At 44.3% G+C, this 72,089-nt stretch overlaps 3 protein-coding genes and 1 non-coding gene across 5 annotated transcripts; 3 read left to right on the top strand and 1 right to left on the bottom strand.

The window, feature by feature from the left end:
* Positions 1 to 28,618: 28,618 nt before the first annotated feature.
* On the bottom strand, positions 28,619 to 28,691 carry TRNAR-CCG (transfer RNA arginine (anticodon CCG)). Its single transcript has one exon. It is a non-coding gene; the product is annotated as a tRNA-Arg (tRNA).
* Positions 28,692 to 29,549: 858 nt separating this feature from the next.
* LOC109745175 (L-type lectin-domain containing receptor kinase IX.1) lies at positions 29,550 to 40,104 on the top strand. 2 transcript variants are annotated; one of them, XM_073509391.1, is made up of 6 exons: positions 29,550 to 33,822; positions 33,914 to 34,036; positions 34,198 to 34,443; positions 34,583 to 34,718; positions 35,951 to 35,988; positions 39,538 to 40,104. In XM_073509391.1, exon 1 carries the CDS (start codon positions 31,678 to 31,680, stop codon positions 33,814 to 33,816), a length of 2,139 nt encoding a protein of 712 aa, XP_073365492.1. In that variant the 5' UTR covers positions 29,550 to 31,677; the 3' UTR covers positions 33,817 to 33,822; positions 33,914 to 34,036; positions 34,198 to 34,443; positions 34,583 to 34,718; positions 35,951 to 35,988; positions 39,538 to 40,104. The 2 variants fall into 2 exon arrangements, with proteins under 2 accessions (XP_073365492.1, XP_073365491.1); XM_073509390.1 differs by having other exon boundaries at positions 29,550 to 34,036.
* LOC141041864 (L-type lectin-domain containing receptor kinase IX.1-like) lies at positions 36,331 to 39,138 on the top strand. The gene has a single exon (XM_073509389.1). The coding sequence runs from the start codon at positions 36,857 to 36,859 to the stop codon at positions 39,026 to 39,028; it is 2,172 nt and encodes a 723-aa protein (XP_073365490.1). The 5' UTR covers positions 36,331 to 36,856; the 3' UTR covers positions 39,029 to 39,138.
* Positions 40,105 to 45,910: 5,806 nt separating the features above from the next.
* Positions 45,911 to 47,314, top strand: LOC109745178 (peroxidase 66). The gene has a single exon (XM_020304316.4). It carries the CDS (start codon positions 46,025 to 46,027, stop codon positions 47,057 to 47,059), a length of 1,035 nt encoding a protein of 344 aa, XP_020159905.1. The 5' UTR covers positions 45,911 to 46,024; the 3' UTR covers positions 47,060 to 47,314.
* Positions 47,315 to 72,089: the final 24,775 nt, after the last annotated feature.

Below are 72,089 nucleotides of genomic sequence, written 5' to 3'. Positions count from 1 at the left end.
GAACCATTCCCGACGCGCATCGTCACCTCGTCCTTCACCAGTCTCCGTTTATTCCGTAGTTCCTGTTTTGAATTACAAATATGAGCAACCGCACCGGTATCAAATACCCAGGAGCTACTACGAGTACTGGTAAGGTACACATCAATAACATGTATATCACATATACCTTTGGTGTTGCCGGCCTTCTTGTCCGCTAAGTATTTGGGGCAGTTCCGCTCCCAGTGACCACTTCCCTTGCAATAAAAGCACTCTATCTCAGGCTTGGGTCCATTCTTCGACTTCTTCCCAGTAACTGGCTTACCGGGTGCGGCAACTCCCTTGCCGTCCTTCTTGAAGTTCTTCTTACCCTTGCCCTTCTTGAACTTAGTTGTTTTATTCACCATCAACACTTGATGTTCTTTTCTGATCTCCACCTCCGCTGATTTCAGCATTGAATATACCTCAGGAATGGTCTTTTCCATCCCCTGCATATTGAAGTTCATCACAAAGCTCTTGTAGCTTGGTGGAAGCGACTGGAGGATTCTGTCAATGACCGCGTCATCCGGGAGATTAACTCCCAGCTGAGTCAAGCGGTTGTGCAACCCAGACATTCTGAGTATGTGCTCACTAACAGAACTATTCTCCTCCATTTTACAGCTGAAGAACTTGTCGGAGACATCATATCTCTCGACCCGGGCATGAGCTTGGAAAACCATTTTCAGCTCCTCGAACATCTCATATGCTCCATGTTCTCAAAACGCTTTTGGAGACCCGGTTCTAAGCTGTAAAGCATGCCGCACTGAACGAGGGAGTAATCATCAGCACGTGATTGCCAAGCCTTCATAACGTCTTGGTTCTCTGGGACTGGTGCTTCACCTAGCGGTGCTTCTAAGACATAATCTTTCTTGGCTACTATGAGGATGATCCTCAGGTTCCGGACCCAGTCCGTATAGTTGCTGCCATCATCTTTCAGCTTGGTTTTCTCTAGGAATGCATTGAAATTGAGGACAACGTTGGCCATTTGATCTACAAGACATAGTGTAAAGATTTTAGACTAAGTTCATGATAATTAAGTTCATCTAATCAAATTATTTAATGAACTCCCACTCAGATAGACATCCCTCTAGTCATCTAAGTGAAACATGATCCGAGTTAACTAGGCCGTGTCCGATCATCACGTGAGACGGACTAGTCAAGATCGGTGAACATCTCCATGTTGATCGTATCTTCTATATGACTCATGCTCGACCTTTCGGTCCTCCGTGTTCCGAGGCCATGTCTGTACATGCTAGGCTCGTCAAGTCAACCTAAGTGTATTGCATGTGTTCCGAGGCCATGTCTGTACATGCTAGGCTCGTCAACACCCGTTGTATTCGAACGTTAGAATCTATCACACCCGATCATCACGTGGTGCTTCGAAACAACGAACCTTCGCAACGGTGCACAGTTAGGGTGAACACTTTCTTGAAATTATTATAAGGGATCATCTTACTTATTACCGTCGTTCTAAGCAAATAAGATGCAAAAACATGATAAACATCACATGCAATCAAATAGTGACATGATATGGCCAATATCATTATGCTCCTTTGATCTCCATCTTCGGGGCACCATGATCATCTTCGTCACCGGCATGACACCATGATCTCCATCATCATGATCTCCATCATTGTGTCTTCATGAAGTCGTCACGCCAACGATTACTTCTACTTCTATGGCTAACGCGTTTAGCAACAAAGTAAAGTAATTTACATGGCGTTATTCAATGACACGCAGGTCATGCAAAATAATAAAGACAACTCCTATGGCTCCTGCCGGTTGTCATACTCATCGACATGCAAGTCGTGATTCCTATTACAAGAATATGATCAATCTCATACATCACATATATCATTCATCACATCTTCTGGCCATATCACATCACATAGCACATGCTGCAAAAAACAAGTTAGACGTCCTCTAATTGTTGTTGCAAGTTTTTACGTGGTTTGTAGGTTTCTAGCAAGAACGTTTCTTACCTATGTATGACCACAACGTGATTTGCCAATTTCTATTTACCCTTCATAAGGACCCTTTTCATCGAATCCGTTCCGACTAAAGTAGGAGAGACAGACACCCGCTAGCCACCTTATGCATCTAGTGCATGTCAGTCGGTGGAACCTGTCTCACGTAAGCGTACGTGTAAGGTCGGTCCAGGCCGCTTCATCCTACAATACCGCCGAAACAAGATACGACTAGTAGCGGCAAGAAGAATTGGCAAACTCAACGCCCACAACTTCTTTGTGTTCTACTCGTGCATAGTAACTACGCATAGGCCTGGCTCATGATGCCACTGTTGGGAATCGTAGCATAATTTTAAATTTTCCTACGCTCACCAAGATGCATCTATGGAGTATACTAGCAACGAGGGGAAAGGAGTGCATCTACATACCCTTGTAGATCGCGAGCGGAAGCGTTCCAATGAACGTGGATGACGGAGTCGTACTCGTCGTGATCCAAATCACCGATGACCGAGTGCCGAACGGACGGCACCTCCGCGTTCAACACACGTACGGTGCAGCGATGTCTCCTCCTTCTTGATCCAGCAAGGGGAAAGGAGAGGTCGATGGAGATCCAGCAGCACGACGGCGTGGTGGTGGATGTAGCGGGATGCCGGCAGGGCTTCGCCGAGCTTCTACGAGAGAGAGGGGTGTAGCAGGGGAGGAGGGAGGCGCCCAAGGCTGTGATGTTGCTGCCCTCCCTCCCCCCCTTTATATAGGCCCCCTCGAAGGGGGGGGGGCGCCGGCCAAACCCCATCTAGGGTGGGGGGCGGCGGCCAAGGGGGTGGCTTGCCCCCCAAGGCAAGTGGGAAGCCCCCCACCCTAGGGTTCCCAACCCTAGGCGCAAGGGGGGAGGCCCATGGGGGGCGCCCAGCCCACTAGGGGCTGGTTCCCTTCCCACTTCAGCCCACGGGGCCCTCCGGGATAGGTGGCCCCACCCGGTGGACCCCCGGGACCCTTCCGGTGGTCCCGGTACAATACCGGTAACCCCCGAAACTTTCCCGGTGGCCGAAACTTGACTTCCTATATATAATTCTTCACCTCCAGACCATTCCGGAACTCCTCGTGACGTCCGGGATCTCATCCGGGACTCCGAACAACTTTCGGGTTTCCGCATACACATATCTCTACAACCCTAGCGTCACCGAACCTTAAGTGTGTAGACCCTACGGGTTCGGGAGACATGCAGACATGACCGAGACGCCTCTCCAGTCAATAACCAACAGCGGGATCTGGATACCCATGTTGGTTCCCACATGTTCCACGATGATCTCATCGGATGAACCACGATGTCGAGGATTCAATCAATCCCGTATACAGTTCCCTTTGTCAATTGGTATGTTACTTGCCCGAGATTCGATCGTCGGTATCCCAATACCTTGTTCAATCTCGTTACCGGCAAGTCTCTTTACTCATACCGCAATGCATGATCCCGTGACTAACTCCTTAGTCACATTGAGCTCATTATGATGATGCATTACCGAGTGGGCCCAGAGATACCTCTCCGTCACACGGAGTGACAAATCCCAGTCTCGATCCGTGCCAACCCAACAGACACTTTCGGAGATACCCGTAGTGCACCTTTATAGTCACCCAGTTACGTTGTGACGTTTGGCACACCCAAAGCACTCCTACGGTATCCGGGAGTTGCACGATCTCATGGTCTAAGGAAAAGATACTTGACATTGGAAAAGCTCTAGCAAACGAAACTACAAGATCTTTTATGCTATGCTTAGGATTGGGTCCTGTCCATCACATCATTCTCCTAATGATGTGATCCCGTTATCAATGACATCCAATGTCCATAGTCAGGAAACCTTGACTATCTGTTGATCAACGAGCTAGTCAACTAGAGGCTTACTAGGGACACGTTGTGGTCTATGTATTCGCACATGTATTACGATTTCTGGACAATACAATTATAGCACGAACAATAGAAAATTACCATGAACAAAGAAATATAATAATACCATTTATTATTGCCTCTAGGGCAAATTTCCAACAAATTGGTGAGCCAACTCATTCATTATGGTGTCACTACCGATGAGTTCGTCCCATGGAACTATCCTATTATCCATCCTGAAATCGGTAGCTAGCCTCAGAAGAGTCCTGCTCATCCCAGGGTGAAAACTACGATCGAAAGGATAATGGGACATCTCAACTACACTACACTGCAATGCTTATCCACCTCCGTCTGAAGTGGGTTTTATAGGTAGAGAGGAGAAAATGGCGGGAAAGAACGACTGCGGTATGGCGGGAAATGGGTGGCGGGAAACGGGTGGCGGGAAACGGGTGGCGGGAAAAGGTTGGCGGGAAATGGGTGGTGGGAAACGGGCGGCGGGAAACAGGTGGAGGGAAACGGGTGGCGGGAAATAGTTGGCGCGAACATATGGCGGGAAAAGGTTGTGCGGAATACGTCATAGTTTTACAAAAAAACCAGGGATCATTCGGAAAAAAAATGATGGCATGCACCAGTCGGCCCACAGCAGGCCAACTGAGCCTAGTCGGCCCACTGCAGGCCTATCGGCCAACTGCCGGCCGACTGGACCCTGTCGGCCAACTGCAGGCCGACTGGGCTTGATCTGGTGGCCGACAGCCCAATCGGCCAGCAGCAAGCTGATGGGCCACCAGTCGGCCTGCTGTGGGCTGACTGGGCTCAGTTGGCCTGTAGCGGGCCGACGGTGTATTATTTTTGAAAATTCTTTTTTCAGCGTAATATTTCTGTAATTTAATAAAAAAATATATTATTTAAAAAAAATTAGCAACAAATGCTACGTTATTCAAACAATGATGAAAACAAAATAACACATGTATTATAGGATTCATTTTTGGATCGAGTGTGTCTGTTTTCCCTGTTCTACAAACTGCTATCATTGGTCCGAAATAACCTTTCCTATCATAATTAAGATACAAATCTTCCTGGATTATATGCCATCTTTTCATCCTTCCAGCAAGGTACACACCTTCTCGACCAACACAATTATACATATATTTTCTATCCACATTGTACTATATATATGTCACATGTACGTAAAAGTTTCGAGAAAGATACACTACACAAAAGCACCACTCAACAATATTTGGAATGAGAGGCATACGCTTTGTGGGTTAGTTTTTTTTTCAAAGCTGATGTATATATCAAAAGAGTTGCATATAAATTTTAGTAGAAGAGGTGTAATACATGTTTTTTTCATAATGTGGTTACGGCAGAAAAAAGAGGAATAATATTCAAAAACTTCTTTGATGACACAGGTGTTTGCCGGCAAGGTATGGAATCCAAGGATCATATCACGAGCTAGTTTTCTTTTTAATCTTTTCATCTCACAAGTTCTGCAACCGAACCAAGAGGTTCAATCACTTGTTCAAAGGAGAGTGTCTATTGAGATGAATAATGCCCTCCTTGCCCCTTACACTGCTGAAAATGTTTGAAAGGCTCTTTTATATAGGTGATTTAAAAGCTCTGGAATTGGACTCCATGCTATTTTTCTATAAAAGATATTGGCCAATATTAAGGGATGATCTGATTGAGGAGTTTTGCAAGCGATGAATACGTGCACTATTCCGTCTTATGAAAGGATACAACGATTGTGATGATCGCAAAGGTTGTTTCTCCGGAGAAGGTATCTCAATTCAAACTGACCAATTTATGTAATGTACTAATGTGGTGTAGAAGGTTATTGCAAAAATGGTGGCTACTAGTTTGAAGGTTTTTTGCCAGAGATTATCAGTCCGACCTAGAGTGTTTTTGTTCCTCGAAGAATGATTACGGACAATGTTTTAGTGGCTTATGGATGCTTCCATAAAATAGAGACAATGAGAAGGCAAAGAGGGTATGTGTGCTATCAACCTTGAAGTGCACAAAGCTTATGACTAGGTTGAGTAGTCTTTATTGAAGGAGATAATGTTGAAGCTTGGCTTTGAGGAGAATTGGGTCAATTTTATTATACAATGTGTATCCACTGTTGAACACCTGGCTCAGTTGAATGTGGAAGAAATTGAGAGTTTCGAACCTACGAGAGATTTCGGCAGGGAGATCCTTTATCTCCCTATCTATTTTTGTCATGCACAAAGGATCTGATTGCTCTCTTAATGCATGCGGAGGAGAATAGAAATATTTCTAGAGTGAAGGTTTATAGAGATGCCCTTGCTATCACCAATCTTCTATTTGCCAACGACTTATCGATCCGCATGAGCACTAACATTCACAATGTGGAGGCTGTGAAGTCAGTTCTGGATGGTTGGGGCGAACATTATTATTGTTGAAGGGAAAAAAGTTGTTCAAGCTATTCCCACATATGCAATGTCGGTCTTTAAAATTCCTAAAAAGATTTTTAACGGAATTATTGATGTGTCCTTGCATATTTTGTGGGGAGACAAGGACAATCATAGGAGGATGCATTGGATAGCTTGGTCGAAATGTGTGTCCCAAAGAATCAAGCAGGATGAGCTTTCGTGATATTCACTGTTTCAATCTGGCGGTGCTGGTAAAGCTGGCTTGGTGTCTTCTCAAGAACCCTGACTCTTTACGTGTCACTGTGTTTGCGAGCTAGGTATTTTCATTATGGTGATTTACTATATATAAAGTAAGTGAATTCTCTGAAACATGGTATATGGCAAGTTGACAATGGTTAGAATGCTGATATTTGCGATGATGGTTGTATCTCAAACTGTGCTAATAGAAAAGTTATCATTCCTAATGGGGGTAATCTATTATCTAAGGTAGCACTATTGTTCACGTTTCTAGTAACCGGGATGAAGATCCCACCAGACAAACGTTGTGGCCAATTGACGCACAACGAGTCCTCCTATTCCTCTTCCCCAACACAAGATGTCAGATTTTATTTCTTGGAGTTACACAAAAAAAGGGAGATCTTTGGTTCAATCAGCTTATTTCATGGAACGGGATCATCAACATGGGTGAAAATTGTGACGTACTAAAGGTATGTGACAAACCACAATTAACTCTATTTATTACAGGAGCTAGGCGGGGAGAACCTTATTCCACTATCTGGAAGCCGGCACCACCTCATCTTCCTAAGCATGGCACAAACCCTGACAAAATGAGAAAACACCTAAAAACGGAGCCCTCGCGCCAGCAACAGCCGTGATCCACCATGCATCCATGGTCCTATGACCATAGAAGACAAGGCGGGCCGGCAGCGGCGCCGGCGGGAGGCAGGGGAATCCTAGTTCAGCGCATGGACACACGATCGAAGGGATACATGGATGCCTGGACTAGTTTATTTGAACGAACTTCCTTGGGATCCATCTAAAAGGCAGAAAATTACAGACTTCAATCCCAATCAGCATGACATTAGGACAAAATCAATTTCCATGGAAAAGATCCTCATGGGATGAAATATTCTCCCTAGATTTTAACATGTATTTTATTTCTTGAGGAACTTGTCAGAGTTATGTGTGTGATGAAATTTTCTTACAAGAAAATATGTTCTTGCTTCTTTAACATATATGTATGCTTGTGTGGTCAGTTTTTGTAACGATAGAACAATTAGTTTGTACACAACTCCCCTCCCCCACCCCAAAGAAAAGTTTTCTACACCACAATCTCGTGGCCCCTATATCAAATACAAGAACTTCTCCTACCATACCAATGCCACACCAATGATCAACCTCAATTGCAGTGGAGGACCTAGGTTCTTAACAACGGGGATGGCATAGTTCAACATTTGTGAAAATTTATACCATATTTAGTACTCCCTCCATCCCAAAATAAGTGTCTTAACCATGTACTAACTTTAGTATAAAGTTTTACTACGTTTGAGACACTTGTTTTGGGGAGACACTTATTTTGGGACGGAGGGAGTATAATTTAGCCTAAACATCACCATAGATACATATTTAGTGTTAGATACATAGTAAAATTTATTTTGTAATTTTGGAGGGGGTGCCATGGGTGCAGTTGCAGCACCACCGTTGCTAGAAGCTTGCACAGTGACCTGAGAAGTTGTTTGCACATTTCTCTTTCATAGTGCATACCATATAAAGTTGGTCAACATTACTTGAGGCACTAGTGCATGTTGTTGCATCTTGAAATTGAGTGTGCAACACATTTCTTTTCAAAGAGGCCATACCAAGTCATGCTTCCTCCAGCCCTCGCAAAGCAACTGTCCACTTGGTTCTTAACCTGAAAATTTGGCACATAATTCTGTCGAATTCACCATAAATGAGTACTGACAAACAACTCTCGTAATATATGAATTTTGTTAAAAAAACAGTGCCCCTCATGTGCTAGAAAAGAACAATGATATGCTAAATCTGATGGAATGGAATGCTAAACACTGATCTGACACAAGTTTAAGATTCAGATAATTTGGCTAGTGGCATTCAAATATCTTGATCAAGAACGTAAAATTTTATCCGCGTATAAGAATTGACTGCAGTTTTGTTGCCTCCTGCTGTGTAGCCGCCAGGCTGCTTCCTCTACCGTGGCCTTAGGGACATGGAGGCGCGGTGGACCCTGGTCCTTACCAGCGGGAGGGCTTTGTTTTTAGATGTTGTTTTGAGTTTTGTTAGGGTTTGTGTCCTGCTCAGTAAGACGAGGTGGCGGCAGCTCCCTGAAGATGAAATAAGGTTCTCCCTGCCTAGCCCCCATTACGGTGATGCTTCTAGCATCGTCAGAAGGTCTGTGGAGATTTCTCTCTGACGGATCACGCGGGATTTGGTCAGCGTTTGTCTTCGGTGGATTCACTTGGATTCGATTTTCGTTCGTCTATGTTTGTGTGTCTACAAGTTGAATCTTTCCAATCTACGCTTCTCTTCGTCGACGATGGTTACTGATCTTGTCCGTTGGTCCTCTGGGCCTTAGCACGGCGACTTCTCGAATGTCTAGTAGGGGCGGTGACAGAGGCGCACCTTCGGCTCGCTCCGGTGCTTGTAGTCGCCGCTAAGTTGTCTATGGACCTCGATATAACTTTTTTTACTTCTGGCGTTTTTATACTACCTTGTCAATTGATGAATAGATCGTAAATTTTCCCGCAAAAAAGGAAGAAAGAAGAATTGGCTATAGTTAGCCATCGGATGGATTCAGAAATGCACCAAGTGTCTAGAGAGTTCACAACAAGGAAGTAATAAATGGCGACAAAAAGAAATGGTGAAAAGTTTCATACAACATGGTGATGATGTGATGTATCAAAATTCTTAAACATCTAATTTGAAATTCTTATCATAAAGCCACATGGAACAAATTGCTACACTACTGTCACGGTTTACATGGCCAGAGTGCAAGTTTTTGGATAAGCAACAGCTTATCTGAACCAACCAAGCACCAACTAGGTGGTGCGAGGAGGGGAGCGCATGGCAGGGATGGTGCGATGAGGGACAACGGGAGGAGGCAAGGTCATGAGTTTCTGTGGAACAATGGCGGTGAGGAGGCCGGCGGGAAGGGTGGCCATGAGGGTGTCGCGGGGCAGTTCAGGGGAGTTGTGGGATGAGGTAGGAGTTTTTCTTTTTGAGACATAGGCGGAGGGTTTAGTCCAAAAAAGGTCATTACCGATGTCACTGGTGGGTAATTAGAGTGTCAAGGTGTGATTTAGGTCATCCAATCAGCATGGTTAGATTTTGTTTTTTCACCCTTCGTGCTTCTACAGAGGTAGTAGATAAACAAAATAAAAATGCATATCCTATATACCTATGAAAATGATCCACACTCTTGTTGATCTCAAGATGCAAGTATGCCACATCACCATATAATTATGGATGGGATAAGTCCCACCCCAACATACAACGATGCATGAGAAAGGACCCACCACCATAAGCCATCATGCATGGGAAGATATTTTTATTCCATTATTATACTTATGTTCAATAAATATTTTACAACTATACATAATCAAATATAACAGGTTGTATGTATTTTTAATTTTCACATGTTATTAATGCTTGGTTCTATAGTAATCTCTCAGCGTTTGAGTTGACCAATCCAATGGTACTTGAAGAAGAGTGAAACAATATTTATATTTTCAGAAAATCAAATCTCATTGAAATGTTTTTGCAACCGATTTTGCAGCATGTATCTCTAAGCGGTGAAATGCTAGATGTTAGAATGTAGAAGGAGGAAAAACAGAACAAAGACATAAACGTCGGGACACGAACGTGAAAAGAAAAACGGAAACACTCCCACCTAGTAGTCTGATCAGAAGCCAAGCGTCGGACCTCTCGAAAGCTGTCGATCCTAACTGAATCTCACGGTCAACACAATCAAATCCCGTTGCCAATTTTCAACCAAAAAAAGAATAAGGAAGTAAATCATGTTTCCCAGACCCTCCCTAATTATTCCCTCTAATTAGTCCCCTGTCTTCTCTTTCCTCGGTGCTTTCCGAAACCGAGCTCTCCATCCATCCCCATCTTCGGATTGGACTCCAGCCAACAAAGCAGATCCTCCTCCCCCTCCCTCGCGCCGCCCCACTTCACTGCCCAGATCCGCGACGGCGCTGCTCCCTGCTCCACCGTCCTCTGCTCCGATGCGGCCCCGGGGCGGCATTACAGGTGCTCCATAGCGGCCATAGGGGGTGATACGTCTCCATCGTATCTACTTTTCCAAACACTTTTGCCCTTGTTTTGGACTCTAACTTGTATGAATTGAATGGAACTAACCGGACTGACGCTGTTTTCAGCAGAATTGCCATGGTGTTATTTTTGTGCAGAAATAGAAGTTCTCGGAATGACCTGAAACTTCACGGAGAATATTTTTGGAATTAAAAAAAATACTGGCGAAAGAATCAACACCAGGGGGCCCACACCCTGTCCACGAGGGTGGGGGCGCGCCTACCCCCTGGGCGCGCCCCCTGTCTCGTGGGCCCCCTGAGGCTCCACCGACCTCAACTCCAACTCCATATATTCACGTACGGGAAGAAAAAAATCAGAGAGAAGGATTCATCGCGTTTTACGATACAGAGCCGCCGCCAAGCCCTAAACTCTCTCGGGAGGGCTGATCCGGAGTCCGTTCGGGGCTCCGGAGAGGGGAATCCGTCGCCATCGTCATCATCAACCTTCCTCCATCACCAATTTCATGATGCTCACCGCCGTGCGTGAGTAATTCTGTCGTACGCTTGCTGGACGGTGATGGGTTGGATGAGATTTATCATGTAATCGAGTTAGTTTTGTTAGGGTTTGATCCCTAGTATCCACTATGTTCTAAGATTGATGTTGCTATGACTTTGCTATGCTTAATGGTTGTCACTAGGGCCCGAGTGCCATGAATTCAGATCTGAACCTATTATGTTTTCATGAATATATGTGAGTTCTTGATCCTATCTTGCAAGTCATTAGTCACCTACTATGTGTTATGATCCGGTAACCCCGAAGTGACAATAATCGGGACCACTCCCGGTGATGACCGTAGTTTGAGGAGTTCATGTATTGTTAATGCTTTCGTCCGGTACTCTATTAAAAGGAGGCTTTAATATCCCTTAGTTTCCAATAGGACCCCGCTGCCACGGGAGGGTAGGACAAAAGATGTCATGCAAGTTCTTTTCCATAAGCACGTATGACTATATTCAGAATACATGCCTACATTACATTGATGAACTGGAGCTAGTTCTGTGTCACCCTATGTTATAACTGTTGCATGAGGAATCACATCCGACATAATTATCCATCACTGATCCAATGCCTACGAGCTTTTCACATATTGATCTTTGCTTAGTTACTTTACCGTTGCCCCTGTTACAATTACTACAAAACTGCTACTGTTACCTTTGCCACCGTTACCGTTACTTCCATACTACTTTGCTACTAAATACTTTGCTGCAGATATTAAGTTTTCCAGGTGTGGTTGAATTGACAACTCAACTGCTAATACTTGAGAATATTCTTTGGCTCCCCTTGTGTCGCATCAATAAATTTGGGTTGAATACTCTACCCTCAAAAACGGTTGCGATCCCCTATACTTGTGGTTTACCACGACTATTTTCTAGCACCGTTGCCGGGGAGCATAGCTCTATTCTTTGAGTCACCTGGGATATATATCTGCTGGTCACTATGAGGAACTTGAAAGATGAGAAAACAAAGATTTATCCCTCAACTACGAGGGGGGGTAAGGAACTACCATTTAGCTCTGCACTTGATTCTGCTTCTGTTTTGAGTAAACTTGTGACACCTAAACCTGCTTCTACTATTAATTCTGATATGTCGCATGTTATTGATGATGCCACTTCTGCTATGCATGATACTTATGATGAAACTACTTCTATGCTTGATAATACTGTGCCACTAGGTGAATTTCTGGATGAACAACTTGCTAGGGCTAGAGAGAATGAAATTATTGAAACTGATAATATTGATGAAAGTGATGATGAAGATTCTCCCCCTAGATACGAATTGCGTGTTGTGCCTGAGGGTTATGTTATGGATGAAGAAACTGCTAGATATTTTCTTTCTTGCAATGATAGATATGATCTTAAGAAATTATTAGCTAAGCTGAAGGAAAAATCTTTGAATGCTAGAATGAAATATGACCCTACTTTTGCTACTTCACATATCTGTATTAATGATAAGGATTATGATTTCTCTGTCGATCCTGAGTTAATTACTTTGGTTGAATCTGATCCTTTTCTTGGCTATGAATCTGAAACTGTTGTGGCACATCTTACTAAATTAAATGATATAGCCACCCTATTCACTCATGAGGAAAAAATTTGTTACTACTATATCCTTAAGTTATTTCCGTTCTCATTAAAGGGTGATGCTAAGACATGGTTCAATTCTCTTGATCCTGGTTGTGTGCGTAGTCCCCAGGATATGATTTATTACTTCTCTGCTAAATATTTCCCTGCTCATAAGAAACAAGCTGCTTTGAGGGAAATATATAATTTTGTGCAAATTGAAGAAGAGAGTCTCCCACAAGCTTGGGGGAGGCTTCTCCAATTACTTAATGCTTTGCCTGATCATCCTCTCAAGAAAAATGAAATACTTGATATCTTTTATAATGGACTAACCGATGCTTCCAGAGACCACCTGGATAGTTGTGCTGGTTGTGTTTTCAGGGAAAGAACTGTTGATCAAGCTTAATTGTTATTGAATAATATGTTGACTAATGAAAACAATTGGACACTTCCTGAACCAACTCCTAAGCCAACTCCGAAGAAAAGGGGTATTCTATTTCTCAGTCCTGAAGATATGCAAGAGTCAAAAAAATCTATGAAATAAAAAGGTATTAAAGCTGAAGATGTTAAGAATTTACCACCTATTGAAGAAATACATGGTCTTGATAATCCGACACAGGTAGTAAAGGTAAATTCTCTCTATAGATTTGATGAAGGTGATATTCCTTGTTATAAGTCTGCTAGCCAATGCTTAGATGAGTTTGATAATTTTATTGTTAAACAAGAGAACTTCAATGCTTGTGTTGGTAGACAATTGAAACGTAATGCTTATATGATTGAACACTTGAGTGATTATATGTCTAGAGTTAAAGGTGAACTCAAACTTATTAGTAAACATGCTTCTATGGTCACCACTCAAGTAGAACAAGTGCTTAAAGCTCAAAATGATTTGCTCAATGAATTAAATAATAAGAAAAATGATAATGTTGTTAGAGTTATGACTAGAGGGGGTAAAATGACTCAGGAACCTTTGTATCCTGAGGGCCACCCTAAGATAATTGAGCAAGATTCTCAGGGAACTAATGTTGATGCACCTAGTCCTTCTAACAAGAAGAAAAAGAAAAATGATAGGACTTTGCATGCTTCTAGTGAACCTGTTGTTGACACACCTGAGAATCCCAATGATATTTCTATTTCTGATGCTGAAACACAATCTGGTGATGAACATGAACCTAGTGATAACGTTAATGATGATGTTCATGTTGATGCTCAACCTAGCAATAACAATGATGTAGAAATTGAACCTGCTGTTGATCTTGATAACCCACAATCAAAGAATCAACGTTATGATAAGAGAGACTTCGTTGCTAGGAAGCACGGTAAAGAAAGGGAACCATGGGTTCAGAAACCCATGCCTTTTCCTCCTAAACCATCCAAGAAAAAGGATGATGAGGATTTTGAGCGTTTTGCTGAAATGATTAGACCTATCTTCTTGTGTATGTGTTTGACTGATATGCTTAAAATGAATCCTTATGCTAAGTATATGAAAGATATTGTTACTAGTAAAATAAAGATACCGGAAGCTGAAATTTCCACCATGCTTGATAATTATACTTTTAAAGGTGGAATACCTAAGGAACTTGGAGATCCAGGAGTACCAACTATACCATGCTCCATTAAAAGAAACTATGTTAAAACTGCTTTATGTGATCTTGGAGCCGGTGTTAGTGTTATGCCTATCTCTTTATATCGTAGACTTGATTTGAATAAGTTGACACCTACTGAAATATCTTTGCAAATGGCCGATAAATCAACTGCTATACTTGTCGGTATTTGTGAGGATGTGCCTGTTGTGGTTGCAAATGTTACTATTTTAAAGGACTTTGTTATTCTTGATATTCCCGAGGACGATAGTATGTCCATTATTCTTGGAAGACCCTTTTTGAATATTGCAGGGGCTGTTATTGATTGCAACAAAGGCAATGTCACTTTTCATGTTAATGGTAATGAGCATACAGTACACTTTCCGAGGAAACAACCTCAAGTCCAGAGTATCAATTCTATTGGAAAAATTCCAACGATTACTATTGGAGGTTTTGAATTTCCTCTTCCTACTGTCAAAAAGAAATATGATATTCTAATTATTGGGGATGTGCATATCCCCGTTGAGGTAACCTAGTGCTATTTGAAAATGCTCCGGTTTCATGCGATTCGGAATGAGTTTGTTAACAAGACTTGATCAACCTTGTTAGTGGATTCCTTTTGATGAGCATGAGATGGATGAAGTTAGAAAGAACAACTCTCTGTACCCTCCTTATAATTTTTGTTATTTAGATTAAATAAAGCAAAAATAGTATTTTCTATCTGTTTTCTGAATTATCCTTGCAATAAAAAAATACCCCGAAAATAAAAGTTCTCCAAATGCCCTGAAATTGAAATATGATTTTTTGTAGAATATTTAAGAATATCTCGCACTGAGAACACATCAGGGGAAGCCACCACCTGGCCACGAGAGTCCAGGGCGTGCCCCCCTGCCTCGTGGGCCCCACGTGGCCCCCCTCCACTTATTCCAGCACCCACACACTTCGTCTTCCTCCAGAAAAAATCACCACACAGCTCAAACTCGTGTTCTAGCTCGTTTTGCTGCGATTTTCGATCTCCTTGCTCAAAGCTCCACTCACAAACTGCTTTGGGGGATTGTTCTTCGGTATGTGACTCCTCCAATGGTCCAATTAGTCTTTGTTCTAGTGCTTTATTCATTGCAAATTTTTGCTGCTTAGATGACCCTGTTCTTGAGCTTGCATGTCAAGTTTATTTTGTCCCAAGTAGTTCTAATGCATGATATAGTCTCTAGGAACTTGTGGGAGTAGTTGCTATCAATCTTGTTGAGTTTAGTTCACTTTTATTTTGGGACACTAAAAATTTTAGAAATTTTCAGAAAAAGAAAATGTTGAAGAGATTGTTGAGAGGCTCTTCGAGCCGAAGCTCGAAGGATAAGCAAAGTAAGGAGGATAAGAAGCCCAAATATAATCCCCCTCGCACTGCGGAGGTTCGGCCGTGTGAATGGCCTTGTGATGAGTTCTTGAAGGCAGTTGGGATTCATGATGATTTTTATTATTTGGCTGAGAATGTAGGCCTCACCGACTTCCTCCGCGACCAGCGCGAACAGTATCTCCTACTCACTAACATTTTTGTGCAAAATTTTCATTTCCATGCTAGGAGATCACCACCTTCAGTGGAGTTTCATTTATATGATGAAGTTAAGGAGATGTGCCTATATGATTTTTGTCGGGTATGCAAGATACCCTTTGAGGGCAGCATAGAGGAACCACACCGTAATGATGTGGAGGGATTTATTAATGAAATTGATGTAGGGGAAACGAGGAAAGTTTCAGGTGCAAGAATTACTAGCATACATTTTCCTATTCTACGTTACTTTGCAATATTTGCTAGTAGATGCTTGATTGGTCGCGGGAACAATGGAAATCTTAGTGCTCCTGATATTGTTATTTTGCGCCATGCTTTGTTTCATGATACAACTTTCAGTTTAGGCGCTATTATTGTTAAACGATTAAGTCTAAACCGTACAAAGGGCCCCATCTTCGGTGGCATCTTTGCTTCGCGCCTTGCTGCACACTTTAATATACCTATTAGGCATTATGAGAAAGAAGAAAATTTGCTGCCCCCTGTCTTTCTAGATTATAAGAGTATGGTAGCACATGATTTTATTGTGAAAAATAAGAAGAAACTGCTTAAGTATAATTTGATATTCGATAAAAATTATTGTGAGTTTATTACCTTGCCTGCGCCCTCTTTGTTTAACATATTTTCAGGCACGTACCTCATTTTGCCGGAGGCCATTCATGCATACTTGAGTGCAACACCTGCTCCAGAGGCTGAGCCGGAGCCACCAGTTGACCCTTATCGGCAGTCTGTTTATCAGTGGGATCCGGAGGAGATCGCCAACCAGTGGTACCCCGAGGATCCTCCTCAGTACACTGGAGAGGACCACTTTGATCCGTGGGCATAGACCAACTGAGGCCAAAAGCCTAAGCTTGGGGGAGTACATATTTCTCACCGACATTACATTCATGTTCACACACTCATTCTAGTTGTCGGTGCTCATACTTTTTCATTGTACTATCCATGCTAGTTTATTTTCCTTTTTCTCACTTTCTTCTTGTGTGCTTGAATAACCTTAAGAAAAGCCAAAAAAATAGTTGTAGCTTTTAGCTAGTTTACTTTCCATGCCTGTAGTAGTAGTAATTAAAAGAAAACCCAAAAATATTTCTCGTTCTTCTTTTGCTTGTTGGGAGCTTTCCCGTGTAAATAGTTTTATTTCCTTCCTTTCTTTGGGGGTCGAGAGGAGAAGACCATAATGAAAATGTTGAAGTGGCTCTTATATGCATTATTGTTGAATTAGCCAGGAGCCCATATTACCTTGTCTTCTCCCTTGAATTAAATGCTTGCAGATTCCAGCTTAGTCCAATGCACGTGCATTATTATTATTATCCACACCGTTCGGTCGTGCAAGTGAAAGGCAATAATGACGATATATGATGGACTGATTGAGATGAGAGAAGCTGGTATGAACTCGACCTCTCTTGTTTTTGTAAATATGATTAGTTCATCGTTCCTGATTCAGCCTATTATGAATGAAACATGTTTGCAATGACAATTAGAGATTATAGTTGCTCATGCCATGCTTAATTAGCTAGGAGTTTATAATGGTTTACCTTGCATGCCAACATGCTATTAAAATGGTTGTGATGTGGTATGATAGGGTGGTATCCTCCTTTGAACGATTCGAGTGGCTTGACTTGGCACATGTTCACACATGTAGTTGAAACAAAATCAACATAGCCTCCACGATATTTATGTTCATGGTGAATTATATCCTCCTCATGCTTGCACTCATTGTTGATTAATTTTAATGCATGTTCATGACTATTGTCGCTCTCTAGTTGGTCGCTTCCCAGTCTCTTTCTAGCCTTCACTTGTACTAAGCGGGAATACTGCTTGTGCATCCACTTCCATAAACCCCAAAGTTATTCCATATGAGTCCACCATACCTTTCTATATGCGGTATCTACCTGCCGTTCCAAGTAAATTTGTATGTGCCAAACTCTAAACCTTCAAATGAAATTCTGTTTTGTATGCTCGAATAGCTCATGTATCAACTAGGGTTGTATGTATCTTCCATGCTAGGCGGGTTATTCTCAAGAGGAGTGGACTCCGCTCCTCACTCACGAGAAAATGGCTGGTCACCGGGATGCCAGTCCCATGCTCAAACCAAATCAAAATAATTGCAAACAAAACTCCCCCAGGATTGTTGTTAGTTGTAGGCACCCGTTGTTACGGGCAAGCCACAGATTGTTGCTTGTTGGTGGTGGGGGCGTATAAACTTTACCATTCTACTTGGGAACCGCCTATAATGTGTGTAGCATGGAAGATATCGAGATCTCTCGGTTGTTATGTTGACAATGAAAGTATGCCACTCAAAATATTATTTATCTCTATTTCAAAAATTGAGCTCTGGCACCTCTACAAATCCCTGCTTCCCTCTGCGAAGGGCCTATCTATTTACTTTTATGTTGAGTCATTATCCTCTTATTAAAAAGCACCAGTTGGGGAGCACCGCTGTCATTTGCATCCATTACTATTAATTTACATTGAGTATAACTATGGCTGGATCTCTTTTACCATGAATTACAATGTTTAGTCAGTCCTTGATCTTCAGAGCTGCTCTGCATTTATGTTTTGCGGTCTCAGAAAGGGCTAGCGAGATACCATCTTGTTATATCATATTATGATTGTTTTGAGAAAGTGTTGTCATCCGAGATTTGCTATTATTGCTCGCTAGTTGATTATGCCATTGATATGAGTAAACATGAGACCTAAATGTTATTGTGAATATGGTTAGTTCATAATCTTTGCTGAAAACTTGAATGCTGGCTTTACATATTTACAACAACAAGAGCAAACAGAGTTTGTAAAAGTTTTTCTTTATCACTTTCAGTTTATCAACTGAATTGCTTGAGGACAAGCAAAGGTTTAAGCTTGAAGGAGTTGATACGTTTCCATCGTATCTACTTTTCCCAATACTTTTGCCCTTGTTTTGGACTCTAACTTGCATGATTTGAATGGAACTAACCCGGACTGACGCTGTTTTCAGCAGAATTGCCATGGTGTTATTGTTGTGCAGAAATAAAAGTTCTCGGAATGACCTGAAACTTCACCAAGAATATTTTTGGATTTATAAAAAATACTGCCGAAAGAATCAACACCAGGGGGCCCACACCCTGTCCTCGAGGATGGGGGGCGCGCCCCCTGTCTGGTGGGCCCCCTGAGGCTCCACCGACCTCAACTCCAACTCCATATATTCACGTTCGGGGAGAAAAAAATCAGAGAGAAGGATTCATCGCGTTTTACGATACGGAGCCGCCGCCAAGCCCTAAACTCTCTCGGGAGGGCTGATCTGGAGTCCGTTCGGGGCTCCGGAGAGGAGAATCCGTCGCCGCCGTCATCATCAACCTTCCTCCATCACCAATTTCATGATGCTCACCGCCGTGCGTGAGTAATTCCATCGTAGGCTTGCTGGACGGTGATGGGTTGGATGAGATTTATCATGTAATCGAGTTAGTTTTGTTAGGGTTTGATCCCTAGTATCCACTATGTTCTGAGATTGATGTTGCTATGACTTTGCTATGCTTAATGCTTGTCACTAAGGCCCGAGTGCCATGGATTCAGATCTGAACCTATTATGTTTTCATGAATATATGTGAGTTCTTGATCCTATCTTGCAAGTCATTAGTCACCTACTATGTGTTATGATCCGGTAACCCCGAAGTGACAATAATCGGGACCACTCCCGGTGATGACCGTAGTTTGAGGAGTTCATGTATTCACTAAGTGTTAATGCTTTGGTCCGGTACTCTATTAAAAGGAGGCCTTAATATCCCTTAGTTTCCAATAGGACCCCGCTGCCACGGGAGGGTAGGACAAAAGATGTCATGCAAGTTCTTTTCCATAAGCACGTATGACTATATTCGGAATACATGCCTACATTACATTGATGAACTGGAGCTAGTTCTGTGTCACCCTATGTTATAACTGTTGCATGAGGAATCGCATCCGACATAATTATCCATCACTGATCCAATGCCTATGAGCTTTTTACATATTGATCTTTGCTTAGTTACTTTACCGTTGCCACTGTTACAATTACTACAAAACTGCTATTGTTACGTTTGCCACCGTTACCGTTACTTCCATACTACTTTGCTACTAAATACTTTGCTGCAGATATTAAGTTTTCCAGGTGTGGTTGATTGACAACTCAACTGCTAATACTTGAGAATATTCTTTGGCTCCCCTTGTGTCGAATCAATAAATTTGGGTTGAATACTCTACCCTCGAAAACTGTTGCGATCCCCTATACTTGTGGGTTACCAGGGGGTGGTGCGCCCCATCTACATCTCGATTGGGGCCTCTACTACCATCCATCTTCCCCTCCCCCGACGAAATACCAGGATTTCGCTTCTGTTTCTCCCCTCTTCGAAGTCCCTCTGCTCAGAATCAAAGGTATTGTACCGCGACAAAATACCCAACCCCTTCCCCAGGCGTGTGATTACATCTGTGCCTACTTCCATCTACAACCATGTTCGATGTTTTGTAATGCCAATTTTTGCATTTAGGTATGTAATGCGTAATCTACATAGTACTAATTGGTTCATGTGTTCATTGTGTGCATATATAGGTCTGCTCTTCATCTATTAGGTCAGATAATAATTAGAAAATAATAAATTTTGGGATAGCAAACATTATGTGTGCTTCCTACTCAAGAGATATGCCTCCCCATTTGGCGGCAATATTTGTTTTCATTTCATTTTAAAAAAAATCGAGCTTCCAAGCAAGACTAATGATGCACCCAGTTCACATTTTTCATGCTTCTGACTTGCTTTCATCCACAGGATGCTTCCAAGTAATAGTACTGATGTACCCAGTACACTGTCTCATGCTTCATACTACTCGTGCTTCCACACTATATATTCAATTTGTTTCATTCAGCTAAAATTTTGCTTCTTATTACCGTGCATCCATATTCTGCTTCCAAGTAACAGGAGAAATGCACCCAGTACACTTTTTTCATTAATAAATTCATTTTGTTTCATACAGCTAAAAGTTTGCTTCCACTTAAAACACTTTATTAAGGTTTACTAACAAAGTAATTTTCTTTATGTTTTTAGTTGACCCGCGACAATGAAAGAGGACGAACCCCAATGCATGTTGAAGAGCCGATATGCGGCTGGAAGGTTACATGATCTTGTCATAGGTATGGATGAAAAGTGGAAAGAACTCATCTGCAATCGAGGCTGGGCTAATCTTCTGAATGTTGGATCCTTCTCAGCTCCTGAATCTCTGCTTGAGTGGATAATAGATAGAATTGACCCGGTGCTATGCGAATTTAGGAATCACAGCAACAATACTAGTATTCTTTTCAACAAAGATATGGTTGACCAAGCTCTCGGCCTTCCTCCTGGTACCAGACCTGTTGTGATCACAAGTAAGCACCAAGAATCAGCCCACCGTGAATTCTACAAGATAGAGTATGATCATGGTAGAAGGGCGCCCATAGACTATGCAGCCGGTCTGCTCGAAAAAGAAAAAGAAGAAAGCCTGGACGAAGAGACCTTATTTAGGACCTTTTTCCTAGTAGCACTGGCTACTCAGCTTGCCCCTGGAACTGGAAATATGTTGCCTTTGAAGTTTCTTGGCAGCCTTGAAGTTTCTTCGGAGGTTTGCGAGTACACATGGGGAGAACTCATTCTTAAAAATGACATGTATCATATTGCTGAATTTCAGAAGAAAAATAAAAAAGCTATATTGGATGGAACCTTAAAAAAATATGGGTTGGAGCTGCTTACCCGTGGTCGCTGTACGCTCACTAATCTCTGCGGCTTCATTTGTTAGTCCCCTGGCTACTTTCTTATTTTTAATTCTTGTGTTTTCCCAATCTTTCTTACGCAGATTATATACATGGACCACCTCGACTTCCCTGAGTCATCTTTGTCGTTGCATCGCATAGACTAATCGCTTCCCAGAGCATCCCATGTGACAGATGATGACTTCAAATTTGTCATCGAGCACGATAGAAGTAGACTTGATGTCAACTCCAACACATACGGCGCACGCCCAGTAAGACTAAATAAACCATGTTTCCACCATTTTATTAGCTGCTTCATCATGCTAATCAAAACGATGACGCCAAGTAATTGATGATTTGCTTCACACATATTGTATTTTTGCTAACAACTCGTTTTCGCAGTTCCGCCCATTCCATATGACCCCCTATGCTATCCAACCGGCAATATTGGAAGACCAACCACATGAGCCGCATGTTATACCGGAGCATCCACCGGCGTCTACAAACCAACTGCCAGAGGTACCCTCCGAGAATAGTACTCATTTTGTAGCTTTCAACCTGTCATACTTTGTACAAACTGTAATCTATGTTTTCTAATCATGTTTTCGTGCTCCATGGTAGGACATGCATGGCAAAGACCCAAAATTTCCTGGCACCCATTCTAATGTATGCCACCAGTATTTCTCAAACATACTTGTTTCTACTCAACAATTTTCTGCTTCGGACTTCTATGATGTCAAATTCAATATTGTATGTTTTATGATTTCATCAGACCCCTATGATTTTTGTTCACCCTTGTGCTCCCCTAAAACAAGTTTCTTAGTTGTCATGGCTTTTTGTACCATGCTCCCAGCTTTCATTTCTTTTGCATTCAAAAAATCCCACGATATCTTCACAACAACCGTTTCTATTTATTATCTCCAACAAAACACTATTCTAGACATGTACTTATGCTTCTTCCTACAATCATAAATGTCGCAATCGTTTACTTTATATGCTTCCATGAAACAACCACCATGCACACACGATGCTAATGACAACATCATCATGTCCTCATGCATGAGCTACCTGAATTCCTAATTCCAATTTTCGAGAAACACAAAGTTTTATGGGCTCAAGATATTGCAAGAGCCACATCATAGCTCAATAAAAAGCATGCGAAGCGCATGTCTGACTTCGCGCAAGATGCTATTGCTGCTACTAAAGACCAGGCTACAAACATTGCTGCCTTTTCATCACCCCCTCCCCCCGGGTAGTCGATGCTTCTAATGTTGAAAAAGCTCAAGGAAGTAGTTCAAAGGTGACACCCAACACTAGGTTTTGGCAGGAAGCTACTGCATATGCATACGAGGTGGAGCAAAGTAGGGGGAAAGCAACCCACAATAACCAGGTCACTTATTCAACAACAATGCCTTGTTTGAACCAAGACACTGCTGCCCAGGAAAGAAGGCAGAGGCTCATAGATGCCATGGAAGTTCCATCTTGCAGTCTTCTCCAACCTGGTGAGACTTGGACCCAAATAGCACAACAACCACCTCCAGCTCGCGAAGCACAAGATATAGATGTCCCCACACCAGATGCACAAACCACAACAACAGGTTAGAACCAGGCCAACACTATGTATCATACGAGGACTTCCGGAATTCACTAAAGCCTCGTGGCAAAATTGACACCCATGTCATGGAGCTCTACATTCGACACTTTAACCTTGTTATTTTGTGGACACCAAGTGGCTCACCTATCCCCACCAAATATGCATTCTCACAATTCTTCACTGTAAGTACATTCCATCCTCCGTTGCTATATATCCTCCCTTCCCTTGCACTTGTCTCACTTGTTGTGTGACATGAACTTTTTCGACCATTTGAAAAGTCCAAACTAGCAGTACCCGAGCAAGATTTTGGCCCAAACACCTGCCTTCGAGAATTCAACAAAGAATACAAAGAGGGGTCACTGAAATCAAAGGATCTGGTAAGCATACTCCATGTTTTCCATGCTTCTATACTAAAAGAGGTTACACATTATTATATATGCTACAACTATCCAAAAAAAACAATTTCGTAGTTGCACCTAGTTGTTCATTGTTCCTAATGTGTTTATTGTTCCGTCATTGGAATTGCAGCTGTACTTCTCATCCCTCACAAAGACCATTGGATCCTATGTTGCATCAACCTTCTTCATAAATAGATCAACATCTTCGAATCCAACAAGAAACTCAAATCTGATGAAGCATACGAGATTTCAAATAATCTGGTTAGTTTCCTTGTGTCAATAAATCATTTTTAAGTGTTACGGCTTACCAAGTTTTGAACATTCTCATGCATACGTGGCTTCAGGTCACCAATTTCGTCAAACTAATGACCATGTCAAATGCTTTCCCCAAGAAGAATTTCAGCGAATTCACGTGTTTCAACCCTCCTGATTGTCCTCAACAGAAAACAAAGTAAGTTTGGTAAAAAATAATTATGAAATCATAATCACACAATCTGTGCTCATCATGCATCCTGCTTTTGCTAGCTTTTATTGTGGAGTCTTCGCGATGCTCTTCATGAAGCATTGGGATGGGAAGAATATGACAGACTTTTCCATGGTAATGCATCGCAACCTGACTTCACATGCTTCCACACCTGAAAATGCATTTGCTTTAAACTCACCGTGTTTGTTGCACGCAGGACACCTACAACCATCGCGTACATCTCACGCAAATGATCCTTACTTCCGAGTTCAACAAACAAGATCCAAGATGGGTGTTGAAGAGGAAGAAATGAGATCCTCACTATGGGTTGAAGAGGAAGAAATGAGATTCTTGCTTGCTGCCATCCAGGCCCTACCAAATTCGGTTCATTACATAGCTGTACCCGCTATGTGTGTTTCCACTATGTAATGACATGCAGTGATACATGACTAGTATTTTTGCTTCTTCTAGTGAACCGAACTACAACATCTACTTTGTTTAGCACCATCAAATGTCTACTGAATCATCAGGTTTATACATTCAACTAGTTCTTTTTTTCACCTGAAGTCGTAATGTATCGTTCACTTTCCATGCAATGCTCGCACATGTTTCCATGTGTGCTTCTGTGACCAATACTCCATGCTTCTCATGTCTAAACTAGTGAGCAGTTCACAAACATATGAAATGCTCCAGTACCCTATTACACAAGCATCTCTATAACACTAACTTTGCTTCCAATTCCAATGCTACATGCACCTGAATACCTTGATACTACATAACCTACTATAGAACACATGCTATTTTTCAGGACACCCGTAGCTTGGACAGGTTCACATACTTCGCCAATGGCATACGTAGTGCCGTGTTTCCAGTTCTCATCCATACATGATATTATAGCAATCTAAGCATTGCACTAGATTGCAGTGCTTCATAAACATTTGGTACTAACATCCAACATACATTATCATGCTTAACATTTGAAACACAAACATGTCAAAAAATCTGGTATTGGATGATATCAAGTACCAGTTCATCAACCAAATAGTTCACATGTTCTTACAAATAAGGCAAAAAGTAAGGCCGTGCAACACTTATTACCACCTAGACAAAAACGATTATGGTTCATCGGTAGCTTAATCAAAGACCCTCAGATAACTAGTTTCACAAGGTGAGATCCGTCTCTCGTCTCAGCCTCTCCGCTTCTTCCTTTTGCTGTTGGATTTCGAGCACCAAATATGGGAACCTAGCCTTGTTGTGCCAATCCTCGCGACAGTACGAGCACAAACTCTTCTTCTTTGCTTCTTTCTTGGCATTCTCCTGTCGCAGCTCGACCAACGGCTTCCTCCTCTTCTCTTTCTCTTTTGGTCTCCCCTTTTTCGCAGATTTTGGAGGATTATTCAAATTCCTGCAGGCTATAGCTTCTGGTTGTGGCGCTTCTTTCTCAGGCAATCCACCTGACAACCTAAACTTCCACACTAGCATGCTTAACTCATCCACCCCACCATCAACAATCTTGTATTGTTTCAGAACCAAAGCATGCATCTGATGCAAGGGTAGCCATCTTTACGCACAACTCGTTGTATCGTAAAGTATTTGTCTCTGGCACATCTGAACAAACAATCTTGCTTCTAACAGGCCGAATGGTAGCCTCCTCAGACCACCTAAAAATCAAATATTTTTCTGGAATTGCTTGCACATTTGTATGAATCATAACCTTCAGAATGTGATGGCACAATACCCCATTCATGTGGAATCGGTTGCAAGAACAGTCATATGAGCTACCATCTGGTTCAACAACAACAACTCGGACTTTTTTGCATCTAGGATCACTACGACAAAGTTCAAACTGGTGTGGATTACCTCCGACGGGAGTAATCATCAGTGCTGTTATCTCCTGCATCATTTGCTTGAACTTGTCAAATACAGCCCTGGTGTAAAACTTGGACGCTTGTTCCTCAATTTTGTACCTACACAATGGCTTACAGGACGCAAAAAGCGACTACCCCTACAAAATGAAGCAATCAATTTACATAACACAAGCAATCAAACAACATATCAGAAGCTAACTCTGTACATATCAGAAGCAAGGTGATGGTAACGTGTCGAGAATAACTGTAAACTCCATACCTGGACCATAATGGTGCACCAGTGGCCTCCCCAAGGAATCCAACATTATCCTCCCGGTCTAGCCTCGTTTCCTGTATGAAATCGTACTACTTGACAAACTGCCAAACTAAGTCATGTGGGTGTACAAGCTTCTTGAAGAACGAGTTCAATCCCTCAGACCTACCCGTTGTTCCAGTGAACGGGAAGAAGTTTTTGTTGGAGTACACTGGTGCCCATGTGTCCCTGCAGCTCCACATGTTATTTACATGAGTGTGCTGGACCAAATCATGCTTCAACACCATCTCCTGCCATGCTTTCTCAAATTCCTCAACCGTGTCAGTCACGTTAACACAATGATAGAATTCCTCTTCAAAACCATCCCGGGTCCTGAACAACATACCAAGTTTTTCCTTTGCAATCTTCAGTATGTGCCACTTGCAACATCTATGAACCGTCATAGGCATCACTGCCTTTATAGCTGCTGCCATCTGTTGATCCTGGTCCGTCAATATGCATCCGGGTTGTACATGACCCATAGCATCCATCCACTTCTCAAAAACCCACTTGAAAGTTCCAATTTTTTCATCCGGAAGCAATGCACACCCCAACATTATGGTTTGCATGTGGTTGTTGATCCCCACGATTGGGGCAAAAGCCATATCATATCGGTTTGTACAGAAGGTTGTATGAAAAAATACGCAATCGTTGAATTTCTTGTATGCCTCTCTGGTCCGTCCGCCAACCCAAAAAAAGTGCTCTCATTGCTTCATTACTGTTTGTTTGCTTTGCATAGAAGAAACGTGGACTCTCAGCATGAAGCTTCTCAAAATATTCACACGTTTTTGCCATATCTTTCAGAGACACCTCATTCCTCCACTTAGTTCGAATGTTCGCAACATCTCTATCAGTATATGGTAGGTTCCCATGACCACCATGCAAATCTCCAAGTGTAGCCATAATCAGAGAGGTGGGTATGTTGCGGTTATGTAGTGTCTTCAGAAACATGTAGTCTTCATACAGCACTTTCCTGTGTGATGTGTAATACATGGTCCATTCATCCCTACTCATCAAGGGGTGTGTATGCTCTTCTTGGAATACCGTCACTTCCCATTTTCCACCCCTGAGCCCAACTGCCATTCTCGCTTTGCAGTCATGCCTATTTACCCTGTTCCTATTCCTTTTTTGCAGCAATTTTCTTTCTACCAAAATCTTGCTCCTTGTTACATCCTTCTGCTAAAACATCAGCTGCATCCTGCATCTCAGGATCACATCCTGCATGCTTGCCTCCTACATCACCATCCCCCTTTCTTGCATGAGCACACTCAAACTCACACTCAAACTCCCTTCTGATTTAAAGTCACAACCCTTTTTCTGGGTCCTTTTTGTGCCCGCAATCCTTGTCCCAAAACCTTGCTTCTTGGCATATTCATTATAAAACTTCTGAGCTTCCTCGACAGTGTCGAACACCATACCAACATAGGGCGCTTTTTGGTCTGACTGATGATGCATCTCCAGAAGCCTGTACATTTTCGTCTTCTTCACCGTCTTCCATCACTTCATCCTGTCAAAAAGACATTACAATACTGTAAGTGCACATACACCACTGCCCTTGCATGCTTCATTAGCTCAAAACGGATGCTTCTAACACTATATACAAGTGCATCATGCATTTCCGAAGACTAAAACTGTAAATATTGCCCATTTTCAAGCACACATGGACACTTCTCATCGCAAGTTTAACAACCATCAAATGTGCATCTTGCTTCTACACAAAAGTCTAACGGATGCAAAGCACAAAAATTACTTTATGCTTCTGATAGAATAAAATAACACATTCATAGCTTCCACCTACTTTCCCTACTGCATCCTTGGTTGTTACATATGCTTCCACAAAATTATTTTTATCCCTTCGTCAACACCTCATACGTGAATCCCAGAAACCATATACATAATGGAAATCGATGGAAAATACACATGTTGGCATCATGCATCAGCCAATTCACGTCCGAAACCCCCCAAGTAAACCCTTTTTAAAGGTACAGACTAGGATTTTACCTGTTCGTCGCCATTGTTCACAACTGGCGGATTGACGAACTGACGACTTGAACCACTTGCAGAATCACTTCCTGCTTCGAAACTGATGCCAGACCAGGAAGGATTTGGCGCACTGGAAGCAGGATGACGATCTCCATCATGAAAACCACAATACTCGATCTCACGGGTTAAGTGCGCCATTTTTGCTTCGTCGGGAGAGAAGCATTCGACCAGGAAGCAGTGTTTGAGGGTGGAAGAAGGGCGTCTAGAGAAAGAAGCCATGGAGTGGGCGTAGCTCGCGGGATCAGTTTCTTATATGGAAGCACTCAATCATCGCGCTATAAAAGGGCTCATCTAACGTGGGGACTAAGAAGCAGATCTGACGTCCATCTCGTTTCTGATCCCAACGGCCAAACACTGGTCTGATAGGATGCAAAGCATCAGATGTCTGATGGGTAGTGGTTACGAAGACAAAAACGCCGGGACACGAAAGAGCAAATCAGGAAGAAAAAAAAAGCGACCACGCTGGGACTCGAACCCAGAATCTCCCGCTCCGGAGGCGAGCGCCTTATCCATTAGGCCACGCGGTCATCGTGTAATTACCGGTAGCAAAGAATATAATAGGCAGATGGGAAAATTCATACTGCAAAAATGGCTAAAATACTAGAGAGTCTTTGCACCCAATTAATCAATTTCCAGGACATAATTTACCAAAAACATGCAAGAAGATTATCCTGCCAGCTACTCATATTAATTAAAGACTATAACAGTCACAAGTCCCAACAAAATTACAAAGCCACAAAATTTTCTATGTCAAAGCAACTGCAAATTCCTATTTTAGAAATGTCCATTAAAATTTACCAATTATTATATCCTGAAATCCCTGTAAACTAGAAAACTCCCATTCTTGTGAGATGTGTAAGCTTAACTAAGTGGAGTAATTTTTCCTTTTTGTTCAGTATACGTATATATGATCCATGTCATGAAGAAAGGTATGGAGATTTTTCTTTTCAAAATAAGTCTGGGGAGCGAGTGTGTGTCTTTCAAATGTGCTGGTCTTCGGTGGATCTATTTGGATCCAGTTTTTGTTTATCTTCGTTTGTGTGGTTGCCGCTTTGGTGTGCCGGTCCTTTTGGGCCTTAACACGACGACTTCCCGACTGTTTACTATAAGAAGGTTTGCTCGGCTCCGCTGATGGAGGGGCGATGACCGCGACGCGCCTTCGGCTCGCTTCAGTGCTTGTAGTCGTCGCTAGGTGGTCCATAGACATAGTTGTAATTTTTATTACCTCTTGTATTCTTTGTACTGCCATGATTGATGAATAGATTAAAAATTTCTCTCGCAAAAAAGAAAGAGAAATGTGAGTGTACGTGTCTGGAAAATAAAAAAAAGTGCGAAATCAACTGAGCCACGAGGCCCGGTACGGGTAGCCCGGGCCCACTGGAATACGCTCCGCTCAACCACGGCCCGTCCAGTCATCAACCCTCCCCCAAATCCCACCGGAATCCTCCGCCGCCGACGGCCACCGTCGACACCGCCGCCCGTATACCGCCTGGCTTCCGCGACCCCGGCCCCGCGGGAGGAATGCATCGGAGTAGGAGACCGAGCCGCCGACGAGGGCCAGGCGAGGGTAGGGATCGGCGGGGGCGTCACTGTTCTTTGCCGTGGAGGAGCGGCGCGTCGAGGGGAGGCTCCGGCGGCTGGCCGCTCGGGTCTGGATTGAAGGGCAGCTCGGCAACTACGCAGGTAGCAAGTTTAAGCTTCAAATTTGCCCTGACCAGGACAGGAGGGTCAGGTCACTAATCAAATCAACTCCACTACTTAGCTCTTTAACCTGTGAAATCTGTACGATCCATGGTTTGGTTATGTAGTATGTACTGTATGTATGTACTAATCTGTCTATCTATGATCTTGATCTTGTAGCAATGTTGAAGGTTGATTATCAGTATGTGTGCAGAATCCATCATCAGGTCAGGCAGGAGTTGAAGTATTCACAAGATAATCTAGACCTATATATTTTCTCAGCTTGGGGAAATGGTTTGGGTATTGCTGGTACAACCATTTTTTCCTTCTGTACCTCCCCCTTCCCAGCGTTTTCACTTTTGGCAACCTAAGAAATAAACCACTGGGGACAAAACTGGGATTAAGTAGTGCTGGTCTGTGCCTAAATGTGCGTTGGTTGTAGCACGGCTTAGGTTTCCTGAAAATCGAGAGAATAAAGGTCCAGTGCTTTGTGTCTGCTCTGCATTACCCATTATAATCTGTCCAGCTCAGCAAATCAGCAGGATTCTCCTTTTGGATAGTTTATTATCTGCATATTGCTTATGTTTTCTTGCTTGTCCAAACATCTTTATTAGTATGAACATTGCATCTTTTGCTTGAGTCAGCACGTTTACACAATGTATCTCTGTTATTCATTATTTTTTATTTTTTATTTCATAATTGTATGATGTGAACAAGTAGGCATAATTTATTCAAATGGATCTGTGTAGCTTCCCCTAGCTAGTGTAGTACTTCCTCTGCCCCAAATTATAAGACGTTTTTGGTAGGCACGTCTTATAATTTTGGACGGGGGTAGTACTATTTGACAATCAGGCAGCTGTTGGGTTGATCTAGCAATTTCTCATCCTGAAAACAGTCCTAATACCTGCATGATCTGAGTTTTAACTAATGTACCCCTTTCCTTGGATAGGGGAATGGAAAAATATATGTGAAATCTCAGCATATCAAGTTCACTGCTCTTTTCAATGAACAATGAATTAAGTATTGTGCAATGCTGTACTCTTGTGAATGTTTACTTATGGAATGGCACAAATAGCACCCATCAGCAATTTAGCAATGTTCATGGTATGTGCGGACTAACTGATGCTTAAAGCTGATAGTTTGCCATTTGCCATGGTGGTTCCAACTTGCTTGTTTTGTTAGTTTGTCCTTGGTGTGTAGGATCCAAAGGAGTACTAATCAAGAATGCTCCTTTTTTTTCCTTTAAAAAAGTAGTATCGTTTGAACAAGTATGCTTGATTTGTTCAACCATATTGTAGCTGTCTTAACATAGAAGAAGTTAGAAGATGTTACAGCAAATAGATATAAGTACATTATTCATGACGTGGTTTAACGAAACCGCTGCTGCCTGGCCGGTCGCTGCTGCCCACAGCTGCCTGGTTCAGCTTTTTTTTTGACGAAAAGTAGCCTGTACATGAGGATATGTAGTACTTCCTCTGTAAACTAATATAAGAGTTTACGGAGGGAGTACATCTGTATCAGAGTTCAGAAATAGATAGAAGAAATTTAGAAAAGAAACCACCATCTTCAGCTCAGTTCAGACTCGTCTCCGCTCTGTGTCGTCCCCGTCCCCGGCTTGATCATCATGAATCACGGATGAATCGCCCGACCTAGAAATCGTCTGCAGTTTAATGAAAACGGGGGCGACTGCATTTTAGCTAATCTGCAGAAAATCTGAGTTTCTTACCTGGAATGAAGCTAAGGAGTCTCTTAGCTGGAATGACTTATTCCTGGCGTTTCTCTTTATGCATGGTATAATAGAGTTGATGCATCGTGACCATCGCCGATGCGAGGATGGTTGGCTTTTCGACATCCACCACTTGTGCTCTCCTCCTCCTGCTCATCTTCTTCTTCTACCTTCCTACTGTTGCTATCGCCTTGTCCTTCAACTACTCCACATTCAGCTCAGCGGACCAGAACGCCATCAAGATCGAAGGTGACGCATCCTTCAGCGTTGGATGGGTCGACATCAGCGCCAACAGGTACGGCAGCATAGACTACAGCAATGGCCGGGTGTCGTACAATGCCCAGGCGATGCTGCTATGGGACAGGGCAACCGGCAAGGTTGCCAGCTTCACCACGCGGTTCTCGTTCGTCATCTCCGGCAACATCAGCAGCAAGGGGCAAGGCATGGCCTTCTTTCTCGCCGGCTACCCGTCCAGCCTGCCAGCCCGCTGCCCTGACTACAACCTCGCCCTCACCAACCAGAGCGCGGATGCCGTGGCGGCCGGCGACAGCCGGTTCGTGGCGGTGGAGTTCGACACCTTCAACAATACGGTGGTGTCTGACCCCCACGATACCTTCGACCACATCGGCATCGACATCAGCTCCCTCCAGTCGGTGCGCACACTGACTATGCCAAGCTTCGAGCTGACGGGCAACCTGACTGCCGACATCAACTACGACAATGTTTCCAGCATCTTGTCAGTGACGGTGTGGCTCGGTGATGATAACGAAGGCAAGCCAAGAAACAGGAGTTACAACCTTCGCTCCAAGGTTGACCTCAAGAGCGCACTGCCGGAGCAGGTCTCGGTCGGCTTCTCCGCATCCACATCCAACGCCATCGAACTGCATCAGCTACACTCTTGGTCCTTCATATCTTCGTTGGAACCGCCGCCGCCGCCAGCAGCAGCAATATCTTCCCTGTCAAGGCTGGGTCCGGGAGTTATAGCCGGGGCAGCTGCTGGTGCATCAGTGTCCCTCGTGCTCATCTTCGCCGCTATAGTGGCACTTGTTGTGCGTCGCCACCATCAACAAAAAATGGTGGAGACGGATGAGTACCACACTGACTCGGAAGGCGAAGGTGACCCGATGATGGAGATCGAGATGGTGAAGGGGCCAAGGCGGTTCCCATACCACGAGCTCGTGGAAGCGACGAGGAACTTTGCCGCGGAGGAGAAGCTTGGGCAAGGTGGCTTCGGTGCGGTTTACCGAGGCTACCTGAGAGAGCCAGCTGGGCTTCCCGTGGCCATTAAGAGGTTCTCCAAGCATGATTCTTCCCTGCAAGGAAAGAGGGAGTACAAGTCAGAGATCAAGGTGATAAGCAGGCTGCGCCACCGGAACCTCGTGCAGCTCCTCGGCTGGAGCCATGGCCGCGAGGAGCTCCTGCTGGTTTACGAGCTCATGCCCAACCGCAGCCTCGACATCCATCTCCATGGCAAGCAGGGCACCTTCCTCACATGGCCGATGAGGATGAAGATAGTGATGGAACTCGGGTCTGCGCTGCTCTACCTCCACGAGGAGTGGGAGCAGTGCGTGCTGCACCGGGACATCAAGCCCAGCAACATGATGCTAGACGAGTCATTTGGAGCTAAGCTGGGCGACTTCGGGCTCGCAAGGCTTGTCGACCATGCCGCCGGGACGCAGACTATGACCGCAGTCTCAGGGACTCCGGGCTACTTGGACCCCCAGTGTGTCGTCACCGGCAGGGCCAGCGCCGAGTCAGACGTGTACAGCTTCGGCGTGGTTCTGCTGGAGGTGGTGTGCGGCAGGAAGCCGATGAGCTTCACTGCGACCGATCAGGACCAGCAACAAAAGAACGGTGGCGTGTTCCGGCTGGTTGAGTGGGTTTGGGGGCTGTACGGCCGGGGAGCCATTCTAGAGTCCGCCGACAAGCTGCTGAATGGTGACTTAGACGCAGCAGAGGTGGAGAGGGTGCTGGTCGTCGGGCTGTGGTGTGCACACCCGGACCCGAGCGCGCGGCCGACCATCAGAGAAGCCATGGCCAAGCTCCACTCCAAGGTCGACAAGCTGCCGGTGCTCCCCTCCAAGATGCCGGTGCCGACATATGCTCAGCCACCGTTCGGCTTGGACATGGACGACGGGCTGTCAACGTTGCTGACATCGTCCACCAGCACCAGCGTCCCACCGCACACCACTTGTACGACAACCAGTTCTTCGGACGGACGTGGTAGCACCTCGACGACCAGTTAAAACAAGGCATATTCTTCTCTACTGAAACATCAGTACTAGTGCTAGTCATTTGTTTAGGTTATGGCGTGCGTTTGATTTGTTCTCTTCTTTATTTTAGGAAAAAAAAACTTCGATTTGTTATCGGGAGTGTTGGATTGATGATGTGGTGATCTCTCGTTGTCATATATAGCAGGCAGGTGGAACATGGTTCCAAGTTACTAACTGTCACCGGCCGGCTCTAGTACGTGATCTGGTCATACTCTCTATTTTATACATTGTTTTGTTTGAGTATGGGGGACAGGCTCTACAGCCTTTATTTCTAAGTCCGTTGAGATATCATTACTATATACACTATTTATACTATTTCACACTTTACTTCTGGTTTATAAACTTTTGAACCAGGTTCCATCACTTGCATAACGGTAACTTTTGACGCTGAGATAGAAGACCGAGAATGGTTGGTGGGCGAGCATCACCAGGAAACCCACTGCGCGTGTCTATAATCAGAAAACCTGGTACAGTTTTGATTGTTTGATAGACTGAGCGATAAGACGATGGAGCGCTTCTCGATCTTCTGCAGCTCAGTTACGGTTTAGATGGGACCCTGAAGATTTGCCTCGTGCCATGGAGCATGTTTGATTTAAAAGAGTAAGTCGACATACAATTTGCTTCTTGCGTTTTTTTTAGAAAAAATGTTTGTTTATGATGAATCATGGTTTGAGGGACACATTAGTGTTGATTAGGAACACCAAGCCCTGTTCTGATACGCTTAATGATTGTTATATAGGTGAAGGAAATCGAGCAAGAAGCTTCTGGCCATCATGGTATGGCAATGCAAGAAAAGCCCAAGCAGACAGCAGACACTGGTTTATCAGAAAGGCTGAAAGATTCAAGGGCACGGAATGCTGTAAGCAGCCAAAAAGGTTTTCTTTATGCTACTCTTTTTGTTCTCTTTCATTTTCTGCAGGCTGCATCGTATATATTAGATCAAGGTGTAAATATATCAATGTGTTTACATTACTACAATTTATTTATAGTAGCATCAAATTTATCTCTAAATATATGCTAAATTTGCTTTCTGAAACAAATTTTTCTATGAACAATTGGAACATTTACGGCATTGAGGCTTTCAAATAAGCTGACCTTACAGGCCTAGCTGTGGTATGTTGCATGTATGTTTATTAATTTGTCACATGCCAATTTTACTGTCAAAATGTACATGCAAGGGAACAAAGTCACCTTGGATAAAAAATGAAAAAAATAATATATGCTTGCATCTAAATTGAATGTCAGAAGAACATACGCATTTATAGGAATGTTAGGAATTAGAACGGTTCTTATTTCTGGCTGATATGATGAAACAACAAACGTAATCACTGGCATTGTTGCTTCATAGACAGCACATACAAACTTCTTAATCGACATTTTGATGTATGACGAAAATTCACAGCCAACAAGCCTATGAGAATATCTTAGCTTCATCATAGGGACCTCTTTCCTAAGCTTGGGGCAGCGCTGTGAATGCTCGGGTACGTAGTGCTGGCATGAGCTTTCTTCTTGTGTACTTGGCAAACTAAGATGTAAACCACCGTGGAGAAAACTGGGGCTAGGTAATGATGTCTGTGCCACTAAATGGCTGTTGGTGTAGTGTGGCTTAGATGGATTTCTTGAAAATAGAAAGTGAAGTTCTTTGTCTCTGCTCTGCATTTCCCATTATATTACAGCTTAATAACTCAGCAATAATCCTCTTTTCGATATTACTTGATAGTTTATCCGTATATTGAGTCTGTTTTCTTGCTTCTGTCTAAACATCTTTATTATGACGAGACTCACATTTTTCATAATAGTATGATGAACAAGTAGGCACGTTTTGTTCAAATGGTTCTGTTACACAGAACAAAAATATGAGTCATGGGGTAGTTTCCCTTAGCTAGTACTTCCTCCGTCCCAAAATAAGTGTCTTAACTTTGTACTAGTCTTAGTACAAAGTTATACTAGAGCTAAGACACTTATTTTGGGACGGAGGGAGTAGTATTATTTGAGAATCAGGCAACTGTTGGGTATAGGTCATTGATCTAGCAACTCTTCATCCTGAAAACAGTTCTAATACAGGGATGCTCTGAGTTTTGACTAATCTAGCCCTTTCCTTGGATAGGGAATGGGGGGAGTATATGTGAAATCTCGTCATAGCAAGTAAGTCCATTGTTCTTTTTCATTGAATTAAGTATCAGATAATGCTTTACTCGTGTGAATGTTTACTCCGGAATGACATCAGAAGTTTTGCAATGCTCATGGTATGACTAACTGATGCATAGAGCTGAAAGTTTGTCATTTGCCAGGGACCCCAGGGTGGTTCCAACTTGTTTGTATGGTCAGTTTGTCCTTAGTACGTGTCTTATTTTACCTTGTTTGCTTTGACCTGGCGCTTCCACAGAATGAATCGTTGTTACGTAGTACTCCCTCCGTAAAGAAATATAAAAGCGTTTGGATTACTAAAATAGTGATCTAAACGCTATATTTCTTTACAGAGGGAGTATTAATTAAGAATGCTCTTTTTCCTTTAAAAAGTAGTGTGGTTTGAATAAGTATGCTTGATTTGTTCAACCAGATTCTAGCTGTTTTAACACAGGAGTTAGAAGATGTTACATCAAATAGATAGACCATTATTCATGGTGTGGTTTAACATAAACCTGGCCGCCTGACCGGTCGCCGCCACGACCTTCGGTGCAGTTCAGACCCGTCTCCCCTTCGCGTTGTCCCTGTCTCCGGCTGGATCACCATGAATCAAGAATGAATCGCACGGCCCTGAAATTGGCTGCGTTTTAACAAAAACGCACTCAGGCTGCATTTTAGCTAATCCGCAGAAAATCAGAGTTCCTTAGCTGGGAAGTAGTCAAGGAGTTGGAGTTGACTAGGTGATTGAAGCTTTCAGCGTTCTAGACTAGCTAGGAAATTGAATTAGTACTAATTTTACCAGGTAGCTAGGCTGACTTCTTCCTGGTGTTTCCCTTATGTATAACAGACTTTATGGATTGAGGATTCGTTGTCACCGGCGCCTAGGATGGCTGGCTTTTCAACAGCAACCACCTGTGCTCTCTTCATCATCTTCTTCTACCTCCCTGCTCCTGTCGTCTCCCTGTCCTTCAACTACTCCACTTTCAGCTCGGCGGACCAGAACGACATCAAGATCGAAGGCGACGCGTCGTTCAGCGTCGGATGGATCGACATCAGCGCCAACAGGTTCGGTAACATCGACTACAGCAATGGCCGGGCGTCGTACAACGCCAGGCCGATGCTGCTATGGGACAAGGCGACAGGCGAGGTGGCCAGCTTCACCACCCGCTTCTCGTTCGCCATCTCCGGCGACATCAACAGCAAGGGCCAAGGGATGGCCTTCTTCCTTGCCGCCTACCCGTCCAGCCTCCCGGCCCGCTGCATCGATTACAACCTCGCCCTCACCAACCAGAGCGCGGACGCCGTGGCGACCGGCGACAGCCGGTTCGTGGCGGTGGAGTTTGACACCTACAACAATACGGTGGTGTCCGATCCCCGTGAGACCTATGACCACATCGGCATCGATGTCAGCTCCCTCCGGTCGGTCAGCACGCTGACCCTGCCGAGCTTCGAGCTCACGGACAACCTGACCGCTGTCATCGAGTACGACAATGTTAGCAGCATCTTGGCGGTGACGGTATGGGTCGGTGATGATAGATCCGGCCAAGCGAGGAACCGGAATTACAGCCTTAGCTCCAAGGTTGACCTCAAGAGCGCACTGCCGGAGCAGGTCTCCGTTGGCTTCTCCGCGTCCACATCCAACGCCATCGAACTGCATCAGCTACGCTCTTGGTCCTTCAGCTCTTCGTTGGAACCGCCGCCGCCACCATCACCACCGTCAGTACCAACATCCTCCCCGTCAAGGCCGGGCCCTGGAGTTATAGCCGGGGCAGCTGCTGGCGCGACATTGTTCCTCGTGCTCCTCTTTGCTGCGACAGCAGCACTAGTAGTGCGGCGCCGCCATCGCCAGAGAATCGTGGAGACAGAGGAGCACTACACAGACTCGGAAGGCGAAGGTGACCCGATGACGGAGATTGAGATGGGGACAGGGCCAAGGCGATTCCCATACCAAGAGCTTGTGGAAGCGACCAGGAACTTCGCCGCGGAGGAGAAGCTTGGGCAAGGTGGCTTTGGTGCGGTTTACCGAGGCTACCTGAGAGAGCCAGCTGGGCTTGCTGTGGCCATCAAGAGGTTCTCCAAGCATGAGTCCTCCCTGCAAGGAAAGAGGGAATACAAGTCGGAGATCAAGGTGATAAGCAGGCTGCGCCACCGGAACCTGGTGCAGCTCCTCGGTTGGTGCCATGGCCGAGAGGAGCTCCTGCTGGTCTACGAGCTCATGCCGAACCGCAGCCTCGACATCCATCTCCATGGCAAGCAGGCGGGCACCTTCCTCACTTGGCCGATGAGGATGAAGATATTGCTGGAGCTTGGGTCTGCACTGCTGTACCTCCACGAGGAGTGGGAGCAATGCGTGCTGCACCGGGACATCAAGCCCAGCAACGTGATGCTCGACGAGTCCTTCGGAGCCAAGCTCGGGGACTTTGGGCTAGCGAGGCTTGTCGACCACGCCGCCGGGACGCAGACGATGACCGCAGTCTCAGGGACTCCGGGCTACTTAGACCCCCAGTGCATCGTCACTGGCAGGGCCAGCGCCGAGTCCGACGTGTACAGCTTCGGCGTGGTGTTGCTTGAGGTGGCGTGCGGCAGGAAGCCGATGAGCATGATCCCACCTGACCAGGACCAGCAGCGCAAGAACGGCGGCGTCTTCCGGCTAGTCGAGTGGGCCTGGGGCTTGTACGGCCGGGGAGCCATCCTTGAGGCTGCCGATGAGCAGCTCAACAGCGACTACGACGCAGTGGAGGTGGAGAGGGTGATGGTCGTCGGGCTGTGGTGCGCGCACCCGGACACGACCGCGCGGCCGACCATCAGGGAAGCCATGGCCACGCTCCACAACTGCAGCCAGCTGCCCGTGCTCCCCTCCAAGATGCCAGTGCCGACGTACGCAGCGCCGCCGCTTGCCTTCGGTGACGAAGTTGGGCTGTCGACGTCGCTGACGTCGTCTAGCTCCAGCGTGCCGCCACCAACCTCTGGTACAACAAGGACAATTTCCTCGGACGCTAGCACCTCGACGACCAGTTCAAACAAGCCATCTTCTTCTCTACTGAAACATCAGTACTAGTGCTAGTCATTTATATGTTTAGTTTATCACGGCGTGTGACACTAGAAGTTTAACTACCAAATGGCTGTTGGCTGTAGTATGGCTTAGATTTCTTGAAAATAAAATGTCTCTGCTCTGCGTTTCCCACTATAGTCTAATTCAGTAAATCAGCAGGATATCTCCTTTGGATAGTCCTGTGCAAAATTTCAAATGTTTTCTTATTTGGGGGGGGGGGGGGGGGGGGGGGGGGGGGGAGACATGATTCATTTAAATGGATCTATTACACAGAACAAGCAGATCATTCATACAGACGATTTTCTTGACTGCAACTATTTGAAAATCTGCAACTGCATTTTGCTCTTATCGGTGCGCTATAGTTTTCTGCGTCAGCTTTAGCTAATCAATGTTTGGTTGGACTTGTTTTCGTTGTGTTCATCTCACATTATAACAATGACACACACTGATATATTTGCTTACTTGGTTCTCACTGGTTTTGCCCTTGTCCTTATCACTGGACTCTGTTTTTTCAGACACTGGTTTTACACTTGTCCTTATCACCGGACTCTGTTTTTCCAGCCTGATGTTGGGGAGACACTCTTTCCGCGGTCACTTCGCGTCAGTTTCGCTTGCTAAAGTTGGAGACTTCCACTCCTATAATGGCTTTGAACATTCAAGCATTCACTGAGTGAAAAACAGCAATGCGCCTTGGCTCCGAAGGGCTGGAGAAGCAAAAACTTGCTTGGGATTATAGGAACAATTTTTTCGAGGGGTGTGAACATCTTTTGTGGACTTTCGGAACAAGTCTTGTAATATATCTTCTTTTTTTTTTAGAACATGGTACAGACGCAAGCACTCATATGCACGCGCATACACTCACCCCTATGAACGTACACACGCACACCCTACCCCTATGAGCACCTCCGAAAGACTGAGCCGGCATATCATCTTGAAATTTACAAAGTCACCGTAGGCACCTCGTCATCGACGGGAACTTCTCCTCCCACTGAATGCGCATCGCCGCAAATCCTGAAATTAAGTCTTGTGATATATCTGAACATATTCCTATGTGTCTAAATAAATCTTGTGAGTTATATCAACTTTTTCTTCTCAACTATTTAGACAAACTTTACGATGAATATTTTCTGAATGCACAATAAACTGTCAATATATGATAAACATTTTTCAGTACCCGACGGACATATTATAAAAAAGGATAAATTTAATTTTATGCCCGATGAACCTATTGAAATACATTAATTTTTAAGATATAAAACTGACATTGCTAAATATCCAATGGATCTTTTAATACATGATGAACATTTCTTAAATACCAGATGGACGCTTTTAACACATGATTAATATGCTTTTGTAAAAAATAGAATTTAACAAAATAAATATTATAACATTGTGCTGATCTTTTACAGATCTATAAGAAAAAAAATTAGATCACATGCAGTCTCTTAATATAAAGTATAAATTGATACAATATATCAAAAGAAAAAACCAGTTTTATCAATAAACAAAGCAATACAAAGTGTTTCCATAAACAAAAATCACGTACATAGGAACCTGCACTATTTTTTGGTTTGCTTTCTCCTTTATTTTTTTATATTTTTTGAAAAATTATAAATGCATATATTTAATTACACTTAAATTGCACTGTTTTAGAAAATGTTTACCACAAATATGAAAAAATGTTAACATAATGTAAAAATGTTACACCTCGGCCCATTTAATTGACGCAACCCATTCACCGTCCAACGCATTGCGACAGTTAGTTTGGGCCGGAGGACTATATAACTCTAAATTACCTTTCATAGTAATAAAAAGAATGGTTGTCACATTAGAAATATGTTCACGTATTAAAATGTATATGAAATTTTTTGAAAATTTTATACAATGTTAATTCTATTGCATAATTAAACAATTATCCTTTTTTTGGACCCAAAAAAATGTTTCCTACCATTCAAAAAATGTGAGTTACATTTAAAAAATTGTCCAGACATTCTAAAAAATTGATGACATTAAAAATATGTTTATATGATGTAAAAACGTTTGCGTAATTTTAAAAATATATCTGGTGCCATTAAATAAAGTTCAACTTATAGTTGAAATTTTTTTAACATGTATTCAGAAAAATGTTGAAAAACATTTATTTGAAAAAAATGTTCACTGTGTCTCAAAAATGTTTAACGTGCTTCAAAAAAGGTTACGCATGAACAGAAATATATACACTATGTACTGAGAAAAGTGGAGATGTGTTGAAGAGAGATAGAAAATAAGAAAAATAAAAGAAAACAGAAGAAAACTGGTTAAAACAAAAGAAAGAAAGAAAAAAACTAACATAGAAAATAAAAAATAAAAAACGAGAGATTGATGAAAGACGGCAAGACGCTAAGAAATACAAAACCAAAAATCACAAGAAAAAAGTTAAAAACCGACACAGGAGGCATGCAGAAGAAAAACATGCCAAAAAACCGCTCCTGCTGGAACCAGAATTGGTACACCGTCTCGCAAAAGGCGAGAAATAGCTTTGGCATACAATGAGCAAGGTATACTCCTGCCCCTCTGAGCACGCGATCGACTTGTCCTTTGATTTGTTTCACGCTCCACCAAACACCGGCCCAGCTGCATGCTCATCGTCACTTTCTTTTTTAACTCAGCTTTTAAACTAACTGAGTGTTAATTGGCGAAAAACTCGAGAGATCATTGTACTTCTTCATGTGGAAATCATGCATAGTTGTGAAATTAGTTTGGAGCACTCATGAGGCCTAGAATTATGTAGGACCATGAGGACACAGTGAGCATTTCCACCATGCAACCCACTACAGCTCCTCTCACTTAGGCTCAACCAACTCACAACAGCATTTTTAGAATCCAGAACTCGATCAAACATAGCATTAGGCTCTCTAGCTTAGTGTGGACCAGAACATTTTTTAATTAGTGTGGACAGATCATACCATGTACTCCGCCGTAAACCAAGGGCACGCTTAGACTAGCCACAATGGAGAGTAACATATGCTACTACCTTCATAGTGGATAGTAACATAAGTATGGTAACATGCAAAGGTTCATTTATTATGTTATAGACTCATATTGCATTGGAACATGTGATGTTACAGTAACTAGCTAAGTTACTACAACTCCCTCTCTCCTCATTAACTCATTGCCACATAAGCAAATTTGCTGAGTTGGACTTGATGTTACTGCTGAAGTTACTCCCACTGTGGCTAGTCTTAGCCGCAAGTGCAGATATGTGATCACTTGATAAGACCCACGTACTACTATATAGTCCATACTTTTAAATTTGTGGTACTTTGGTTGCGTGCATCAACTAGGCTGGACTTGACCCCCTCTTTGAAACAAATTATATTGTTGGTGGTACTAGCATACACTCTAATTTCCTAGTACCTTTTTGCAATGTCAAGTGGCCATCACTTTCTCCTTGGACAATTGATGTGTGTGGGTGGGTGGGAGGAGGGGGGGGGGGGGGGGGTATGGTACAAAGTATTATTTCAACTTGCAAGCTCCCTAAAAAGGGGAGTTCTTGGCACATCGGGTTGTGGGTTTGTTGTGAGCCGGCGCGTGTTATCATATCAAATAATAGTTTTTTTTTACCGTTTTGGCCCCACACTGTGTCATTTGTCCAAGGTGTTATGAGTCGCATGTCATTATGTCCTTCGTGGCAGTTCGATGGGAGGAGAAAGGCAAAAGGTTGCCGCTATGGACGACATGTGTGGGGTGTTATGACTCCTCCTGATGTTATGCTCTCACTTGAGGGTATTTCAAGAATGTTGTCCAAAATAGTTACATTGTTGTGTTGTCGCTGGTGACGTTGGGACAAGTCTGTGTGCAAACATGACACACACCATTCCCGCGGGCGTAAGAATTTAAGGCGATTGGATCTTTCTAGAAGAGCACACAATGCAAAGACAGAGTGAAACATACTAACATGGTAGCATGATTTCGATATAGAATTTGTTGAGCCAATGGTTTACAGCCGAAGATGATGGTAGATGGTCGCACAAGAAAACACTGCCTCTTCAACCACGTCTAAGTTTGCCAAAGATCTTACACCGGAACCACTCCCAAAACCGCAAAAATAGCAAAAAGAAAGACCTACAAGAGGAAATAAACAAGGGATAAAAACCCTACAAAAGAAACGATGTTTTATGCTTATAGTTTCATTTGTATGCCAAAAGATAGAGTAGCTCGCTTGCTTACAAAAAAAAATTAACAGAAAGAGTAGCTTGTTAAACTCATGGATGTTTTTTCTACACATAGGAAATTCGTATGGGCGGTTTTCTGACCCCTAGACCCTTAAAAAAATATGTATTACTCTCTTCGTTTCTAAATATAAGCCTTTTTAGAGATCTCAATATGGACTACATATAAATGTATATGGACGTATTTAAGAGTGTAGATTCACTCATTTGCTCATATGTAATCCATATTGGAATCCGTAAAAGGCTTATGTTTAGGGACGGGGGTATGAATTTAGCACGGTGAAAATGACATGCATGAGTTGCGAGCAACTTCTACCTGGTGTTGCATGCATGCTTCTAGTGTTGGATCCTGTGATATTATTGTCCTGCCCCCCAACAGCCACCGAACCTACCCAAATATTCTACAGTACCATTCGCCACGTACGTACCAACCGACCAGGACATGGATCGTGTCCACCACGCGCACGGTGCAGAGGCCAGCCACGCGCATGCACGCACCAAACATTTCGCGCCATTTCCGCCAGCTTGTACGTACTGTACTTAATTTACGGGTCGACAATGGTAGCAGTGGCAGTATTATTCATATTGTTCCGCTATCACTCTGGCTGCCTCACGCCGCGGCGCATGTCATGATCGACGCACTACCAAGTACCTTTCTTGTCTACCCTCGTACATACGTGTGCAGGAGTACTTGTATTCAACATGTTCTCCTATCAACACGTAAGTGTCTATTGCCCGCGAAACAAAAACAAAAAACCGTAGGTCTATTATAATGTGCCCGAATTCCCGTATATTTTTTATGTGCCCTAGATTAGTAGGTGCTCTACTTCTGCATTAACAAAATGGATGGACGTGTGTCAAGCAAACCATGGTTGAATGGTTAGGAGGACAGTTGAATTCTCAGCCCATCAGGATTCAAGTCATGATGCCCACACTATTTCAGGATTTATTTCAGAACTTCTGGCGATGCGTGTTTAGTGGGAGGAGATTGTGACGCTTTGTCAATCTCAAGATGATATGCCAGCTCTCTCAGAGGTGCTCCTATGGGTGGGTTCTGCACGTGTGTGTTCATAAGGATGAGTGTATGCGCGTGTGTATGACCGTCTGTGTCTGTATTATGTTATAAGAAAACATTGAAGGACAGGTATTTTGCTTCTCAATGACTAGGTTTTTTTCTTCTAAAATAAAGTAAAGACGCGAACGCTCACATACACTCAATCCCTATGAATGCATACATGCACACCATATTTTTGTGAGCACCTTCAAGAGACTGATCCAGCGGGTCTTGAGGTTGATGAACTCGCCATAGACGCTTTGCTATCGACGAGAATGTCGTCTCCCACTAAAAGAACATTACTTTTTTATGAGATACATGTGCCAAACCTGTGTTTGTTTCATCGTGGGCTAGGGTACAATCACCCTCTTAACCATTTAATTACTGGTTGGTTCTCTTTCAGAGACTAGCTTTAGTACGCGACTTCATGCATCTGTTTTTCTTTTTTCTATCAATCGATTCCCTAAATAAATAGTTCAAGAGTTTAGTTGATCAAACTTATTAACACATACACTATGTGGTAACTAATTTAATATTGATTTTCCTATTTCCTAGGCGATTGAGATTTGTTTCCATAAGTCAATTTTCCCACATGTGTATCCGACTAGGTGGGATTGAGTCAAAGGCTTCATTGTTTGAGTGCAGGAGCCGCAGGGGAGGGGGGGGGGGGGGGGGGGGGGCGGCGAGGCATGCGCTCAGCCAGTCGGGCGCGGGTGGCGGCAACAGACGGCTAGGCCATCATTTCATCAGGAGGAAAGAAAAATTATGTAGTGCTTGGCGAGAACAATTCAAGTCTAATTGAGGATTATACGTGACAGATCCAATCGTTGGGAAGGAATCGACCGACACATAGAAGTATGGGAATGGCTAGATGTAAGTCGCCTAAAAAACAAATTTGGGTCAGTCGATTCCTGTGAGCCGTTGGATGCAAGATAGACGACCCGTTCATCTTCTTCAACCTCCCGAACGGTTACTGTTCATCATCTTCAACCTCGGACCGCCCGATCTTCTGTCGGCCTAATTGCATGCTGCCGCCGCCCCGCCCTTCCCACAACCGCAATGCCTCCCCTCCCCACCCCCTCCCCGCCGATCCATTTTTCCCGGCAAACTGCACCCCTACCCTCAACACTCCTAAGATATATTATGGGGCACCCTACCACCTTAAGGTAGATAATGGGGTAGCTTCTCCGGTGAGTGGTGATTGCTTCTTCCTTCCCTCGGCTGCCTCCTTGCTACGAAAATTAACTGACCCAAATTCTATTTTGCGATGTCTAGCTATTGTGCAGAAGTACTCCCTTCGTTCTTAAATATAAGTCTTTGTAGAGATTCCCCTAGATGGACTACATACGGAGCAAAATGAATGAATCTAAACTTATAATGTATCTATATACATCTGTATGTGGTTCATAGTGAAATCTCAAAAAAGACTTATATTTAGGAATGGAGGGAGTATATGGTAGTAGTAGGGATACTGTATACAGGGATAGGACAAATTAAAACTCAGCATGTGAGAGGCTGCTGTAGCTATAGTCACTCACGCACCATTTTTTCTCTGTCACGCTGCCTTAATATATTTCGGCGCACATGCATGGCTAGTGCGTGACTGTCTGTGGTCGGTACGATCCGAACCAGTTCCAGTTATAAATGATGCTCACTACTCGACGTACGTGAGGAAGACACAAGCCCACCACCATTGCACTCGAAAGCTTCAGCTCAAGCTCAAGCTCCACACCAACAATGGCGAGCAGCAGCTCACTGCTGGCCGTCCTGGGCACCCTGGCCCTGCTGCTCTCCCCATCCGCCTCAGCCCTCTCGTCCACGCTGTCCCCGGACTTCCACGCGGAGACGTGCCCGCAGCTGGACGGCATCGTGCGCGCGGCGGTGCAGGCCGCCCTCACGAGGGAAATCGCCATCGCCGCCGGCCTCGTCCGCATCTACTTCCACGACTGCTTCCCGCAGGGCTGCGACGCCTCCATCCTCCTCAACTCCACCTCCGCCCGCGAGACGGCGCTGGGCCCCAACCTCACCATCCAGCCGCGCGCCATGCAGCTCGTCGAGTCCATCCGGTCCACGGCGCACGCCGCCTGCGGGCCCGTCGTCTCCTGCGCCGACATCACCCTGCTCGCCACCCGCGCCGCCATCGTCGCGTCCGGCGGGCCCACCTTCCCCGTGCCCCTCGGAAACCTCGACAGCCTTGCCCCGGCGTCACAGGACAAGGTGTTCGACCTCCCGTCGCCGGCCACCACCAGCGTCGCCGCTCTGGTGCAGTCCTTCGGCACCAGGGGCCTCGGCGACGTCGCCGACCTCGTGGCGCTCTCCGGAGCGCACACCATTGGCCGGTCGCAGTGCGGCAGCTTCTCCGACCGGTCTCAGCGCGCCGACGACACCTTCTCCAGGAAGCTCGCCGCCAACTGCAGCAAGAACCCGGACCGGCTGCAGAACCTGGACGTGGTCACCCCGGACCTGTTCGACAACGGGTACTACAAGGCGCTGGGGTTCAACCAGGGCGTGTTCACCTCCGACATGGCGCTGATCAAGAACAAGACCACCGCACCCATCGTGAAGCAGTTCGCCGCGAGCAAGGAGGCCTTCTTCGCGCAGTTCGCCAAGTCGATGACCAAGCTCGCCAGCGTGCCCAAGCCGGCGGGCAACGTCGGGGAGATCCGCCGCCTCAGCTGCTTTAGGACCAACGCCCAGACCGCCGTAGTCATCGAGACTGCCGTGGACGCCGCCGGTGAGGAGGATGAGGAGGGCGTCGCTGCTTCCGCATGATCGGTGTTTCCGGCAGTGCCCGCAGACCGTGCGTGACGTTAGCGTGTAGTGCACTGCTGTACTAGTGGTGTTCGTGTGTGGGTTTGTGTTGACTGTTTTTGTTGCGTTGGAGTAGTAATAATAAGACGACACGTGCGGACTCATCGATGTCATCGAGAAATGTTTGTAGATTCTCATGCCGGTCTCACTTTTGAAATCTAGTAGCTCTTTATTTTGTACGTATATTTCATATATTTTATAAGTTCGTGTATCAAACTGACCGCCAGATGCAAGTTCTACGACTCCCGATGTATTTACCTCTTCCATATAGTAGTAGTATGTATTTTGACGTGTTCATCGATGCAGGCGATGAGAGCAGAGCAGCACGTACGTACGGCCAGTACCGAGCTGCTGCTCGCTGTTTTGTTTTTTTGGTGTGCAGCAGCCGATCGAGCAATCTTGAGTTTATATCACGCACTCATGTGTACCTGACTCTCGTGATATATAAACGGAAATCAATCAAGGTGCAGAAGAAGATGTACCTGACTCTCGTGCATGCAGCCATACCTGCATGCATGCGCGATCACGGGGGTGTACAAGTGATTTTTTTATTCAAATAAAAGGAAGGAAAAACAAAACAGAGCCTTTCAACATTCAAAGATGCACTGAGCACAAGGTCTCGTCTGCCTGCCGCTGCATTTGCATCAATCAATCGCAAAAGCACTTGAGCACATCAAGGAAACGAGCATATGCATGCTCATCATCACAATGAATGATCCAGCACGCCCAAGCGACTCTACATAAGCTCAGTAGCATGGACCAGACCAATGCATGTGCTCGGCTTACCTTTAAACATAGTGCATGGTTAGCCGCCGGTGCATTTGTGAACGTAAACCCTACAAAACGAATACATGTACATGTTTTTTTTTTGTTTCAAAAAGGATACATGTACATCGCCATGACTTTTGTGCAAGTGCCCTGAACCCTGCTACGACTAGGAGTAAGTAATCACTGTACTGTACACTCTAAATTTTAGTGGTAGTAGTAGCATCATCACCATGCATGTTACTCCATTATATAATATGTTTGTTTGCCAAAGCTGGTGCTCGACGAAAAAAGAGACAAAGGCTGTTCTCGACAAGTCCAACAAGAACATCTTTGATCTTCACCCCACCGCTGAGCTGATGATGCACAGGGAGTGCCACGTAGCACTAAATAGATCATCGAGGACATCCATCGTGGCCACCACGCGCATGCCTGCATCTGCATGGGACCAAATATCTCCCTCCTTTTTTCCGGCAACTTGCACCAACTTTGCGGATCGACATGGTACATACAAGTACAATATTACTCCAGTACTGTCACTTTCGGCGATCGAGTCAAGTGGCTGCCTCATGCCCTACCATGTCATTCATGATTGACCCACCACCTTTATTTTTTCACTTTAGCAACTTGTAAGTTCCTGGATTTTTAACTTGGGTTAGCCAATTTTCTGGCTGTTGATAAGCGTGTTGCATTTATTTTTCTTTTATGGTATTTTGGGGATGTTGGATGAGTGTAAATGTATTCACATCAATACTATGCGATATCTGTGAAAATAATACTGTTATATGATTATTGTTTGCATTATTGCATACTACAAAAAGTGCAATTCTAGAGCCAAGTTGCGTGTAAGTTTTTTTAAACTTTTTTCGTTATCTTTCTTCTTTAAATGGTAATACTTTGGCTACCGATTCATTGTTTCTTATTCTAAACTTTCTTGTTATTTTTTATTTCTTTTGTCTTCAAGGGTGAAATCAATGCCACTAATTCATTCCTTTATAGGAATTGTTTTTGCTAAATTACACTATTATATGTTTATTTTTGTATAATTCTGGAAACACATTTTTTGTGAATATTGTGTAAAATGTTGTCATCTTTTGTTTTAATTTTTTATTTTCTTTCTTTTTAAAGGGTAATACCGATGCCACCAATTTATTCTTCCACATAGTCAAATAATGCAATTAATGATCGGTAAAATTATAAAATAGCACAATTTCTTTGTAATCAAATTTTGAATTTTTTTGTTTTAGATTATATTCCTTAGAAAAAATTATATTGTGATCTTTCGCTAATATTTAATATTTTAATGTTGTTTCATCTTCTCTTCTAAAAGGGTAATACCAATGCCTCTCGTTTGTTTGTTTTTCTTAGAAAGCTTTGTTATTTCGATTTTTTTAGTTTTTATTGTATTTTCTTTCTTATTTAAGGATAGTAACAAAGCCATTAATTATTTCTTTCTTAGGAAACTTCTTTTTGTGAAACTCCACTATTATATGCTTATTCTTCCATATTATAAAAAAAGTCACAATTTCTGAGTAAATTGTGTGTCAGTTTTGTCATTATTTTATTTTATTTTATTTTATTTTATTTTTAAAGGGCGATACCAATGCCACTAATTCATGCTTCCTTCGAAAATTCCATTCTTTTGATTTTGAGAGGTAGAGACGTCATGGATCAAATACAAATGCAACCAATTCATTCATTCCTTGGAAAACTTCCTCTTTTTCTAAATTTCCATTTTTAATGTTTATTCTTGCATATGATACCAAAGTGCAATTGTGTGCAAATTTTGTTATTTTGTGTTTTTATTTCTTTTTCTATTTTCTGAATGGTTAATATCAAATCCACTAATTCATTCCTTCTTAGGAAACTTCTTTTTGCAAACAAATCATGATTACAAAAAGTGTAATCTCTTTGTAAATTATGTGCAAATTTTGTCATTATTTATTTTAGTTTATTTATTTTCTTTTTTTCTTTAATGGTAATATCAATGCCCTAATAACTTCAATTTTTTTTAGTGGCACTAGTTCCTTCACTGGACTGCCGTACAATACAAAGAGATGGATAAACATTGGCCAAGTGGGGTTCCCTGTAGCTTGTGATCCAGATGTCTTCACCTTTTATCTTCATTATTATTTTTCCTTTTTATCTCTCACGTACAAGCATGGTGTTTTATTCAAATTCGTAGGATATACTACACTGTAAGTGCACATAGTACAAAAAAGTAAGAATATATTTTAACTGTAGAAGTCTGTCTCTTTGAAATTCAAGAAAAAGGCTCACGTGAAGTAATTTCTTTTTCTTGTGAGGACGTGAAGTAATTTCGTCCTCTAATTGGTGATTGAATGAGGTGCTAAGTCCATTAAAAATCTTAGCAACTAGTCTCCCAATGCATAGGCGTTTAGTTTTTGTAGCTTATCTTTTCTTATTTAATTGTTTAACAATTCAACTCCTTCATGCATTGGTGGTTTCCTCCTGGGGTTACCGTAATATTGTCACTCCTTTTTAATTGCTTTGGCACATCACTTTTCTGCCTATGCGGCATTATTAGCATCTATACACCGTGAAGCACTAGAAAGGGCCTAATCCACTAGAATATGAAGTGGCTGTGCTTGGGATGAATAAACGACTGGGCCGCCGATGTGGACGGGAAAAAAGTGACTAGCCGAAATTGTAAATTCGGTCAGCTGATTCTAGCCACGCCCTTAATTTTCTCGTGTTCACGCTCACACATATGCACTAGTCGTACTATTCAACCTGTTATCGCTCTACCCTAAAAAAAAAAACTGTTATCGCTCTCAGTACGTACACGTACATGTCCAGATACATTTGATCAGTTCCTCCGTAGACAAATGGTGTAACAACTTGACTCGAAGGTGCATGCATATGTATGCATCGAGATCCTTGATATTATTGTGATGTGATGTCGCCCAGCAGCCACTGAACCTAGTTATTAGTAGTACTACTAGCACTGTACGCTGTGTCCTCAGCCCTGCCGTGGACCCATCACCCTAGCAAAAGAACAAATATATCCATATCTAGCCTCGTGTTCTTGACAAGTCCAACGAAAGCATCTTTGCTTTTTTTTTTTTGGGGTAAAGCATCTTTGATCGCCATCCCACGCACCACACCACACATGAGGACAACTCCACCGCGCGACCTTAAAGGGATGTCCGTTTTGCCCGGATTCTTTTCATTTGGGTAGGACAGTGAGGTCGTGTCCGGACTGTTTCTGGGATGCGGTGGCCGCACGCCCAACGCGCGGACGTATCCCGACCGCATCCTGTCCGCGTACTTTTTTTTTTGCAAGCCCTTAACTTTTTTTCATCATTCATTTTTGATACATGGGAATACATCACCAAATTTTGACTAGAACAGTAAGACCAAAGAAAACAAGAACCACAATAATACATTTTAGAAGATATCAAACTTCAATAACTGCTCCTATAAGTTGGATTAGTGCCCTCACGATGCATTCATTGTTTATCTATGGAGGAGGCTCGATCTTGCGTGCTTCTTTCTTCTTCGAGTCTAAAGAAGTAGAGGTTCCTTCCTCGCATCTAGTCTCGTGTCTAGCCTCTAATCTAGCAACAAGTGCACTTGTCTCATCTACAACCTCTATGCTAGCTAAAAGCGTACGAACATCTACTAAATTGCGCTCTATCAATATATCGATGTACTCTTCTTCCCAATACCAAAACTTGCATCCATGCTACACAATAAAATTTGAAGTTAGCACAACTAGTCAAATCTAGAGCACAAACCGAAGCTAAAAAGAGCACATACCCCATCGTTTAAGCACTTGATGAACACCCATCCGGGATGTTCCGACGTTGTAGACACGCGTCGCATGGCCTTTTTTGGGCAGTGGTCGCACTTAACGAGTGGCAACGTTGCGCCGACCAGCTTTTGGGCTAGCACCGAGCCCGGCCGACCGCCATTTGTGTATCTGTCGGCGGACCACCGACGGTGTAGATCCGAGCGGTTAGAGGAGGAGTCACTGCCTGCATGTGGCCTTGCGGCCCTGCCAGGGCCTTCCGGCCCGGTGCCCGGCCAGTCCATGGCGCGGCGCGGCCTCCCACAGCCGGGCGAGCTCAAGATCGACCGGATCCGGCCCAAATCCGGCCGGCGGGTGCGCAAATCCGGTGGCCGTGGTTGGGTAGCTCAGGGGCGCCGAGGGGAAGGGGCTAGGCGAGCGCGCGTCCGAGCTACACAGCTGCAATGGCAGCGGCGGTGGCGGCGGTGATGGGAAGAGTGGGGAAGAGTGGAGGGGTGCGGCCGGAGAGAGGGAGGGGGACGGATAGAAAAAAGCGTCCCTGTGCCACCGACGGGCGTGCAAGGGGAGGACACGCGCAGACGGACGCGCGTCCGCGTGCTGTCCATTTAAACCCAAAAGCGGAATAAACTTGAGCCGGGGATGGGTCGAAAGCGGACAGAAAACGGACAAAAGTCCGTTTGCGCCCGCGCGCTGGGCCGTCTGGTTCGTTCGTTTTATCCCAACGGATGTGCGGACAGGATGGGGTCGGAGTTGGCCTGATCGAGCGCAAGTCGGAGAACTACTGTACACGAGCATACAACAAACACACAAAAGTTGTCCAGCACGTGATCACCCATGCACGAGTCATCTCTTTGTTCAACCTTTCCACTTCTATATTTGCGACATACACATGGTTACGAAGGGAGTGGTTGGTGACTATGAGTGCGTGATCTAAGCCCGGATTCGTGCAGCTTTTCCTACTCTACAGTGTGTTGTGCCCCATCCGGCACGAAGTGCATTCCATGGCTCCATTTTGCATTTGCAACACCGATCCGCACGAGAAGATAAGATCCATGCATGCTTGTCGTCTACATATGGCTGGTCGTACGGTGAAAGCTGTACGTGTACTGGCATGCATGCATGTTTGCACTGTCTTAACACGCAGAAGCTACCGCAATTAACTTGGGAGCAGTAGCAAAACTGAAACTGTGGGCGCGCAGCGTACGTACGCTGGCCCTAAAACTGCTTTCACAGGTCCAATAAAAACCTCTATTTGAAAAGAAAAACAATCTTTCGTACCCACTCTACGACATAGTACGAGCTTTTGATCTTTGGCCAAAAAAGAGAGTCCGAGCTTGATCCAGCTGTGAGCTGAATGCAACTTTAGTCTCCTCCTCGCACGTGCCACGTACACACCGATTAATCCAGGACATCGATCGATCGTGCCGACCACGGGTACACCACGTACCGTTCCAACATCTCCCTCCATCTCCGGCAACTTGCACCTACTACATGATAGAAATATTATTCTAGCTATACAGATAGAGTACTCCATATTATTATATGATCACTTTCTACGAATGAGTCGAGTGGCTGCCTCACGCCTGTGTGCCATGATCGGCGCGCCACCTTCATTATTTATCCTCACACATACGTACACATCAGTACGACTCAGCCTGTTATCGCTCTCGGTACATTAGTTGACAAAAACGGATTTGTCAAAAATAAAATTTGACAAAACGGATTGATACGGTATGCGCTCTCAGTGGACCTATTTTCCAGAGACTTTTTTGACCGTCCGGAAGTAGCAGGTGTCTCCTAGCACAGTTTTGCACTAGCAACATGATAACTTTCAGTTTCGTCAATTAGCATGCATGTGGTGATTTCTCAAAATAATTAAATCAACATGCATGAGGTACCGACCAAGGGGTGTTTGGTTCAGAAGTCCTAGGACTTTTTCTAGTCCCAGGGACTAATCAAAAAAGATTCTATAGTAGAGTCTTTTTCTAGTCCCTGTAGAAAAAGTCCCTCCTGTTTGGTTTCTAGGGACTTTTTAGGGACTTTTTCTAGTCTCTGGGACTAAAAAGTCCCTGAACCAAACACCCCCAAGTTGCGAGTGACTAGCTTTCAAGAAGTGAAGGTGCATGCATGCGTCGAGATCCGAGATGTCATTGCCCGGTCACCCAACAAGTCAACAACTACATAACCTCGAGTACCTGGGGCCCAGTAAAACCTGTGGGCGGGTACGTCGCTGTAGCCCTTACATGGACGGGCCGATCACCGGAAAGAGATATAGGGCGTGTTTTGTTGCTCGTATCGTTTTATGCCTATTTGCATAGTTATTTCAATTGGGCCTAATCGAGCATATGCAGGCAAAAACCAACATCTGCATGTTGATTGGTTGCATGTATGTCCTCTTCATGCATCATAGCGACGTCTTTGTGCATCACGTTTCGTTGCTCATATTGTATGTGCTCACACGAGTGCACGTTGTTTGGTTGCATACGAGCATAGAGTTGTGCTCATCTAGTACCCTACTTGGTGAGCTTAATTACCAATACTACTACACCTTGAACACATTCACACCGAGCACACCAACGCCACAACACTGACGATGAACTGGACGAAGATGATGATATTCTACAACCCTAACGGACGATCCACCTTGCCAACCTCAACCTCGCTACATGAATGCTCTCGCACATACTTGGAGTAACCATCTTCTGCCGCCTACGTAGTCTTAAAACCTCCTCTGTGGTTGTTGTCGACGTACCCTAAAACTTGTTTGTTGCAAGCTTCCCATGAACTGTAAACCCCTGGAACCTTAACTTCGAATACCACATACCACTTGCCCTAGCAGTGCAAACGAGCTATAAGTTCAAGCAACAAGCATTGGAACACACAAAAAACAAGCAATGAAGAACTCTAGGAGTAAGCAATGGAGCAGAACAACATTAGTAAGATTGCATGATCATAGCAAGTTCAACCTACCGCTACTTGGTGTCATCCTACCACCATATCCAAAAGAGGGTGTAATCCTACCACCACAAGTTCGTGATCGCCGCGAAGATCACTATGAGGGGTTAGTATATATCACCTCACCAAAATATACAGACCATAAGATTGTTTTCAAGCCCTAATTATACAAAATATATGCCATCATTGTCGTCCTTGTCGCCATCGCCGTCGAGAATCATGCACGCCGTCGCCACCAGCAGAAGAAAACACTAGTAGTAGTGCTTGCCTAGCCAGGTCCTCTGTCAGAGCACCCTGTCGGTTGCTCTCATGGCAACAAACCCAACACCCTGGGCTTTGTTGTCCAGCAGGTGGCTAAGAGCCACCATGAGAGCCTCTAGGCTTAAGCCAATCTGCTCCATGACGGCGCTGTAGAGCTCAGGGTGGACCTCCACACTCTTGCTCTCCCTGATGGCGGTGGCCACCTCCTTCACCGCCTCAATCATGCTGCTGAAGACGCTCAGCTCCTCCTCCATTAAGCCTTCCCGCTTCCTCTTCCTACCAAGCACAGGAATGTGCTCACCATCCTTCTCAGGAGCATCAACGTTGATGGTGTCTGACTCCTGGGTGTCTGGATAATTGGGCATCGGCAAGCGCAGCGGCGGACTAGAGCCCATGGCATGCTTGCTGGTTGCCATCTTGAAGGAGAAGATCCGGTGCATCTGGTGGTAGTTCTGGATAGGGGTGTTGAGGAACTCTGCGTCCTTGGGGTGAGCCTAAAAAGAAACAAGGCAGAAAGGTTAGTTAGTATGACAATGGTTTATAGGCTTAAACTGCTGGTTTGTTAGAATGGCATGGTTTGTGAGCTAACCGCGATGTGGCCTTGTAGTGCTCTGCCTTTAGAAGGATCGAGTAGGTGTCCTAATCCCACGAAGCGCCGCTGAGGTCTCTGAGCTTGGATGCGGTGATCCACCTCGCTCTCCACTTCCTCAGGTGGTTGTACACCTGGGTCAAGGTGACCTCCTGTCCCCAGAAGTTGAACACCTGCTTTGCAACAAGGTTCAAGTCCACCTCCTTGAAGCCCTTGTCAGTCCTCACCTCACTAGCTATGATCTCACACATCTTGTTAAGCACGAAAGTGGAGAGGAACGACTGCCATTTCATGTTGTTCCCCTAGCCATCCTACTTCTCCTTTGCGCTGCCTTTTTTGAGCAGCAGCATGAGCAACAACATTGGGCCGGGAGTCCGTAGGCGGCACTTCAAAAACCTCTGAATCAGGAGGCATCTGGTCCATAGGAGGCTGGGAGTCCTCGACGTAGGACGGTGGGAACTGGCTCTCGAACAGCACGGTGGCCTGACTAAACTCTTGCGTTTGCGTGGTCATGTCCTACAAACGTAAGTGTCATCAACGCCACAAGACACTACACATGGATAGTAGGAACTAGCAGTACACATGGACAGATCAAACTGAAGGAAATATGCCCTAGAGGCAATAATAAAGTTGTTATTTATATTTCCTTATATCATGATAAATGTTTTTTTATTCATGCTAGAATTGTATTAACTGGAAACTTTATACATGTGTGGATACATAGACAAAACACCGTGTCCCTAGTAAGCCTATACTAGACTAGCTCGTTAATCAAAGATGGTAAAGTTTCCTAACCATAGACATGTGTTGTCATTTGATGAACAGGATCACATCATTAGGAGAATGATGTGATGGACAAGACTCATCCGTTAGCTTAGCATATTGATTGTTAAGTTTTTTTTGCTATAGCTTTCTTCATGTCATATACATATTCCTTTGACTATGAGATTATGCAACTCCCGGATACCGGAGGAATACCTTGTGTGCTATCAAATTCCACAACATAACCGGGTGATTACAAAGATGCTCTACAGGTATCTCCGAAGGTGTTTGTTAGGTTGGCATAGATCAAGATTAGGTTTTGTCACTCCGAGTATCGGAGAGGTATCTCTGGGCCCTCTCGGTAATACACATCAAAAGAAGCCTTGCAAGGAATGTGACTAATAAGTTAGTTGCGGGATGATGTATTACGGAACGAGTAAAGAGATTTGCCTGTGACGAGATTGAACTAGGTATGAAGATACCGAAGATCAAATCTCGGGCAAGTAACATACCGATGACAAAGGGAATAACGTATGTTGTCTACAGTACGACCGATAAAGATCTTCATAGAATATGTAGGAACCAATATGAGCATCCAGGTTCCGCTATTGGTTATTGACTAGAGAGGTGTCTCGGCCATGTCTACATAGTTCTCGAACCCGTAGGGTCCGCACGCTTAACGTTCGATGACGATTTTGTCTTATATGAGTTATGTGATTTGGTGAGAGAATGTTGTTCACAGTCCCGGATGACACGGACATGGCGAGGAGTCTCGAAATGGTCGAGAGGTAAAGATTGAAGAAAATATGCCCTAGAGACATGATATGTCTCCAACGTATCTATAATTTTTTATTGCTTCATGCTATATTATATTCTGCTTTGGATGATTAATGGGCTTTGTTATACGCTTTTATATTATTCTTGGGACTAACCTATTAACCGGAGGCCCAGCCCAAATTGTTGTTTTTTTTGCCTATTTTAGTGTGTCGCAGAAAGAGAATATCAAACAGAGTCCAAACGGAATGAAACCTTCGGGAACGTGATTTTCGGAACAAACGTGATCCAGAGGACTTGGACCCTACGTCAAGAAAGCAACCAGGAGGGCACGAGGTAGGGGGGCGCGCCTACCCCCCTGGGCGCGCCCTCCACCCTCGTGGGGCCCATGTTGCTCCACCGACGTACTTCTTCCTCCTATATATACCTACGTACCCCCAAACCAACAGAAGCATCCACGAAAACCTAATTCCACCGCCGCAACCTTCTGTACCCTCCCATCTTGGGGCCTTTTCCGGCGTCCTGCCGGAGGGGGCATTGAGCACGGAGGGCTTCTACATCAACACCATAGCCTCTCCGATGATGTGTGAGTAGTTTAGCTCAGACCTTCGGGTCCATAGTTATTAGCTAGATGGCTTCTTCTCTCTCTTTGGATCTCAATACATAGTTCTCCACGATTCTCGTGATCTATTCGATGTAATCTTCTTTTGCGGTGTGTTTGTTGAGACTGATGAATTGTGGGTTTATGATCAAGTTTATCTATGAACAATATTTGAATCTTCTCTGAATTCTTTTATGTATGATTTGTTATCTTTGCAAGTCTCTTCGAATTATCAGTTTGGTTTGGCCTACTAGATTGATCTTTCTTGCAATGGGAGAAGTGCTTAGCTTTGGGTTCAATCTTGCGGTGTCCTTTCCCAGTGACAGTAGGGGCAGCAAGGCACGTATTGTATTGTTGCCATCAAGGATAAAAAGATGGGGTTTATTTCATATTGCATGAGTTTATCCCTCTACATCATGTCATCTTGCTTAAAGCGTTACTCTGTTCTTATGAACTTAATACTCTAGATGCATGCTGCATAGCGGTCGATGTGTGGAGTAATAGTAGTAGATGCAGGCAGGAGTCGGTCTACTTGTCGCGGACGTGATGCCTATATACATGATCATACCTAGATATTCTCATAACTATGCTCAATTCTATCAATTGCTCAACAGTAATTTGTTCACCCACCGTAATACTTATGCTCTTGAGAGAAGCCACTAGTGAAACCTATGGCCCCCGGGTCTATTTTCCATCATATTAATCTTCCAACACTTTGCTATTTTTATTGCCTTTTATTTTACTTTGCATCTTTATTATAAAAATACCAAACATATTATCTTATCATATCTATCAGATCTCACTTTCGTAAGTGACCGAAGGGATTGACAACCCCTTTATTGCATTGGTTGCGAGGTTTTTATTTGTTTGTGTAGGTGCGAGGGACTCGTGCGTGGCCTCCTACTGGATTGATACCTTGGTTCTCAAAAACTGAGGGAAATACTTATGCTACTTTACTGCATCACCCTTTCCTCTTCAAGGGAAAACCAACACAGTGCTCAAGAGGTAGCAAGACAATAATAAAGTTTTTATTTATATTTCCTTATATCATGATAAATGTTTATTATTCATGCTAGAATTGTATTAACCGGAAACTTAGTACATGTGTGAATACATAGACAAACAGAGTGTCACTAGTATGCCTCTACTTGACTAGCTCGTTAATCAAAGGTGGTTAAGTTTCCTAGCCATAGACATGAGTTTTCATTTGATGAACGGGATCACATCATTAGAGAATAATGTGATTGACAAGACCCATCCGTTAGCTTAGCACGATGATCGTTAGTTTGTTGCTATTGCTTTCTTCATGACTTATACATGTTCCTATGACTATGAGATTATGCAACTCCCGAATACTGGAGGAACACTTAGTGTGCTATCAAACGTCACAACGTAACTGGGTAATTATAAATATGCTCTACAGGTGTCTCTGATGGTGTTTGTTGACTTGGCATAGATCGAGATTAGGATTTGTCACTCCGATTGTCGGAGAGGTATATCTGGGCCCTCTCGGTAATGCACATCACTATAAGCCTTGCAAGCAATGTGACTAATGAGTTAGTTATGGGATGATGCACTACGGAACGAGTAAAGAGACTTGCCAGTAACGAGATTGAAATAGGTATGATGATACCGACGATCGAATCTCGGGCAAGTAACATACTGATGACAAAGGGAACAACGTATGTTGTTATGCGGTTTGACCGATAAAGATCTTTGTAGAATATGTAGGAACTAATATGAGCATCCAGGTTCCGCTATTGGTTATTGACCGGAGATGAGTCTCGGTCATGTCTACATAGTTCTCGTACCCGCAGGGTCCGCACGCTTAACGTTCGATGACGATCGGTATTATGAGTTTATGTGTTTTGATGTACCGAAGGTAGTTCGGAGTCCCGGATGTGATCACGGACATGACGAGGAGTCTCGAAATGGTCGAGACATGAAGATTGATATATTGGAAGGTTATGTTTGGACACCGGAAAGGTTTCGGATAGGTTCGGGCATTTTCCGGAGTACCGGGGGGTTACCGGAACCCCTCGGGGGGTTGTTGGGCCTTCATGGGCCATAGTGGAAGAGAGGAGGAGGCGGCCAGGTGTGGCGTGCGCCCCCTAGGCCCAATCCTAATTGGGGTAGGGTTTGGGGGGGGGGCGGCCCCTGAGGGAGTCCTGGACTAAGGGGTCCTCTGGCGTCCGGCCTGTTGGACATGGGCCGGATTAATGGGCTATGAAGATACAAGACCAAAGACTCTCTCCCGTGTCCGGATGGGACTCTCCTTGGCATGGAAGGCAAGCTTGGCCTCCAAATATGAAAATTCCTTTCTCTGTAACCGACTTTGTACAACCCTAATCCCCTCCGGTGTCTATATAAACCGAAGGGCTTAGTCCGAAGGACAGAGATAGTCATACAGGCTAGACTTCTAGGGTTTTAGCCCTTACGATCTTGTGGTAGATCAACTCTTGTAATACTCATATTCATCAAGATCAATCAAGCAGGAAGTAGGGTATTATCTCCATAGAGAGGGCCCGAACCTGGGTAAACATTGTGTCCCATGTCTCCTGTTACCATCAACCTTAGACGAACAGTTCGGGACCCCCTACCCGAGATCCGCTGGTTTTGACACCGACATTGGTGCTTTCATTGAGAGTTCCACTGTGCCGTCCTCAAAAGGTTTGATGGCTCCTTCAATCATCTAGAACAATGTTGTCCAAGGGGAAGTTTTCCTCCCCGAACAGATCTTCATATTCGGCAGCTTCGCACTGCGGGCCAACTCACTTGGCCATCTGGAGCAGATCGATAGCTACGCCCCTGGCCATCAGGTCAGATTCGGAAGCTTGAACTACGTCGCAGATATCCGCGGAGACTTGATCTTCGACGGATTCGAGACTACGCCAGTCGCTCCCTCCCACCACGATGAACATGACTTAATTCTGTCATCGGACCATACCCAGGAGATAGCACCTGTAACTGCTCTGGCCTTAGATCCGGAGCAGATCACGCCATCCAAAGACGGGAAGCTCAACCTCGCCACGGATGCCGCAGTCCCAGCAGCGTCAGAGCCGCACACAGGCCCAACCTCGAGTGGAATCTGTGTCACCGGAGCCTCGGACTCGTTTCTGGCTACAGGTTCCAAACCATGTACGTCCACTAGCGTCGAGCTCGATCAGTCATCGATCGTCGAATTCAGCTCCGCGGACATTTTTCGGCACTCGCCTTTGGGCGACGTGTTAAACTCGTTAAAAGCACTATCCTTAGCGGGGGGCTCACAGCCGAATTATATCCGGTTCGAACTGGAGGCTGATGACGGAGAATTTCGCTTCCCACCCACCGCCCACTTCATAGCCACTTTTGAAGACTTAACCGACATGCTCAATTATGGCTCCGAAGACATCGATGGTATGGACAACGATGCTGATGAGGAGCAGGGCCAAAACCCACTGTTTACCGGACGCTGGACGGCCACCTCTTCTTACGACGTATACATGGTGGATACACCTAAAAGAACTAATGACGATGGCAAAGAAGATCCAGTTGAGGATGAGCCTCCTGAGATACAGCCAAAACGGCGGGGTCAGCGGCGCCGCTCTAAGTAACGTCGTGGAAAAGACAGCAATACCGGCACGGGAGAAAACAATACTCCGGACGATGCCGAAAATAATGAAGACCCTGTTGAGGTAGCTTCCGAACAGGAGGAACGGGAAAACGAGCAAGTTAGCCCTGATGAACAGGCCATACACAACGACTCAGAGGATAGTAATTATCTTCCGCTCTCTGAGGATGAGGTGAGCCTTGGCAACGAGGATTTTATCGTGCCTGAGGAACCTCTCGAGCAGGAGCGCTTTAAGCCCCGGCTAATAGCCACTTCAAGGAGCCTGAAAAAGAAGCAGCAGCAGCTTCAAGCTGACCAAGATCTGCTCAACGATAGATGGATCGATGTCCTGGCGGCTGAAGAATACGACCTCAAGCGCACAACCAAAAGTTACCCGAAGCGCAAATTGCTACCTCAGTTCGATGATGAGGCGCCGGAGCCCGTACCATCATCGCGCAATGTGGCTGACCGACCACCATGTGGTCGGGACAAAGCGGCAACTCAAGCCGAACACCAGCCCGCCCCACCTTACCGTAAAGGCAGAGATAAAACAGCTCGGGGTTATACATATGACCTTCGGCAGGACCTGGACAGTAGAGCAGGACATACCAGATCGATCTACGGATCGCGAGGACGCGCCCTGACACGCGATGACGGCTATCTATTCGGACGTGACAAGCCTAGTCACGCCCGGCCGAAAACCGCAAACGGACTCCATCTAAGCTACGTCGCGATGTGGCCCGATATAGAGGCGCCGCACACCCTCTTTGCTTCACTGACGAAGTAATGGAGCATGAATTCCCAGAAGGGTTTAAACCCGTGAATATCGAATCATATGATGGAAAAACTGATCCCGCGGTATGGATCGAGGATTTTCTTCTCCATATCCATATGGCCCGCGGAAACGACCTTCACGCCATCAAATACCTCCCGCTAAAACTCAAAGGGCCAGCTCGGCACTAGTTAAACAGTCTGCCTGAAAACTCTATTGGCAGCTTTGAGGACTTGGAAGACGCCTTCCGCGACAACTTCCAAGGGACATATGTATGACCTCCAGATGCGGATGACTTAAGTCACATAGTTCAACAGCCCGGAGAGTCAGCCAGGAAATTTTGGACTGGGTTCCTAACTAAAAAGAACCAGATCATCGACTGTCCGAATGCCAAAGCCCTAGGGGCCTTTAAACATAGCATCTGCGACGAATGGCTAGCCCGCCACCTCGGCCAAGAAAAACCGAAGTCTATGGCAGCCCTCACGGCACCCATGACCCGCTTTTGTGCGGGTGAGGATAGTTGGCTTGCCCGTAGCAAAAACACGACAAGCAAAGCGAGCACCTCCGAGGTCAAAAGCAGCAACGGCAAGCTCCGACGCAACAGGCACAAACGTCGAAGCAATGGTGACAATACCGATGACACGACAGTCAACGCCGGATTCAGTGGCTCCAAGTCTGGTCAGCGGAAGAAGCCGTATAAAAGAAACAACCTGGGACCATCCAGCTTGGACCGCATACTCGATCATCCGTGCCAGATCCATGGCACCCCAGACAAACCAACCAATCATACCAACAGAGATTGTTGGGTTTTTAAACAGGCCGGCAAGTTAAATGCCGAGAACAAGGAGAAGGGGTCGCAAAGCGAGGACGATGATGAGGAGCCCCGGCCACCGAACACAGGGGGGCAGAAGAAGTTTCCCCCACTGGTCAAAACGGTGAACATGATATACGCTACCCACATCCCCAAGAGGGAGCGCAAGCGCACGCTCAGGGATGTCTATGCACCCCTCCCATGGCGCCTCCCACCTCCCTCCCACCTCCAAGCCCTTCCATGGTGAGTTTTGGTCCACCAGAATTCCTATGGCAAGTCTCATTCATTGGAACTTTGCCCCTGGTCTCAAGGTGGAACAGAAGGTACGTGCCAAGTTCAGATCTACGATGCACTTTGAAAGTTCTTCGGGGACCAAGGAATTTTTCTTGGTTGTTTGTTTCTCGTCGGCCTCCTTCCCTCTTTCTGAAGAGGCGGTAGGAGTGGTTTTACAATGCTGCATTGGAGGATTGGCCATGGGTTTCAATGTCAAGCAATTGGGAGATCGGAATTTTCGGTTTTTGGTGGCTTCTAATCGTGTTGGTCATTTCATTTATGGTTTGAAAGATCGTGTTTGGCCAAGTTTTGTGTGTCACTTCTGCTTGTTCAAATCTTCGGTGGATTATTCTTGGAAGGGATCTGAGTGGCATCCTGATGAAGTTATTCCGGAGGTTGCGGTCCGATCACCTATGGCTATCAGGAGTTCTCTAGGGTTTCTACGTAAAAGTGCACAAGGAGACACCTCGTCTAACCCTGAGTTGGCTAAATTCAACATCTGTCATGCCGAAGACAGGAACACCACTGCCTTTCCAGATCATATCTTGGATAATTGTTTGGAGACGTATGATCGTTCATCAAATGCTAATTTGGTTTCCAACGTTAATTCAAATGAGTTGGCTTTTGGCAGTTTTCATGCGCGTATGTCAGGGCCGGATCATCAGGTTATTGGCAAACGATTTTCTGGATCCACTTTTTCAACTCTATCATGGAATCTAATTCCGGATTCAAAGCTTGAGGAAGTGCTAGATTTTTGGCAAGCTGGTTATTCTAATGAAACCATACAATTGGTACTTCCTATCTCTTCCCTGCCTACTAAATCGTTCATCTATAACAAGCTTCATATTTGCATTCTATGTGGGAGGAGAGGTCATTTATCCGTGAATTGCACTGATGCTACTTTGATAGCTAGCTCGCCCTCTTCTTCCATTCAAAATGTTGTGTCATCTACTTTGCTAAATGATACGGGGTGCACGAAATGCCGGTCAATGGATCATTCTTTCTCTACGTGCACTTTTGGTAGTAGACGCTGCAACATATGTGGTGCAACCGGTCATGTTCAATGGGATTGCATTGCACGTCGTGGTTCTTCATCGAAATTAGTTGCATGGGTCATAAAAGTTCGGGTTGTTGACCATTCTGTTGGGACTCGGGTTTCTCATAAGCAGCAAAAGATTTGGCGCAGAAAATCTCGGAGTCTGGTTCAACAGAAAAGGGATAAGAAGAAAATTTGGATTATCGAGGGTATTGGGAGGGATCCGGTACAATCTTTTGCCCGCTCTACCAAAAATACCCCGGACATTTTGCCTCCTCACCAACCTATCACCACTCTCCAGATTCCCGAGACCATGGTGCCTCCCCTGTTTTCCCCGTCACCTTGCGCCCCTGTGCTCTCCTCCACCACTAACCTCGAGCTCTCCTCTTCTCCAAACAAAACACCGCCAATGGCTAACCTACCCGTGCTTCGCTACCAGTTTGTGTTGGGGGAGATGGACATCCAGCACAGACCGGAGGGGAGGCTGTAGCGGAACATGGTGATCGTAGATGACCCCCCTCTGGACCACTCGCAACATGCATTGGTCATGGTGGTGCCACCCCCTGGAGATCTGCAGCGTGAGGAAGTTCTGGCAGAGGTTAGAGGGTTCTTCATGATGATCATGGTGCTCCTACTACTGAGGGTGAGTCTATCCTTTCTGTGTTGGTTTAATAAGATTCAACGATAGTCTTGTTCGAGATACGATGATTAGCAGAGGAGAACAACTCTTAGATGAGAACTCTAGCTTCTATTTGCTGCGCCATGATGAAGGTCCCAATATGCGTAGGCCTGTGATTGAAAGAGATGCTTGGGTTGTGTTGCTTGGATTTCCTCTGAATTACCAAACAGAACATTATATCATCAAGGCGGTGTCCTGTTTTGGGAGATGTATGTATTGGCACCGCCCAGGTCATAGGAAATCGCGTGTGCTTGTGCGTGTGCTCATCAATGAACTAGCTCTGGTGCCCTATAGTCTGATTGTTAAGAGATTCACTGATATCAGCGGCCTTGGCACCTCCTGGACGGTCCCTGTTTATGTGTTTAACGAAAGAAATCCTAGCCAAGGGATGGTGAGTGATGAAGAGGCGCCTTCTCCTTTGGGAGCTTCTCCACACCCCGAGCATCTTCCTTTTCTTAATGCGATGCAACAGGCACAACACAATGCACAGGTTTGGCAACTCCAAAATACAGCCAATGCTTGGGAAGCGGCTCCACCACCTCCTCCACCGCAGCAGGGTTGGGGTGAGTGGCCAGTTCTACCCCCTGTTCCACCTGTTTACCAAGGTTTCAGCTATAGAAGATTCACTGGTTATGATGGTCCTTCTATGATGGATGGAATTCAGACTGCGGACTCTGGTTTTGATGATGGCCTGCGTGTTTGGAATGAGCATGTTGCAATGGTCGAAGATGTGGCAGAGAAATTTATCCAGGGCAGCCCTAATGGAGATTTTGCTTTCCAGCAGATGAACACACATGAAGTGGTTGTGGAAATTCTAGAGGAGCAGACTTGGCTTTCATTCATGATCTATTTTTACTGCACGGTGTACACTCCTAGGCTCTGTTGGAGTTCCGAAGATGATAACAGGACAAGTCTCTGGTTAAAATTTGCCAATGGTTTGCAGAACACTCTGCTGGATCTGGTGAGAAGTGCTTGCTTCACATCCTTCCCCTTTTCACCATTTGAACCGGGTACCAATATCATTTTCTTGCCTGAGGATGCATGGTCTTTTTGCTGTGATTTTGTGGCTGATCAACCGAACAAACTTCTTCATCTGGATAGTGATGAATCAATGGCTGTGGATGTTAACTCACAATTGGAGAACTTACCTCTTCTGGGTCAACAACAGGAGATGATGGAGATCGATACGGTGAATAACAAGAAGAAGCGCAGAATGGTCACACCTCTTGATGTGTCTGAAGTCAGACGAAGTGTGAGGGCTACTAGGTACCAGGGTTTCAAACCCCCCTCTCTGGCAGACAACAAACGCAGGCCCGCATTTGTTAAGCCAAGAAGGACTCCTGAGATCCTGGAGGTGCAGCACGAACATAGAGCTGATGAAGCAACTGTTGCAACGCACGTCCCCCCCACTGCAATTGAAACTCTGCAATATCTTGGTACAACCCAGTGTGCTATTCCTCAGGAGGATCTCAGCAGAGAGAAGCTGCTTGCCCCTCTCAAGGGCAAGGAGAAGAACGAGGCCTAGGCTCTTAATTAGCTTCCTTGTTTCAGCTGTCCTATTGCATTTTATCAGCGTATTTCTAAACTTTGTTATGCGCTTTATCTAGTTTGTTTCAAGACTTTAATGGCCTCGGTTATGTGGAATATTTTGTGCTGGAATACCCGTGGTTTGAATGCTGCTACTAAATGTGATGCCCTTCGTAATAAGATTGATGAATCAAACTGCTCGATCGTATGCTTGCAAGAAACTAAGAAACCCGATTTTGATCATTCTTTTATTAGAAAATGTTGTCCAAGGAGATTTGATAAATTCGAGTTCATCCCATCAAATGGCGCTTCAGGTGGTCTAGTTATTATTTGGCGTAGCAGCCAATTTATGGGCCAGATCATTCATCAATTTTCCTTTCGATCACAATTAAAATGACATTGGTTCAAACTAATGAGAGCTGGCTTCTCTCAAATATTTATGGACCGTGTGATGGGCCTGAAAGATTAATTTTCACAGATTGGATGGGCAATTTAAACATTGAAGCAGAAGATCTTTGGCTTTTCATGGGTGATTTCAACTTCATGCGATCTTTGGATAACAGAAACTTACTAGGTGGAAATGTCGATGATGTGCTCAAATTTAATGAGATTATTAGCCACCTTGGATTGCTTGAAATTCCAATAAAAGGAAGGAAATACACATGGAGTAACATGCAAGAAAACCCGTTATTAGAGCAACTGGATTGGTTCTTTTCTTCTCCACAATGGATTCTTAAATTCCCAAATACCATGGCAAAACCTCTGGCTCGACCAATCTCTGATCATGTTCCTTGCATTCTTGCAGTGGAAACAAAAATCCCTAGATCTAAGCTTTTCAGGTTTGAAAATTTTTAGCCATCTCATCCTGGTTTTTTGGAGGTAGTGAAATCATCTTAGCTAGCACCTATTAAAACCTCTTCCAGTGCCACCAGAATCTCAGCAAAATTAAAGAGACTAGGATATGCTTTAAAAAAATGGAGTAAGTCCATCTCTAAGTTAAAGCTCCTAATTGAAACTTGTAATAGAATTCTGCTCCAGATTGATAATCTTGAGGATTTGAGACAGCTCTCCACCCCAGAAGCTAATTTCAGAAACATTCTTAAAGCACATGTGCTAAGACTGCTCAAATACCAAAGTGAATATTGGAAAAAACTGTGCACTTTTTGGTGGGCAGTCCAAGGTGAGGAAAATACTAAATACTTCCAAGCCCGTGCGACTGAAAGGTTAAAGAGAAATGCCATCACAAATGTGCTAATGCCTGATGGTCGTTTGGTTGAGAATCATGATGAAAAGCCTGCGGCTTTCAATGATTGCTTTAAAACAAGAATGGGGGTTTCTAACCAGCTTGAGTTTGATTTTGAACTCTCCGATCTCATCCAAAAATGCCAAGGTCTCGAAGAACTTTCGGTACCCTTTACGAAAGAGGAAATAGACAATGTTATTAAGATCATTCCAGCTGATCGAGCTCCAGGACCAGATAGATTCAATGGACTTTTCCTTAAGGTATGTTGGGATATAATCAAAGAGGATTTTTATGCTCTATGTGATGACTTCTGGAAAGGGACTATAAATCTGCAATGTTTGAACACAACTTTAATCACGTTGATCGCGAAAAAATTGACGCCTGAATCAGTCAATGATTATAGACCGATTTCCTTGTTCAATTGTGTGCTCAAGGTTATCACAAAAATTCTATCTGAGAGGCTTCAACGTTTGATTCTAAAGGTGGTGCATCGAAACCAATATGGGTTCGTCAAGTCTAGGACAATTCAAGATTGTCTCGGATGGGCATTTGAGTATTTGTACCAATGCATGCAGTCGGGCAAGGAAATTGTGATACTGAAATCATATTTTGAAAAAGCCTTCGACACGATGGAGCATTCTTTCATTCTGAAAATGTTAGAATGCAAGGGATTTAACGACAGGTGGTGTATGTGGATTAAAATGCTGTTACAATCAGGATCTTCATCGATTCTTCTCAATGGTATACCTGGCACAGAATTTAAGTGTAAATGGGGAGTGAGACAAGGTGACCCGATATCCCCCTTATTATTTGTGCTCGCGGCAGATTTATTGCAGTCCTTAATTAATAAAGCATGGTTAGATGGTTTAATTGCACTACCAATCAATCAGCCTGCTTCGGAAGACTACCCGGTTGTACAATACGCCGACGATACATTAATCATTCTCCCTGCAAATCAACATGAGCTTGAAACAATTAAGGGGATTCTTGACTCATATGCAAGGGCAATGGGTCTGAAAATCAATTACGCAAAATCACAATTAATGCCAATTAATGTGAATGCTCAAAAAACTATTGATATGGCCAATGTACTGGGCTGCCAAGTGGGAGATATGCCGTTTACTTATTTGGGACTGCCTCTCGGTACAACAAGGCCCACTGTTAGAGACTTGATGCCATTGGTCGACAGAATTGAAAGGAGATTGACTGGAACGGCTATCTGGTTATCCTACGGAGAACGAGTACAACTGATCAACTCTGCACTTTCATCACTTCTATCTTTTGCCATGTGTGTTATTAAAGTTCCATTGAAGTTGATAGAGATTTTTGACCGCGCGAGGAGACACTGTCTGTGGAGAAAAGAAGTGGTCAGAGATGCCAAAACTCACTCCTTAGCCGCTTGGGATATGATTTTCCGCCCAAAGAAAAAAGGAGGTCTTGGGCTCTTAAACTTGCAAATTCAAAACAAAGCATTACTACTCAAGTACCTCCATAAGTTTATCCACAAAAAAGACATGCCATGGGTAATGCTAGCTAGTCTGGAATTCTCATTATGAGGATACACCCCCAAGCAAAACCAAGTTGCGGCTCCTTTTGGTGGCGTGATGTTTTCTCTCTAATGGATATTTACCGAGGGATCACTACCTGTATTCCTGCTGCGGGGGACACGATGTTACTTTGGAAAGATGTTTGGAGGGATGAAAGACCGCTGATGGACACACATGAACATTTCTTCTCTTATACCAAAAATGAAGATATCTCATTGGCGCAATACTACAACAACATTGGTCATGAGGACAACTTCCTCTTGCCTCTATCAATGGAAGCCAGAGCTGAGCTAGATAGCCTGCAAGAGATCATGGAAGGAATAACCTTGGAACCTATGGGGACAGACGAATGGATTTTATGCTGGGGCGATACAGATTTTAAGCCTAAGAAGTTCTATAACTTCATGTTCAGAAATATAGTGGCGCCACAATGCATCACCTCCATCTGGAAAACAAAATGTATCATGAGACATAAGGTATTTGCGTGGTTGATGTTGAATGACAGGGTCAATACAAGGGATATGCTTCTTAGGAGACATTTCAACATTGGGGACGATCACAACTGCCCGGTTTGTAACATGGAGGTACTGGAAACAAACACCCACCTATTCTATGAATGTCCATTTGCTGCAAAGTGTTGGGAAGCGGTGGGAATTCATTGGGATAACCAGCTGGACATGCAACATAAATATGAAAGAGCTAGAAGAAGATGGCAGGGACCTCTTTTCAAGGAGATTACCATGTTGACACTATGGAACATTTGGAAGCAACGAAACAGAATGGTGTTTGATGGTGAGGTGGCCACCCACATTGAATGGCTGAGGAAGATCAAGGAAGATTTTTTGATTTTGGGTTTCAGGATCAACCCTCAAAACTTATCCCTTTTGGAGGGTTTTAGCAACTCTCTTACTGTTCAAACCTCTTCTTTGTGCTCTAGCTAAGCACTCCTTTTTCTTCCTTTTGGATATGGTCCTTGATACGTCTCCAACGTATCTATAATTTTTGATTGTTCCATGCTATATTATATTCTGTTTTGGACATTATTGGGCTTTATTATACACTTTTATATTATTTTTGGGACTAACCTATTAACCGGAGGCCCAGCCCAGAATTGCTGTTTTTTTGCCTATTTTAGAGTTTCGCAGAAAAAGAATATCAAACGGAGTCCAAATGGAATGAAACCTTCGGGAACGTGATTTTTGGAACGAACGTGATCCAGAGGACTTGGACCCTACGTCAAGACATCAACCAGGAAGGCACGAGGTAGGGGGGCGCGCCTACCCCCCTGGGCGCGCCCTCCACCCTCGTGGGGCCCATGTTGCTCCACCGACGTACTTCTTCCTCCTATATATACCTACGTATCCCCAAACTACCAGATACAGAGCCAAAAACCTAATTCCACCACCGCAACCTTCTGTACCCGTGAGATCCCATCTTGGGGCCTTTTCCGGAGCTCCGTCGGAGGGGGCATCGATCACGGAGGGCTTCTACATCAACACCATAGCCTCTCCGATGATGTGTGAGTAGTTTACCTCAGACCTTCGGGTCCATAGTTATTAGCTAGATGGCTTCTTCTCTCTTTTTGGATCTCAATACAATGTTCTCCCCCTCTCATGTGGAGATCTATTCGATGTAATCTTCTTTTGCGGTGTGTTTGTTGAGACCGATGAATTGTGGGTTTACGATCAAGTTTATCTATGAACAATATTTGAATCTTCTCTGAATTCTTTTATGTATGATTGGTTATCTTTGCCAGTCTCTTCGAATTATCAGTTTGGTTTGGCCTACTAGATTGATTTTCTTGCAATGGGAGAAGTGCTTAGCTTTGGGTTCAATCTTGCGGTGTCCTTTCCCAGTGACAGTAAGGGCAGCAAGGCACGTATTGTATTGTTGCCATCGAGGATAACAAGATGAGGTTTATATCATATTGCATGAGTTTATCCCTCTAAATCATGTCATCTTACTTAAAGCGTTACTCTGTTCTTTTGAACTTAATGCTCTAGATGCATGCTGGATAGCGGTCGATGTGTGGAGTAATAGTAGTAGATGCAGGCAGGAGTCGGTCTACTTGTCTCGGACGTGATGCCTATATACATGATCATACCTAGATATTCTCATAACTATGCTCAATTCTGTCAATTGCTCAGCAGTAATTTGTTTACCCACCGTAATACTTATGCTCTCGAGAGAAGCCACTAGTGAAACCTATGGCCCCCGGGTCTATTTTCCATCATATTTAATCTCCCGACAACAAGTTATTTCTGGCGCCGTTTTTATTTTGCTTTCTTTACTTTGCATCTTTATCATAAAAATACCAAAAATATTATCTTATCATATCTATCAGATCTCACTCTCGTAAGTGACCGTGAAGGGATTGACAAGCCTTTTATTGCGTTGGTTGCGAGGATTTATTTGTTTGTGTAGGTGCGAGGGACTCGTGCGTGGCCTCCTACTGGATTGATACCTTGGTTCTCAAAAACTGAGGGAAATACTTACGCTGCTTTACTGCATCACCCTTTCCTCTTCAAGGGAAAACCAACGCAGTGCTCAAGAGGTAGCAAGAAGGATTTCTGGCGCCGTTGCCGGGGAGGCTTACGCAAGGTCAAGTCAAGATTTAGACTCCCGACAACGAGCCATTTCTGGCGCCGTTGCCGGGGAGTCTACGCAAAAGTCAACATACCAAGTACCCATCACAAACCTTTATCTCCCGCATTACATTATTTGCCATTTGCCTCTCGTTTTCCTCTCCCCCACTTCACCCTTGCCATTTTATTCGCCCTCTCTCTTTTCCATTCGCCTCTTTTGCGCTTGTTTTGTCATTATGGCAAGCTCGGTCTTCACCCCTTCATCTCCTGACTTTGAAGTCATTCACTTCAAGCAAAGGCAAGGGGAAAATTTAAAAGATGCTTGGTTTAGGATGCTAGAATCTTATCGTAGTTGCAACATGGAGGGGGATTTCAAAATTTTACTTCGCAATTTTAATGTTGGGCTAACCCTATCCCATAGACAACTCCTCGATTTTTCCGCCAAAG

This window comes from Aegilops tauschii, chromosome 2 (genome assembly GCF_002575655.3).
Source record: "Aegilops tauschii subsp. strangulata cultivar AL8/78 chromosome 2, Aet v6.0, whole genome shotgun sequence".
In the NCBI taxonomy this organism is placed as follows: Eukaryota; Viridiplantae; Streptophyta; class Magnoliopsida; order Poales; family Poaceae; genus Aegilops; species Aegilops tauschii.
Note: the sequence above shows the minus strand (reverse complement) of the source record. Positions and strands in the feature narration are given on the sequence as shown.

Bases quoted from the DNA above. Each gene is read 5' to 3' on its own strand.
- LOC109745175 (XM_073509391.1), top strand. From the start codon at position 31,678: ATGGTTGGCTTTTCGACATCCACCACTTGTGCTCTCCTCCTCCTGCTC.
- LOC141041864 (XM_073509389.1), top strand. From the start codon at position 36,857: ATGGCTGGCTTTTCAACAGCAACCACCTGTGCTCTCTTCATCATCTTC.
- LOC109745178 (XM_020304316.4), top strand. From the start codon at position 46,025: ATGGCGAGCAGCAGCTCACTGCTGGCCGTCCTGGGCACCCTGGCCCTG.